The 72089-nt window shown below is 43.3% G+C and overlaps 2 protein-coding genes and 1 long non-coding RNA gene across 3 annotated transcripts; 1 reads left to right on the top strand and 2 right to left on the bottom strand.

Moving 5' to 3' along the window:
• Positions 1-33214: 33214 nt before the first annotated feature.
• On the top strand, positions 33215-48098 carry PTER (phosphotriesterase related; the record flags this gene model as incomplete). Its single annotated transcript, XM_079948366.1, has 4 exons — positions 33215-33646; positions 34199-34464; positions 41615-41755; positions 46023-48098. The coding sequence occupies 4 exons, from the start codon at positions 33215-33217 to the stop codon at positions 46231-46233; spliced, it is 1050 nt and encodes a 349-aa protein (XP_079804492.1). The 3' UTR covers positions 46234-48098.
• Positions 48099-50016: 1918 nt separating this feature from the next.
• Positions 50017-60406, bottom strand: C1QL3 (complement C1q like 3). Its single transcript, XM_079948379.1, has 2 exons — positions 59337-60406; positions 50017-51990 (listed from the first exon to the last, which is right to left on the bottom strand). The coding sequence occupies exons 1-2, from the start codon at positions 59922-59924 to the stop codon at positions 51811-51813; spliced, it is 768 nt and encodes a 255-aa protein (XP_079804505.1). The 5' UTR covers positions 59925-60406; the 3' UTR covers positions 50017-51810.
• A 1881-nt stretch (positions 60407-62287) lies between these two features.
• Positions 62288-69144, bottom strand: LOC307200054. The gene is made up of 2 exons (XR_013832303.1): positions 68904-69144; positions 62288-62468 (listed from the first exon to the last, which is right to left on the bottom strand). It is a non-coding gene; the product is annotated as an uncharacterized lncRNA (long non-coding RNA).
• Between the last annotated feature and the right edge of the window lie 2945 nt (positions 69145-72089).

Below are 72089 nucleotides of genomic sequence, written 5' to 3'. Positions count from 1 at the left end.
AGCCACTTCAGGGCTCCATTAGGTGGGCGTCCATTAGGAGGACTAACAAACCTCGCATCCCCTTGCCCTTTTGGCTGGCGTTATTTCATTATGGCAAACCAATCAAGCGGCTGTTTCCATCCTGAAAGATTAGCATCACTTTGCTTACATCCATCAGATGTAAGCAGGTGATTCTGCAGCAAGTGACTTAATTATGTAATGGTTTCACCTGTCTATCTGTTCGGCCGCCTGCTTCTGGCATCTTCAGCTGGGGAGATGCTTCTATGTTCCGCATCTGAACTCTTAACACTATCAACCCTATGAAAGAAGCACAGGAGGCTAAATAATTTATATTGAGCCAAACGACTCAGACTTATGACAACTTTAGCATGACTTGGGCTGTGTACACACTATACCTTTAAAGGTAAAAAGGTAAAAGCACATTTGATGCACGTTTTCCCCCCTTGATTAATTCTGGGCACCATACTTGGTTAAGTTGGTTGCAAAGAATTATAAGTCTGTGAGGCGAAACAGAGTCCAGAATCCACAATTTCTAGGCTAGCAGTTTGCCTCTGTTATAGATCCATACACAATGCTTTCACAGTTTCCCAAAATACTCAAATCATCTGTGGGGAACTGTGGGAAGATTAATGTTGTGTGATCACAGAGCTTACCACCACAGAAGGTGGCTGGGGGGCTGCCTCTGAAAGTTCAGTATTGCTGCCACATATGCTCACATTTAACCAGATACTTAGCTACTTGCTTGATACAAATGCCTTGAAAACTACTGTGTGCTCTTGCTTGAATGTATGCATCACTTTTCAGAAAATGAATTGCTGAAAAGGCAGAGAGGGAGTGGGGAGGAACTGTGCTCATTCAGCTGACTGATATAATTTGTACAAAACTGTATAAAAACAGAGCCTGTCTTGTCTACAGGGGACAAGACTGCTGAAATGTATCTGTTAAAAATTCATGTCTACTCATGTCAGGATTCCTCTCAAGAAAGGAAAGTTAATAATAAGGAATGAACAGAAAGCACAGGCTTGTGTTGCAGTGTCATAGTAACAAACCTTTGAGCAATGCCTGCATCTCTGAAGGTTGTGCGGAAGGTAAATAAATATACAAAGCTTATTTCCCTCTTGTGCAGGCACTGTGGAAACCTTCCTATTAAATGGGACCCAGTTGGTTTGAACAGTTTGTTTTCTAAGGAGGAAGGCTCACCCTTCTGTCCAAGCCTCTCATTCAGTACTACTGAGAATCAAATTATCTAGCAAGATCAACATATCAAAGACAGATAGCATGTTCAGACATGGAGATTATTGCATTAGTTTTCCTGGTTATAAAGCTAGCACTACTGTCCCGGTGCTTTAATGTTCCTTTCACACTGCGTTACTGTTGCATTGTGGGACTCTGTTGTTGTTGTTTTGGTCAATATACTGCCAGCTGCACTAAATTTAATTCATACCAGTGGGCATGGTGTGACACAACAGCAAATATCATTGGTCATCTTCACCCCCTTTAGGTGCATGCATTCTCCTGTTCCTCCACTGTATGGATAGCTCAGTTCGTTAGAACATGGTGCTGATAATGCCAAGGTTGCAGGTTTGATTCCCGTATGGGACAGCTGCATATTCTTGCAAGGGATTGAACTAGATGATCCTCAGCGTCCCAACTCTACAATTCTATGATTCTATGATGATTCACCCATAAAAATGGCCAGGAAAAACGCTATGCTAGAATACCACCCAAATGTCATCATATGGCATGATCCATGAAAGCCTTAGGGAAATTATAGTACAAAACTCCCACGAAACTCTAGGTTAACAGGCTTGCATTTTTCTTTTCGGGAAGTGATTAACATGGATATGGGCACTAAGCTTCTACTAGATTCCACTAGATTTCCAGAAGCGGCTTTTACATTGGGTGAAATATAATATAAAACACAGAAATTATCTGGTAAGGTGCTGTCTGAATGAAGCCAGAAGCCATCCATGTATGTGATATTATTATTATTATTATTATTATTATTATTATTATTAATTGCTGCACTTAGGAGACTACCATATAGCAGGTTGGACTATTTTTCCATCCAGCCCAGTGTTATCTACTCTGTCTGGAAGCAGCTTCTGATTCTTCTCAATGGAGATGCCAGGGGTCTTCTGGCAGAGGTGTGGAGCAGGCTGTGAGTGTCCCACCACTGATCTACAGTCCCTTTGCTAGGAATTAAAGCTTTGCAGCATCACATCAGGGATGCGTTGTACCCTGATAGATATAGGTATGCTCTAAGTCAGTGTTTCTCAACCTTGGGTCCCCAGATGTTGTTGGACTACAACTCCCATCATCCCTGAACTCTGGCCTTGCTAGCTAGGGGTGATGGGAGTTGTAGGCCAAAAATATCTACGGACCCAAGGCTGAGAAAGACTGCTCTAAGTATACTTCTGATCTTTTCTAAATATAATCCTCCAGGGCGGCTATTCTCTATCCACTTTGGAGCAAACGCCATTGGAAACAAATACATTTGGAACTGAGCAGCAAGAATGTGATGAAGTAAGACTTGCCTCCTGCCCCTCCCAAGAGCTGCAAGGGGTTTCCTAACAACTCTCAGCACCCTTAAGAAACTACAGTTCCCAGAATTGGGGGAAGTCACAACTGTTAAAGTGCTATAAAGGTAAAGAGACCCCTGACCATTAGGTCCAGACTCTGGGGTTGCAGCGCTCATCTCGCTTTATTGGCCAAGGGAGCCAGCGTACAGCTTCTGGGTCATGTGGCCAGCATGACTAAGCTGTTTCTGGCGACCCAGAGCAGCGCATGAAAATGCCGTTTACCATCCCACCAGAGCGGTACCTATTTATCTACTTGCACTTTGACGTGCTTTCGAACTGCAAAGTTGGCAGGAGCAGGGACCGAGCAACGGGAGCTCACCCTGTCCCGGGGATTCGAACCGCCGACCTTCTGATCGGCAAGCCCTAGGCCCTGTGGTTTAACCCACAGTGCCACCCGCGTCCGTTAAAGTGCTATAAGAACGCTTTAAATGGTATGTTGCAGTGGCCTCTGTGATCCTTGCCAAGTATTATTGGGTATAAACTCATGTGAGGTGGGGGGCAACACCACTGTATATCTTCAAGATTGACCCAAGGCATTCTGGGTAGAGCCGCCATTACTTGCCTGCGCACATTCTCCTTGCACTACTGACCTTATGGCTCTGAGGTACATATGTTATATATACGCATAGTTAGATTGATACTAGTTTTCTGATCCTGAGAACGTTTGTCTTCTGGTCCCAGCCTTTCAGCAAGAGCCATTCAAGGAAAACATCATCTGTCTCCAGCATGACCCATAAATCCAACTGTAAACATTAGAGCTGCCTTTTCCGTTCCTGGCCTTTTGACACACCCAACTTCCGAAATCTGTTCAGTATTCATTCGATACCTTTTCCCCAAAGGCACGGCCATCGTCTTCAAGCAAAGTTGCCATCCGAAATCCTTTTCGGAAATCAAATATAGATGGTGACATTTAACTTAAGCAATTAATCATTATTAATTGCTTTGGTATTCACAGGAACAATAATAATTAGCTCATCTGAATGTAAGGCATCCCTTCACTGAAGATAGGACAGACTTGATGATGAAGCAAGTTGAACCTGCTAGATCAAGAACTACATTTGCATTGGGTTTTGTTTTTTTTAAGTCATGGCCAACTCCATGTTCAAGCTGAAATGAAATTCAAATATAAAAAATTTCAATCGAAGAGTTCCATTTTTGAAAAATACATTTTAGAATTTTGTCATGTTATTTGGGCAAAAACAGCTATTTCTTGTTTGTTTTTAAATCTGTTTAAATCTGAAAAAGTAACACATTTTGAATATAAAGGTAAAGGTAAAGGTACCCCTGCCCGTACGGGCCAGTCTTGACAGACTCTGGGGTTGTGCGCCCATCTCACTTAAGAGGCCAGGGGCCAGCGCTGTCCGGAGACACTTCCGGGTCACGTGGCCAGCGTGACATCGCTGCTCTGGCCAGAGCCAGAGCCAGAGCCAGAGCCGCACACGGAAACGCCGTTTACCTTCCCGCTGGTAAGCGGTCCCTATTTATCTACTTGCACCCGGAGGTGCTTTCGAACTGCTAGGTTGACAGGCGCTGGGACCGAGCAGCGGGAGCGCACCCCGCCGCAGGGATTCGAACCGCCGACCTTTCGATCGGCAAGCCCTAGGCGCTGAGGCTTTAACCCACAGCACCACCTGCGTCCCATTTTGCGTCCTATTTTGAATATAGACAATGTTTAATTCTATTTGGTCACTGCTACAGTTTGTGGACCTTCTTGGCTCAGCTTAAGTGAATAACCCACTCTAACCAGAAATCCTATTTTTGTGTGGTTCTGCCTCTATTGACTGCCATAGTGAGCACAGGGTTGTAGCCACCAAAGTCCTACTCATGGTAGACCAATTGAAATTAATGGGCCTAAACGCTGTCATGACCATTAATTTCAATTAAGCTGAGTAGTATCAATATGGGCTACAACTCATAAGGAGAAACAACTTTTAGCACTGCTTTATTCTCTAATCTCTCCTACATATGCTTTGCCCCTTGAAGTGATGATACCAATGACAAAAAACAGAGCATTATTATTAAAGGTAAAGGTACCCCTGCCCGTACGGGCCAGTCTTGACAGACTCTAGGGTTGTGCACTCATCTCACTCTAGAGGCCGGGAGCCAGCGCTGTCCGCAGACACTTCCGGGTCACGTGGCCAGCGTGACGACGCTGCTCCGGCGAACCGGCACCAGAGCAGCACACAAAACGCCGTTTACCTTCCCGCTATAAAGTGGTACCTATTTATCTACTTGCACTTAAGGGTGCTTTCGAACTGCTCGGTGGGCAGGAGCTGGGACCGAACGATGGGAGCTCACCCCGCCACGGGAATTCGAACTGCCGACCATGCGATCGGCAAGTCCTAGGCGCTGAGGTTTTACCCACAGCGCCACCCGCGTCCCCTAGCATTATTATTACAATATTATTATTATTACTACTACTACTACTACTACTACTATTATTATTATTATTATTATTATTATTACTATTATTACTATTATTATATATTTTTATGTTTATTATTTATACCCCACCCATCTGGCTGGGTGGCTTCCAACACACATAAAAACACAATAACATCAAACATTTAAAACTTCCCAATACATGGCTGTCATGTTATAGTTATGTTGTATAGTTATTTATCTTCTTGACATCTGATGGGAGGGTATTCCACAAGGAGCAATACGCAGTAGATCCACTGAAATCCATGCAGTTCGTCATGACTAATTTAAGACCATTGAAGCCAATGATTACTTTGAGCGTGACTAGGTAATAACCTGGGAAGACGATGTTAATCACTAATAGTAGTAGTGCAAGATGTTGCTTGCGTATTGTCAGGAGTATTCTTGTTCAGGGTTCCAGTCAGCTGTGCCCTCTGCCATGTTACCATAAGTTACAAGGGCTGAAAACAGGCTCTCTACTCCCCTTGTGTTCCCACTCCATATTCTGTTTTTCCTTTCCAATTCACATTCAACCACCTGTGGCAACTGAGCATGGCCAGTCTTCCTTAGGCTCTCGTCGGGAGTTTGCTCTCTCGAACACACATGATACGTGAGAATCAGGCCATTGGCTCGCCTAGTCCAGCATAGTGTTCTCAAAGTGGCCACCCAGAGGCCTTTTAATAGCCTGCAAACAGGACCTGAGTGCAAGAGCATGCTCTCCTGCTGCAGTTTCCTGCAAGCTGGTATTCAGAAGCATACTGCCTCCAACAGAGACATCACGGTTAGCAGCCACCTCTTCTTTCTCTGTAGTGTATCTTTCCGTTCCAGTCCTGCTGGTTTGCCAACTGAGTTAACTGTTTGGCAGTGACTATGATGAATTTATTGGGGGGGGGTGTCAATAAAAAGTTGCAAGGTTGCCTGTTGGATACCTTTCCTGCACCAATTCCCCTCCTCCTCCTCCGCCACCGCCCATGCTGTTTCTTGTTTCTTCCCTCCCAGTTATACATAAATCAGAATAGAGAGATATGGGGATCTTCTTTTGAGTCCATGGAGATGAACAGCTGTGAATAAGACACACAGATAAGAGAAACCCCCAGTAAGAAGGGAGAATAAAAATTGGAAGGAAGAAGATACGGAAAATATTGGTTTTTAAAATATAAACACATATTATTCAGGGGAGAAAAGTATAACTGGTTTTCTTCCTTTTACCGTAATTCTTGGACTCCTGTGTTGGTTCATTCCCATGAATTTGAATTAGGCATTTACCTTTTGCAGCACATTTTATTCCTTCTGGACTTCTGGGTTGCGATCATAACCTAATGAAACTCGGGTAACAAATACTAATGAACTATGAGTTAAAAGTGAATGTTTTCTGGGAGATAATAAAGCTATTTGGGGTATCAATTTATATTCCCATTTCTGATTTATTTATAAGTAAGAGTGGAAATGCTTCTACTTCACCTGGCCTGTGGGAAAAAAATCTATGATTTTGTACTGCATATCTAGTCACAGCTCAGACAGAGGGTTTGGGGTGATGATACTGTGCAAATGCATTTTCTCTGTCATATTTCAAAGCATAGGTTTGCAAACACTCTCTTTCCAGTCTGGGAAGTTTAAATTGAAATAGCCTTCAGCTGCCCTCACCTGGGATAAAAATAGTTCTCTCTCTCTCTCTCTCTCTCTCTCTCACTCACTCACTCACACACACACACACACACACACAGAGAGAGAGATGGGAGCAGGTTTTTTTAAAAAAATCCAGGCATCCAGCTGACAAAATGGTCCTGGTTGCCAAAGAGGTCATAAAGCATGTTACTTCTCCTCCTGTATGAGCCGCTGTGTGTGGGAGCTGGCCACTTCTTCATCTTACACCTTGCTGCTTAGGGAGAGAGGAGAGGGTGACAAATCAGAAACCCCAGCAAGGACAGACACTCTCCCGCTGTTGCACATGCAACTTAGCATGTGCAAGAAACATGGGGAAAGCTATGCATGTCCATAGTGATGTATGGAAGTGAGAGCTGGACCATAATGAAGGCTGATCGCCGAAGAATTGATGCTTTTGAATTATGGTGCTGGAGTCCCATGGACTGCAAGAAGATCAAACGTATCCATTCTTAAGGAAATCAGCCCTGAGTGCTCACTGGAAGGACAGATCCTGAAGCTGAGGCTCCAATACTTTGGCCACCTCATGAGAAGAGAAGACTCCCTGGAAAAGACCCTGATGTTGGGAAAGATGGAGGGCACAAGGAGAAGGGGACGACAGAGGACGAGATGGTTGGACAGCGTTCTTGAAGTTACCAGCATGAGTTTGACCAAACTGCAGGAGGCAGTGGAAGACAGGAGTGCCTGGCATGCTCCGGTCCATGGGGTCATGAAGAGTCAGACACGACTAAACGACTAAACAACAACAATGCATGTCAGAACTGAGCCCACTTGGACCCACCCTGTCTAGGGATAGGAAAATATGTAAATTTTGCTTTCTCTCCAGCTCTTGTTTTTTTCCAATCCTAAATTCAGTCCTATACATTTTCACATCAGTCTGCGAAGGAAAACTTCATCAAAATCCATCAACACTTTACTGTGAATTTCTCATTGGACATACGTTTTTCTACGCAATTTTGCTCATATACACATTTTGGCAAATTTATGTATGTTATTTTCACTAATACATGGATATATGCACACATTCCACTAGTATATGCCCTTTTGTACACATTATTTGACTGGATAATTGCATTCAAAATTTGGGGAACTGCAAATTTCAAAGAATGGCTGTTTATACACACACACACACTATTGTTTGGAAAGTGCAAATTAGGAAGGGTTGTCTTTAAATATAAACTGAATTGAATTGCTTGCCCCACGTCCCTAACTATGTGTTTTCAATAGAGGTTGTAAAAAGGACTCTACGTACATACAAACTATATAGGCTTTGTATGTGGAGTCTAGAACCTCGTAAAAAACAAAATCCCTAAATATGCAGGCAAGCCTACTGTCACAGAGTTGTACTTCAACAGAGTGTGTTGTCAAGCTCTTTTAAACATATGTAAGTTGGGGGCAAGGCCAATCCTGTAGCATGAACAGCTGTTGGTGCTATCAGGTCTCTGCTATTTCCTCTTTCCAGTCTAGCTCCTGGAAACTCTATCTGGTTCCTAATTTCTAAACAAATAATCAGACCATTGATACATTTATTCAGGTCCAAAATAAATTACCCATGTCATTTTGCTATTCTGAAAGCACAGTTGGAATTCCACAACCGGCACCCTAGAGCAGAAGAATCTCATGTCATTCTGTAACAAGCAGAAACAGCTTCAAGAACATCCTAGCAACATTGTAAAATGTACTGCTAGGGAAATAATAAAAGTCTAAATTTAACCTTAAAAAAGGACATTCAAAGCCTTTAAAAATTGATTATGGAGTGACACTGAAAAATGATTCCAAGCTTGCAACTTAGGGGGGGAAGGAAGTGAAGAAATTTAGAACTGGAATATTAGAGGGCAAAAAGAGGGGAAGGAAAATTAGGCTGCAACCACGCCTACTCAAGATGCAGAAGCCACATTGAATTCAATGGGGCTTACTCTAGTGTAAGCGGGGTTGGGATTGCTATGCAGCTCTTTTTCCTGAAATATTTTTCCTTGTTTGTTCTCCCTATTCTTTGAGAATGCCAGTGAGTATATGGATACAGGTCATTTGAGCTATATATTGTACTTGGGTTATCAGAAACCCTTTCATAATGGAGGAGATAGCTTTAATAATGAATGCACCAGCAACTGATTTAAAGGGGGAGAGTTGCTAGGAAGAAAAAGCGCACAATTCAGTGGTAACTTTACTTCTCCCTCTGCGTTCTTGTGCACCTCCCATTCCTTAATATGGCCCAGTTGACTGTACTTGGATTTTTAGTAGTCAATAAATGTGATATGCCGCAAAATGGACAGAAAACAATGCAAACAGTACAATAAAACACTGTCAGTTCTGTGCATTATGTGCAATTCTGATCAGTGCTTTAAAAGTTTTTTAAAACAAAGCAAGGCCCATGCTGATGAAATGCGTACTACTGACCAGCACAGGCCAGCATGCATAACGATCAAATGAAATGCTTTCATAAAGTAAATGTAAAAGACTGGGACATTTCCTCTTAAAATGGCATTCTTGGATGGGATTAGGATAGATCTAGAGATGACAGTATTCAGTCCCAGAAATTTATAAGCATAACAACAACAACAACAACAACAACAACAACAACAACAACAACAACAACAATTTATTATTTCTACCCTGCTCATATGACTGGGTTTCCCCAGCCACTCTGGGCGGCTTCCAACAAAAGATTAAAAATACATTAAAACATCAGTCATTAAAAATTTCTGTAAACAGGGCTGCTTTCAGATGTCTTCTAAATGTAATATAGTTGTTTATTTCTTTGACATCTGGTGGGAGGGCGTTCCACAGGGCAGGCGCCACTGGTTCCCTGTAACTTCGCTTCTCACAGTGAAGGAAGCGCCAGAAGGCCCTCTGTGCTGGACCTCAGCGGGGAAAGAGGAAAGAATGTTAGTGTTTGCTTGGCACAATGATCTAACATGGATGCCATTGCAATTAAGGTTTTTGTGTAGCATACACTACCAACATCCACAACCATTGCTTGGCAACTCACACACAATGTTTCTGTGGAATACTGATGGGTCCCAAATTAATCATTTGTAAATAGTAATCAATCCTATCTTCAAAGACAAGAGCTAGGGGACATCTGCTGGCAATACTGGATCCAGGGGCAGAGGAAGGGTGGATGCAGGTTGCCCCAGGTGTCACCACTGGGGGGGGGTGACAAAATGCCAGGCGGCACTCACTGTAGGGCCTGCAGTGTGCCAGAGCCACACGTCTCTCCTGGGAGATACACAGTGGCTTAGGCATGTGCAGGCTCCGCTCTGCCCAAATGGTCCGTCTGCTGCCTCCCCCCTCAGCTGTAGGGCAGCTGAGCGGGAGGAGGCAGGTAGACTCCGGAGGCCCTGCACTGTGCCCTGCTCCTCTGGGTGGCTCGCCCCGTCCCTATGGGCAGCTTGCCCTCCCCTGGGCGCACCTTCCCAGGCACAGGAGTGGCTTCTTCCGCTGCTGGCTGGATCTTCAGATACCAGCAATAATTTTTTGTATGTGAGGAGGAAACAAGCTACTTGGAGGCGACCCATGTAAATTCAGAGAGTCTTTGGGAGGCTGGATGCGTAATATAGGCAAACCTATATACACATTGTAACATTCCTCATTGCATACCTTTTGGAATGTGGACCAAAAACAAATTCCTTTTTTTCTGCAATACCTAGGATGCTCCGCCAAAGAAGTTTGCAACGGTTGGTTGTGGCTTGGGAAACTTATGGCCCTTCAGATATTGTTGGACTCCCATCAGTCCCTGCCACCATGATCAATGATTGTGGGTGATGGGACTTGTAGTCCAACAATATTTGGTGGTCCACCGATTAGTCGTCCTGGTTTAAATGACTGATCTGACATTGTAGAAGAGGTCATAAAAATGTTACAATATTATGTGATATTAATTAAAAGACTAACATTATTGGGGATTTTTTTAAAAAAGAATACAAGTAAGTGAGTTTGAAGAAGACAGGTCCTTCAGTAGTCAATGACCTAATAAGTAGCTTGTAGTCAAATTGTCACAGCATTTCCATTTGCCGAAAGAGAGGACGGAACACCTGGCGATGCTATTATTGCACTATGGAGGTTCGTACATTTCTTCTGAAGCATCCATTACTGGCCATTATTGGATATATAAGACTGGGCTAGGTGGGCCTTTGATGTGACACACTATGGCAGTTCATTTGTTCACATCAATGTTACGTGCAATTGCTGCAGCAAAGTGCTAAACACTGACCTGCCACTGGTCATACTGTAGCTGCTCTCTAGATAAATAGAGTTAAGTCTCTAGGGCTGTTAATCTGACACTTTTCATGAAAACTAAATTCGCACCATAAAGAAGCAAAAAGGGAAAATGCACAGCCTGGTTTAATAAAATGATGTTGAGTTGTAGAGACCTGTAATAAACCAATAAAACTGGGGAAGTGGCTCTATTTTCAGAGCTGTTGAAAAGATGTTTTCGGAGCAGCGCACTAAACAAAACTAATTTATTCTGGTAGTGTTTCCAGATGGACGAAGGCATTCTGAAAGGAACCCCATTTAAATTTAGTGGTAAGCTTACAGAGGCTTTGTGTAATTGGAAAACAATGGTAGTACCATGGCTTTTGCAAAGAATAGCACTGGTACAGAAATATATATAAAAATGTATTTCTATGGCACCGGTATCAAAATAAAGTTGTTGTTTTTCCTCTTTCTCTATGCAATAATTGCATTTTTGTATCATTTACATCCCTAATAAGACACTACAATCACTATTACATGCGGGTTTCTCTTGCTAGATCAGTAAAATTAGAAGAGACAGGCACCACTTTAAGGCACTTGGGACAATTTACTTTGACATAATAGGGCTTTTCTGGGGGACTAAGGAGAGAAGTAGAAGTCTTACAATGCATTCCCATTTTAGTATGGTTAGATGGACCTGCTGCTTTTCATATTACTGATTACAGAGGGTTTTTTAACTTGCTATAAACAGATCGCCACATTATTCTGGTTCTCGTTTTATCCTCCAAATTGTTCTCTTCCCTCTGTTATTCACCCAAGGTCATACATTTAAAGCACATGGCTTCCCCCCAAAGAGTCCTGGAATCTGTAGGTTGTCAACAGTGCTCGTAATATTACCTCTGCGAGGGTTTCAACTACAGTTCCCAGAATTCTTCGAAGGGAGCAACAGCTGTTAAAATGTGGCATGGATGTGCTATAAATGTATGATGTGGGTGTGACCAAAGTATAACCCAGTTCATTACAAGGTTCCTCCTATATCTGTTGTGAATTCTGCCTTTCAAGAGCTGATATACACCTCTGGCGCCTGCATTAATTCATAGGGATCATGGTGTGTTATAGTCACTGATTAATAGTGAAACATTGTAAATGGGCATACTATCACCGAGCCATGATTTTGTCTCACTGGAGTAGTTCAAAAGCAGCTGCCAGATGGAACATAATATTACATACTGTGCAATATACAGAATGTCTAGGTTTGGACATTATATGTGATTTAAATCATCAGAGGCACAATCTAGAAGCGTTTCCTGTTGTGCTACAATCCCTGTTCCCACTCATCTTTCCCGTGTCAGCATACACAACCAAGCTCTGGGTTACAAACATATCCGAAACTCTATTAAGGCAGACTATGTGCCCATATGGCCCAGTCTGGCCATACTGATGTCACACCCACACCAGACCATAGCTGTCAACCATCTCTTATATGGCGGGAAAGTCCCTTATCCCAGCGCCGTGTCCCGCAGCTGTCCCTTATTGATGATGTCCCTTAAATTTCCTGGGTTTCAAAGGAAGCAACTCCTCTCCCTCCCTCCCTGCTGGCCAGGGAGGAGGGAGGCTCCAACTGTGTTGCTTGGCTGCGTTGCTCATCCAATAAGGAGTCTAAGTATGACTGGGGGGTGGAGCTTGCATGCTTTGTGCCGATCAAATCGGCCGCATTGTCTGGGGACTCGCCTTTGCTCAGCGCTTCCCAGCAGAGAGGTGACGGTGGTTTTCCTTGCTGCATCCCCTTTGCCGGGTTGCTGCACTATGGGAACCACCGCTTGAGGCTTTGTTTGGGTGCTGGTTGACTAAAATCCCTTATTTTGGCTGCTGATCCCTTATTTTCGAGGCTGCTGGCCCCTTATTTTCAAATCTGTAAGTTGACGACTATGCGCCAGACATTTATTGCATTTCAACCATCATGGTTTCCCACCTGCAAACAATCCTGGGAACTGTAGTTTGTTAAGGGTGCTGAGAGTTGTTTCGGTACCCCCCGCCCCCAGAAAAGGTCATTTATGTATGCAACAACTGTGGCCCATGTTTTTGTTAGCCCCCAAATGGAAAACAAGCGAGGTCCCAACCAAAGAAGATTGGCAGACTTAACGTATAGAATAAGAGAACAAGAAGAACATACGTTTAAAGAAGATTGGAAAACATTGATTGAATATATAGAAAATAATTGTGTACAGCTGAAAACACCGGCAGCATTAACAGTGTAAATAAGTTCTGATAGATGCAATACAGTAATGGAAAATGGATTGTTATACAGTGGTGCCTCGCAAGACGAAATTAATTTGTTCCGCGAGTTGTTTCGTCTTGCGATATTTTTCATCTTGCGAAGCACGGATCCTGTGCTGAATTTCTTCCTCAGTCACTCAGGCTCCCCCCTCGCTTTCAACCGGCCACCATGACTGTCAAGTTGCGCTCGGGCTTCTACGTGGGCAAAAAGTCCGCCACGCTGCTGCCGCTGCTCTTGGCCGCGCTGCTCTTGGCGCTGCTGGTGCTGGCTATCCTGTACGGGCGCTGCGCGCAGGATTTGGAAGGGAGAGGCGACAAGGTGGCGGCGGCGCCCACAAACGAGGCTCCCGCCAGCGCCGACCCATCCGCGCGGCCACCCGGTGCCTGGGACGTAAGAAAAAGGAAACAAACTCGCAAGATGTTTTCGTCTTGCGAAGCAAGCCCATAGGGAAAATCGTCTTGCGAAGCAACTAAAAAATCGAAAAACCCTTTCGTCTTGCCCGTTTTTCGTCTTACGAGGCATTCGTCTTGCGAGGTACCACTGTAGTTTTTGTGAAATATGAAGGGATATAAGATATGTAAAATGAATCATGGAAAGAGAAGAAGGGAAGTCACTGATATCTTAAGTATGTAAAATGTTTGTTTGAAATTGTAAAACAGAAAATTTAGTAAAAGTTAGAGAGGGAGAGAGAGAGAGAGAGAGAGAGAGAGAGAGAGAGAGAGTGTTGTTTGGGTACCCTACACAGAGCTCCAGCTCCAAGGGAGAAACATGACCGTTAAGGTGTTTTAAATGTATTGTGTGGGTGTGACTACCAAAATCAGTATGTGACCACCAGAGGATGTATGGTTCTGAATACCAGCTGCTGGAAACCACAGGGTGGGAGAGTGCTGTTGAGCTCAGGTCCTACTTTGGGGCCTGTCACGATACCTGGCTGGCCACTAGGAAAACAGGATGCTGGACTATAGATGGGCCACTGACATTGTCCTGTTCCAGCAGGGTCTTATGTTATTATGGCTGCCTTTCTGATTGCTTGTACCTGGCTCACTCCTTAGTGTCTGCTAACAGCTATAAAATGAGTCTAAAAGCAACAGCACTAGATGGGGTTGGTTTTTTTCATCGTCTGATAACTACCTTTCATAGTACATTACGCACAAACTTTGTTCCAAATGCTTAGCTCTGGGCCCTTGGGGCTATCTGCATACTTCTCTATTCTTCTCTATGCTGCCAGCTTCCTTGTGCAGACCTAACCACCTTCTTTGTAACTCAGGTTCGACTGACTTGAGCTAATCTAAACATAAGAGCAGCAAGGTGCAGATTTCATCCATAAAATGTAATAGATTTTATTTATCCAAGATCAACAAATAGCATCACAATGCAAAGTCTAAATTTCTTTGTTGCCCAGGGGAGCCCAAGAGGCAATAAATCAAAGCAACACAGCAGCCAAATGGGTGATTGTTTTCAATTAAAAGAAAATACACCTTGCCTTTCCTTGTCAGGATACCCACTTAAGAACATACTAAATAATCAAGCTAGAACGTCTGCTCTCGAGAACAGTTGTTTTGTTTTAATGGAAAACCCTCGATGAATAAAAAAGTAGAAGGATGAAACTTCCTGCACATAGCAACTTCTGTTTCTGTTCTGAAATTTATTAGCACTAAAGGTGGCAGTGTCAACAATTTTGAGTTTACAATATGCATTACCAAAATGGAAGGCACATAATGCTGCTTAATCCTAGGCAAGTTTACTCAGAAGTAAGGCACAGTTATTAAACTGGATTTCTTTTTTCTTTAATAAAAATGACTTTTTAAAAAAGAGTAAAAAAGGTAAAGGTACCCCTGCCCGTACGGGCCAGTCTTGACAGACTCTGGGGTTGTGCGCCCATCTCACTTAAGAGGCCAGGGGCCAGCGCTGTCCGGAGACACTTCTGGGTCACGTGGCCAGCATGACATCGCTGCTCTGGCGAGCCAGAGCCGCACACGGAAACGCTGTTTACCTTCCCGCCGGTAAGCGGTCCCTATTTATCTACTTGCACCCGGAGGTGCTTTCGAACTGCTAGGTTGGCAGGCGCTGGGACCGAGCAGCGGGAGCGCACCCCGCCGCAGGGATTCAAACCGCCGACCTCAATTAATTTAAGAGGACTTACTCGCAAGTAAATGTGCACGGAACTACAGCCTATATACACACTTGAGAAGCAAATAAATGAAAAAAATGGCCCCCTATTCTGCAGATGCTCTTGAGGGCCTTGCCAATTTGGGGGGTAGTTTTTCAGTATAAATTTTGCCCAAGATGACTATTTTAATTTTCTTTGGATAAGCTTCATGTAAATATTGGAGGAAACGTATTAAAATCCCACCTCCATTTCTGTGATACTCATTTGGTTTCATGAGCTGCCAGAGTACAATAATATCTACTAGCAACAATAAAGTCCTTTATATTATATTTAAGCAAATGTTTAATGGTTGGGAATAATATGGGCTGTTTAAGTTATGTGATTTTAAAATAATTTAAACTATATTCAATATACACAGAGGCAAGCAGCATTAGATCCCTTTGTAGCACAAGTCCAGGAGTTCCTTATATCTATGCTGCCACAAGCATATGTGATATTAAGCACATGATAAACAGCAGCCAAGAGGGTCTGGATCAGGGGTCAGCAACCTTTTTCAGCAGGGGGCCGGTCCACTGTCCCTCAGACCTTGTGGGGGGCTGGACTATATTTTGAGGGAGGGAATGAACGAATTCCTATTTCCCACAAATAACCCAGAAATGCATTTTAAATAAAAGGACACATTCTACTCATGTAAAAACACACTGAATCCTGGACCATCCGTGGGCCGGATTGAGAAGGTGATTGGGCCGCATCTGGCCCACAGGCCTTAGGTTGCCTACCCCTGGTCTGGATCAAGACCACAACATGCAAGGAAGAGGGTTTGATTCCTTCTTCCTGCACCATAGTCACAACAACAACCACCACCACCACAACAAAAAAACCCTTTCTTCCAAACTGCGATATTCTCCCCAGGAAAGAAGCTTCTATTGTTGTAAATTATACACCTACAGGCAGAAAAACATTTGCTACATTTTCTCAAAAGGTGATCAAATATAGGCAACCAATGCTGAGTATTCATTTACCACAGTGTTCACATAACCATTTGACAAGCTGGTTGTCTGCGTTGTTCAGCCAAGTAGTGAGCAGTATTTTCCTTTTTTAAACAATCCCATTGCTTCTCTTGATTTCTTACTAGGTGCAAAAGTGTAGTAAGAAATTCCTCATGGTCGGACAATACTTCCCCCATTTGACCATGTAAACTGGTAACATTCCCTCTAGGCAATGATCATTTGTTTAATATAGTCATGGGCACCCTAGAATTCTTCCTTGAAAGTCATCGCTGACCTACATTATCCACACAGAATTGTTTCATCAGAATAATTCGTCCAGGCAATATGAGTAGATACCGATGGGGCTTCTCTGTTGATCTTATTAATAACTCTCCTGGAGTGGGTTGCTTTTGGTTGAGGGCATGCCACTTTATTATTATTATTAACAGAATTTATATACTGATCTATACCCACAGGTTTCAGGGCAGTTCACAGAATAAAATCAAAATAGAAAACCACAAAATACAACAACAACCCAATAACCACCCCCTACTAGAAATAGCTGGGCTGTGGGTGGCGCTGTGGGTTAAACCACAGAGCCTAGGACTTGCTGATCAGAAGGTCGGTGGTTCGAATCCCCGCAACGGGGTGAGCTCCCATTGCTTGGTCCCTGCTCCTGCCAACCTAGCAGTTCGAAAGCACATCAAAGTGCAAGTAGATAAATAGGTACTGCTCCGGCAGGAAGGAAAACGGCGTTTCCATGAACTGCTCTGGTTCGCCAGAAGCGGCTTAGTCATGCTGGCCACATGACCCAGAAGCTGTACGCCGGCTCCCTCAGCCAATAAAGCGAGATGAGCGCCACAACCCCAGAGTCAGCCACGACTGGACCAAATGGCCAGGGGTCCCTTTACCTTACTAGAAATAGAAATATAATACTGTACATATCAAAGCTAACAAACTTCAGCCTGAAAAGTGAAGGCTCAAAGTTCTCTCTCCCCACCCGCGGCTCTTCCCATCTTGCTCCTGCCCCCCCCCCAGCAACCTTGCTGTGCTAATGAAGTATTAACAGGGTTGTCTCTCTGGATCAAGTCAGATAAGGAGAAAGTACGATATTATAAAAGGCCTCACACAAGTACCCTGTCACAGTTAAAATTCAATTTAGTATAGTCTTAGGACACCAGCTTGAGAAATTTCAGTTTCAACTGATCTAAATCATTTCAGATCCATCTGTCCGCCTTCTGACAATACATTATGTTAACATACATGCTATGAAAGTACCTGCAATAGCTTCATATGCTTAATTTATGTTCCACACCTGCCACATAACAGCATCTTGAGGACATTGCAGGTTTTTGGCCATGGAGCCTCACCAAACTGGATTAAGGTGAACATGATGCCACAGGAAATGTTCTTTATGTAAAGTGTGAAACCATTTTTATCATGGCTGTTTTCTTAATCTTTCGGTTTTCCTTTGCTTTGCTTCTAGATGCGCAATGCACTTAAAGCTCTAAAACTGTTGTTGGTGTTTGGTTATATAAAACGCCACCGAGTTTACAAGGCACTGATTAACGTGGCACTTATTGTTTTGTTCTCATTAAAGATTGCCCTTTGATCTGACACTTTGCAGATCAGGCCGCCTGTTAAGATGGCATACCTAAGGATCATGGCTGTAGGCAGGATTTTTATTAGGGGGTGCAACCTTTTGTTAGGGGGGGGCAGCATCTCATATTTGTATTGAATTGATTATGGGGGGGGCAGCTTCCCCCTTCCCCCCCAGCTATGCCCATGCCTAGGATGCCCTCTCCTGCAGAATGTCATGTTCAGTTGTGAAAATGAGACCATGTTGTACGTATCCGGATTCCAAGCTAATTGGCAGCAATAATGTGGGATGGAGCTTTGGAGGGGGGGGGGGCTTCAACGGGAGGGGAGAATTGTGCGAAATGGGCTTGGATCCTGTTATGTACTGAGTTGAATAGGATCTAAAATGCAGCAGTCTGATTGGTTCTAGAACAATAGGATCCAAAATGAAGCAGTCTGATTGGTCCTAGAACAATGCAGCAGTATGATTGGTGCACAGGAGCCACCCAATCCAGCTCCAGGTGGAAGTGAATCCACAACCTGATTGGCCTACAGGAGAATTCCGGAATTCGCCAATCACGTGCAGCCCATTGTGTAAATAATGTATATAAAGGAGATATTTTGGGGGAACATTCATTCCTCCTCACCACTATGAGCTGAATAAAGAGCATGAAATCCACTCTCGAATCGCGAGTATATTTCAGATCCTAAAACAGGTTAACAAGCAGCTTTGATTCGAATTGGGGAAAAGAACAAGCCGGCTGCCTTTTGCGCCGGTGACGTGTCCGCAGCCTAATTCCTTGCTGACCGTCGCAGCACCTGCCGCATATGGCGAGGGAGAAAGGAGTGTGGCTTCCTTCTTGTCCGCATGGCGAGAGGGTGCACGGAGCTCTTCCCCTGCTGCGGGCTCCCTCAGTACACGTGCATAAGATCGGGTGGTTTGCAAGGCAGCCAAGCCCCTTTCCTGCGGGTTTAACCGGGGTTTCCCCCAGGCCGCCTTGGCGTTTCCCTTCCTCAGGTCCTGAGGCGAGCAGAAGGGAACTTGAGCTTTAGGCAGGAACCGCCTCCCGGGGCAGGCTCCGGCCTGGGGCTTCAGCGGCCGCCCTGGTTGGCCCAGGAGAAGGGCGGAGTTCAGGAGGCGGAGAGGCGCGGCGAGGCGAGCGGGGCCCTCTTGCTCCGGAGTGAAGTCCACTTCCTAGCGGGGAGGGGAGCTGCGAGGGCGACGGCAGCAGCAGCAGCAGCAGCAGCAGCAGCGTGACCTGGGACGGTGGGTGAGCCTGGAGAAAAAGGAGTGAAGAATAAGTTTCTTTTAGGGGCCTTGCGAGATCCACCCGCGCTAGCAAGGCGGGAAGTTTAGGGCGCCGCTTTTGTCAGTCTCGCCTGCTTGGTTTGGTAGGAACTCGGCTCTCTCCCCGCCCAGGGTTTAATAAAAGGGCGCGAAACCCGGTTGAAGGGTCCCCGGCCCCGCTGCTCGATTCTCTTTGTCAGGCAACTAGTCCTTGAATCCCCTCGGATATATATGCGGGGTTGAGGCCTTTCATTGTCACTAGCTTAACGGCGGTGAGCGCAGGGGATCTCCGTGGCTTTCCTCATCGTGGTGGACTTTGGGCCGTACTTTCCCCCTCCTTTTTAAAACCTAATCTGGAATTGCAGACCCTAGTTCTGTAATCAGTCACACTGAGATTGTTGTTAGTTTGTTATGAACCTGTAGTCGTCATAAGCTGCTGTTAAGATATTGTAAGAATCTGGATTATGGTATCAAAGTGCTTTGTGTTTGTTCCTCAAAAAGCACTAATTAGAATTTATGCTGTAACCCACTGTAACAGGATTGGGGTGTGTGTGTGTGTATAAGTGTAAGCTCTTTTATCATTTTACCAGTCCTGCCCCCCAAAACTAATTAAAGCATGCAACTGATGAAAATGTAGTGATCGAAATGTGGGTGACTATAAGTGATTATTTGCCAAGCGGTCCCTGCTCCTGCCAACCTAGCAGTTTGAAAGCACATCAAAGTGCAAGTAGATAAATAGGTACCGCTCCAGCAGGTAGATAAATAGGTACCGCTCCAGCAGGTAGATAAATAGGTACCGCTCTGTGCGCTGCTCTGGTTTGCCAGAAGCGGCTTAGTCATGCTGGCCACATGACCCGGAAGCTGTACACCAGCTCCCTCGGCTAATAAAGTGAGATGAGCGCTGCAACCCCAGAGTCGGTCACGACTGGACCTAATGGTCAGGGGTCCCTTTACCTTTACGTAATTCACAGTGGAGTAAGAAAGTAAGTGGTGTTGTCGTGCCCAAGTGGTGGAGGCAGACCCAGCTCCAGGTTTTTGTCCCTACCTACTTATTTCCAATGTCCTTCCCTTTCTCCCTGTGGCTGTCCTCGTTCTTTCTTCATGGTCCATCTTGCATGCTTTCTCTTGCATGTCACCCATTCATTGTGGTTCTCTTCCTCCAACTTTCCCTCAGTCCTTTTATGCTTGTCTGCCTCAGCTATTCCCCCCAGTTGTGTTGCCTGCCAGCGGCATTTTGAAGCCACTGGTGCTGCAGCCACCCCACTTTCTTGCCAGCTGAGGCTCTTGGGTTCCCTGCCAGGGCAGATCTGCTGCTTCACAGCCCCTGCAGGTGATGTCAGGAGCCAGTGCTGAGACCCACAGCAGCCTTTTATTGTCCCCATTATCTGTTCAGGCTTTGGGATTGTCCAGAGCAGCAGACTACTTACTGGACATGATGAGTTAGGGTAATTCTTGCAGTTGAACATAGCTGGGATTTGACAAACTAGCTGTCACTGACTATAGCCCCATGGTTTGCCTGGAATAGATGGCTGCCTTTCTGTCCTGGAAAGCGATGACGTTGGTAGGATAGGCAGGGTTTTCGCAGAATGCAAGATCGGTAGCTGAATTATGGACACAGTCTGAGTCACATGAAGATGAATGGTAGTGTAATGAACAAAGCTGCTTGCTATTATTAATGATTTTGTAAGTACTCGTATGTCAACAACAGGTTTTGCGTCAGGACCAAATGCTTCTGTTCTAGCTAGCACTTCTTCAGTTTCAGCCACCATGAGAGTCGGAGGTGCAGATAAATGGAAAAGCTACAACCTTGACTCTTTGATTGAATGCTGCCCTTGTGGATAACATTGGGAAACAGGTGCCCTGACTAGACTAGATATCTACCATTGTCATCTTTTTGTATATAGATAACGTGGCCCATAAAATCGATATCCTATGACATAAGATTAAGAGCTGTTCTGATGTCATGCTGTCTTTCCTGGGAGTGCTTTGGGAAGAATTTCTCTTAGAATAATGTTTTGGAAAGCATTATGTTGGAACTGGAAAACCAGTATTATTATCATCATTTTAATGTTTCCCATGAGTATTCCATGCAAGTTATTCTAAAAATGTTTGTCTATAAAGGCCCTGAGAGCTCCAGAATTTGAGGGAAGTTTGAACCAGTTGATTTGCTGTGCCTGTTGTCTAGAATAGGAGGGAAGCAACAATGAGAGCTGAAGGACAGAAGCAAAACATATTGGGTTTGTTGGACAGTCTGTAATTAAAATATACTGTGCACAAATGTGTGCGTGAAGAAAATTAATAATAATAATGCTAAAGTGTTTAATGTTGTCATAGATCCTAAAACTAATTCTGAAGGGCCTCTTAACAATATCTGCTGACCCCAGCCAGTAAGTTGGCAGGGTAGTGGTATGCAGCCCAACAGGAGCTGGCCCTGATGTTGTCTGTGCCTCCCTCTGTCCCTCCCTTCCTCCTCACAGTGCAGGGCAGATGGTGCCTTTGCAAAATTGATTCCATGCTCTCACCTGATTCTCAGCCCGAGGAGTAATAACAGAGGTGGCTGTGGAAGGTGCAGTGAGCAAAACAATTCGTGTCACTCCTCAGAGAAGGAAGAGACGTGGTTGTGGCAAGGGACTCCCATCAGAGGGGGACAGAGGCAACAGTGTTTGGAGGAATGTTTCATTATTTCAGTTGTCTCTACAGGAATGCACAGAGCATGGGAAGCGAGCAAGAAGAACTTGCATTCCTGAAACCTGGTGGGATGATAGTCATGAATGGGATGTAGAAACAGAGGGATACAACGTGTTCCAAAGGAACAGATCAAATAGGAACAGGCAGTTCCTTTTCTTTTACCTCAATTCCCCCTACAGCTTTTGTGATCCTTTTCGATTTTCTGTCCTAAGCTGTTTTCTGATCACTGCTTTCAAGAGATTAAGTCTGCAATCCTCAACAAGCCCCACTGAACACAGTGTGGGACTTACTTCTGAGTAAACACAAACAAGATTGCACTATGTGGCTATGCTTCAGGGATGGTGGAAACAAAACTTGTGATCTGGACTTTTGTGTTTTCCTGTCAAGTGGTGTTGTATTAAACAGGCTATATAAATGTCAATTGTTATTATTAATCTCTTTCCTACATTAGAAGATTTAATGGACATAATGTTTTCCGTAGTGACACCATTGTCACAATCACTTCTGCTGTTTTAATTAGAGGTGGCAACAGTGGCAGTCAGATGTTTAATTACATTTTGTAAAGGTGACCAGAATTAACTCATAAAATTAGCGGCTAATGCAGTGCACACAAAGTTGACTGCTTCTGACCATAGTTAGGAAGAAGAAAATAGTGGTCACAAAGTCCATTAGAGAAGAAAAATCCAGGATGAGTGCTGTGCCAGAGAGGAAAATGGAATAAGAAGCCATTTGAAGGAACTGAATCAATTTGTTTCAGTGCAGATCTTCTGGCTGGCTCTTAATTTTTTCAAATGACTCCATGTTATTCTTTGGAAACCTAACATGCTGTCCCAAATAGCCAGCTGTTAGCATTACCTACAGGAATTAAATATTAAACCACAAGCAAATAATTCATTGTTTGTTTGAATTGTACTATCTCAGACCGGCTAAGAATTCAGAGAAAAGTTTCTAACTTAGGAGGAAATAAATTTGTGCCATCTTGATTTCTATAGCCAAATATATTTTCACTCTGAGTGTTACCATTTCCTTGCTACTTCTGGTTCATTTGGTTGTTAAATTGATGCAGTCCTGCTAAAGAGAACCTTCAACTATTCTGGCTAAACCAGATCTGGGACTCATTGTCTCTCTTCCCGGTCAAAAGGAACTCCGCAGGTGTTTGAGAGAGTGAAATGTTTCAGTTTATGACAAAGTGTGAAATGTGATATATCTCTTCGCAGCTGGTGTGCTTTCTGCCATTCCGCTGCAATCCTACAAAAGCTTGGGAGGATTGTAGGATTGAGTTCCCTTGAACTCAGTGGGACTTACATTTGAGTAGATATGTTTAGCCTACTTTCTGCTGAACATTACTCCAGAATTGCACAGCTTAAATCAACTTAAATCAAGCCAAACATAATCTAACAAATAGGATGCAGAAGAAGGAATTTCAGTTGTAGCTTAGTCTATCTGCTGAAAATACCCTCTTGTCTACAACTATTAGAGTTGCAGGAGTCCTGTCTTTGGCATCTGGACATCCTACCAATAGCCCCCTTGTTTTTGCAGTCCCAGCAAAAAAATGGAGTTATTTAATTTACTATAAGGGTGATAAGAACATAAAGGTAAGGTAAAGGTACCCCTGCCCGTACGGGCCAGTCTTGACAGACTCTGGGGTTGTGCGCCCATCTCACTTAAGAGACCAGGGGCCAGCGCTGTCCGGAGACACTTCCGGGTCACGTGGCCAGCGTGACATCGCTGCTCTGGCGAGCCAGAGCCGCACACGGAAACGCCGTTTACCTTCCCGCCGGTAAGCGGTCCCTATTTATCTACTTGCACCCGGAGGTGCTTTCGAACTGCTAGGTTGGCAGGCGCTGGGACCGAGCAGCGGGAGCGCACCCCGCCGCAGGGATTCGAACCGCCGACCTTTCGATCGGCAAGTCCTAGGCGCTGAGGCTTTAACCTTTAGCGCCACCTGCGATCCTGATAAGAACATAGGAAGCTGCATATAATGAGGAAGACCAATTTTCCAACTAGCTCAATGTCGTTAACCCTGATTTCCAATGGCTCTCTAGGTTTTCAGATCAGAATCTTTCCCAGCCCTACTTGGAGATGCAAAAAAATTGAACGAGGCACTTTCTGCAGGTGCTGTACCATTCGGTTCCAGCCTTTCCTCTGCTTTGGATTTAGGAAAACTCTCTGATAAGGTTATGTCCCTGTGGCTCAGAATAAATAGAAACAGTAAGCCATGTTGTTGTTTTGCAACCTTTATAGAAATCTCTGGAAAGAATTGCTTGATCCAGTAATCATTTTGTATCCTAGAAGGATATGTGTACTTTATGTTTACCCCAACCTTTCTTTCTGATACAAATAAGTTTATTACAGAAACTGTAGCAAAATTCCTGTTGAGAGCAAGAAAGATGCAAGCTACAGCTGCATCCAAATAAATGTAACAACTTTGTCTTACCCATCAATAGATTTTTTGATCCTGTATCTCATTTGTGCATGTTAACAGTTACAGAAGTTTTATTTGGAGGTCTGTTGGCTGGTTCAATAAATGTGTTGACAGGTTGACTTTACCCCATTTCGGGGGCTCCATTTGGGTTTGTTTGATGTGATGAGCAGCTTGCTCATTCACAAGCGCTCAAAAGTTCCTACTTTACGCCTTCCCTTCTCCTGGCTGTGCTGTGGCAAGAGCAACAAGCCACAAACTGTGACTTGTTGATGTCATCCAATTGCAGCTTGTGGTTTGTTTGGGGGGAGCCTGGGTTTGGGCATCATGACAAGGCTTGTAGTTTGGTCATGGTGCGGTTCTGGCAGGAGTAGGAAGCAGGGAGTTCTGAGAAGGCCTGCAAATTTGGATTGGCTTTAAGGAGAGACAGAGAGAAACTAGAACTATGGGAGTACAGGCATCCCCCTACTTATGCGGAGGTTACTTTCTGAACCTCTGTGAGCATAAGTGAAATCTCGTAGAGTAGAGAGCACTCTGCTTTAATAGGGATGGTGTGCTAGGAGAAGAGAGAAAGAAATTCACTTGCTGCTGGGGCTGCTGTCTGGAAGTTGCTCAGGACCACTGCTCAGCCTGTCCCAAGTCTTCCCTCGCTCAGGCCACTGCCTGGCATGCCTTCCCTCACCGCAGAGCAGCCCAGTATGCCTTCCCTTGCTCACTTCCAAGCAGCAGCCCCAGGCGAAATAACACCTGTCTGTCTGTCTGTCTGTCTGTCTGTCTGTCTATCTAATGACGACCTGCTTAACATGGTTGCACATAAGTGGAATGTGTATAAGTGCGGGGGTGCTGCTGCTGAAAAACATAATGGCATTAAGTAAAGAGCTCTAATTGACAGCACCATCTTATATATGCCTGCACAGAAGAGAATCTCACTGAATTCAGTGGGGCTTACTCCCAGGCAAGTAGCTATACGGTTGCAGTCCTAATCTTACAAGGGACACAGTTTCTGTTCCCCACCCTTGCCCCCTACCTGAGCAAGTTGGCCTTTAAAAAAGAAGTATATTTTGGGTTTTATTAAAACAGGTTTCTGGATGAATACTTACCTCTTCTACTGCATGCTTTCTTTCTTTCTTTTTTAAAAATGGTGTGGGTGTGTAGACTTAAGCAATAAGTCTATCCCTTACATTGTTTTAAAAAGATTTTATTTGACAGTGAATGTCCCACTTCACCTCAGCAGTGGGGAGCATGTGTTTTGTTGGCTTGCCTCTAAAACAGCAAATAGTCTTACTGATGGGAGGAAAAAATGTATTATCCCTCAGCAACACTCTCCCACCATTAGGATGAAACAATAATCATGCAATTGCTCCAGAATTTGACTAGTGGGGTTGTACTTCTGCTAGATAAGCTGCTGCCCATGGTACTTTTAAAAAATGTAATGTCTCCATGAGCTCTCAGGTCCTTGTTTTGTTTGAACTTAAAGCATTTTGAAATTATGCAATTTTAAAATTAAGCAATTTCTCACAATATGACTTTTCCATTCTACAGTTTGCATTTCACTGCTTTTCACACCTTTCCTAACATACTGATATGTACAGTAAAGTTCCACTGTGAAATTTCTTCAAGCCATTTCAGTTTTTTGCAGGTCTTATTAAATGTCAGTGACAGAGCGCTACACCTGCCATTAAAGTATTTACTGCTGTCTCTAAGAAATAACAGTTCTAAACCAAGATACAATACTTTGCATAGACATGCTTTTTGCACGACTATGTAAATAACTCTGTGAAAGTGCCAGGGAGGGGGGCGGATTGAGGACAACTCATCTTTCCAAAAGAGCAAGCTGCAATTATCTCTCCACCCCATAGAAGGCAACAAATAGCTACTGGGACATGCCTGTACTGAGCATTTTGGGTCATAGCAATCTGGATTTAGCATTGTTGTTCCGCATCGCATTTACAACAAAATGCATTTTTAATATGCCACTATAGAGAGCCTGGACTAACAGCATTAAAATGCGCTTGCCAAGCTGAAATGACTGCAGAGACTGTGTGTGCAATTATTATAGTACAGCAATAAGAGATTACTATAGGAAAATAACCTAGGGAGTGTATTCCTTACAAAAGCATTATAATGACTCGGTGCTGATATTCACACTAGTCCACTGGCACAAACCTTATTTGGTAGAGAGATGTTTGCGCTGCTATAATAATTTGAGGAACCATTCTAATCTCATTGGAAAATAATACCCCTGTTTGAAAATAAAAAGTACTGTCACCTAAGTGTTTTGCCTGTGGGCATGGTTCTGGATTATATTTATAATTGATTGTTAAACTATGGTGACTGATCAATTGTTTGTGGTATGCTTTCAGGTCGATTCTGTCTGTGGGGTTTTCTAGATCAGAGTGTTAACTTGCCAGATTAGTCTCGTGTGATGAATCTAGCAAAGAATACCAGCTTCTCTTGTTCTTTGCTGCTAACTATGTAGGGTCTACATATTTAGAGCAGCTTCGTGGGAATAGAAAGGAATATAGCTTTAATTTCAAAATATTTTAGTAGCCTCCTATGTGGTGGCTGGAACATAAGAAAATGTGATCTGCAAAGAACTGTCTAGCCAGAAGAGAAGTGTTAGAAACTGAGATATAGAAGCAAATGGCTCCTTTAAACAAGGTTGCAGTCTTCAAAACAGAATATGCAATTGTCATTTTGAGGCAAGACAGCTCTAAACTTTTATTTTTCAAATGATGGACTGGCTGCGGTTGATTATCAGTTAAAACGTCTGGCTAGTTCAGATGACAACCTTGAGCTAGGTTAAGAAGTTTGAGAACTGAAAGAAGAAAGGTTGCTTTATCCAGGGACTGTCCACAAATATATTAGCCTATTCCAACCTCCTTTTCTTAATGGTGACATGAATATTCTTCACAACCATGAGCAGGGCGGTGGGGTGGGGTAAACGAATACAAGCTACAACCATTCACTGTTATGTTGTTCACTGCTCCTGCTGAGACTGCACAGAGAAAGCATTTTGGTTCCTGAAATCCCTTCTGATTGTGCAGATAAAATATAGCTGATAGAAATCTACAGGTTGTGGCATTAGTGTGAGGGAACAGTCAAGATCCAGTGTTCCCCAGGCATGCACCTCCAGGAGGTGGTGACGTCAGGTGCCATCTTAGTGCCCAGGCATCTTCACGTGGTTGCAAGTGGCTGATAGCCAGGTGCAAAATGTGCCTGATGCCCGGCTAATTTCAAACACTGTAGAAGAGTGGTCTTCAGTGCAACCAAGTTGTAAAAAACACTGGAATGGACTGATCTATGACAGGTTGGTCAGAACAAATGGATCAGTCTTTGGGGGCAGTAGTTTGGATTATATGTCCTTTTGTTCCCTTCCAAATCTATGGTTCTACATTTTTCTCCAGTAATGTACACAATCAAGCTTTGTGCCAAGAAGAAGTTGGATGTGCTTGCCCTCAGTATTCTTAAGTTACCTTACATACAATTTCTCATGTTCAAGTATGACTCTCTTGACAAAAAAGGAACGTGAGTATTGGCTTAGGGTCAGGTTTTTCTGATCCCTTATCTGCTGTGTACATGTTTAATTATAGGAAAAATCCATAGGAAGCTCAATGGAATTTTGGGTCAAGTCAGAACTACAGAATGTAGGGATGTGTGTGGAGGTTTCACACTTGGGCTGATTCATATGTTATGTTCAGCTACTGATATTTGCATTTGACAGTATGTGCAAGTAAACAACCCACAAAGATGGTGTAACATTTGAGAAACGGTGCATATGTAATGATGCCAACTTGACTTCTGAAGCAGGATGAGATCCAGTGGCAGAAATCAGTGCTCAAGGCAGATTGTGCAAGTTCTTGCACATGGGTTATGCTGTTTACTCAAGACATACAAGCGCCCACCAGTTGCTAGAAGTACCATGAATCTCCCAAACCGAAATAGTGGGGCAGCTGTTGACTTCATTGTTACAGAAAACTAGATGAAAAACACACACACCTCGGTGGTTAAAATGTTTTTGTGCAGTGTAGTTTTATCAGAGATGAAAAGGAGCCATGCAGAATAAGTTATGTTGAGCTCAGCATATTGTTTAAATCTAATTAACTCCCCAGTTGGTGTTTGTTTAAAAATGAGAACATCTCTTTTAAGTGACGAAAGCCACTCCATATTATGCAATCACATTAACCTTTCTTTCCTTCTTTGCCTTGACTGTAAGCATGGGTAGGATCACTGAATTTTCACCAGAACTATAGTCTGCTCTAACAGAATGTTAGCTCCCATCAAAAGTAGTCAATTAACAGCCAGGGCAGACAGCTCAAATTTAATCAGAATGTACAGGAGATGTATTTTGCTTTTAATGCTTTGCACTAGAGAAATCCCCTTGGAAATCTTGTTGATTGTAAGCACTGTTTGTGACCTAACTTCTGTCTGCTCCTGGAACCAGGAATCTGCGCTAGCAAAGCAATATTTCTTTACCTTCAATAAACAAATCAGTACTTTAACCCACATACTGCAAGGGAGACAGAAACTTAAATCCCTTGAGAAAGGGTTGAATGAGTGTGCATGTTTAGCAACAGAAGGGCTGATTAATAGTAGCCATCTTCAAATATTTGTTTCTGTTGCTCCAGAGGATAGGGCCTAAACAAGTGTGTTCAAATTACAAGAAAGGAAATTTCCACCGGGCATTAGGAAGAACTTTCTGGTGGCGTTTGCTGTTCAGCAATGAACAGATTGCCTCCGAAGAAGGTGATAGACTCTACTTTGTTAGACATTTTAAAGCAGAGGTTGGAAGGCTACCCATATGAGGAATGGTGTAGCAACAGATTCCCTTCCTTGGCAGTGATTTGGACTAGAGCACCTTTTGAGACGGGACGCGGGTGGCGCTGTGGGTTAAACCACAGAGCCTAGGGCTTGCTGATCAGAAGGTTGGCAGTTCGAATCCCCGTTGCCCAGTCTCTGCTCCTGCCAACCTAGCAGTTCAAAAGCACGTCAGAGTGCAAGTAGATAAATAGGTACTGCTCCAGCAGGAAGGTAAACGGCGTTTCTGTGCGCTGCTCTGGTTCGCCAGAAGCGGCTTAGTTATGCTGGCCACATGACCCAGAAGCTGTACGCTGGCTCCCTCGACCAATAAAGCGAGATGAGCACCGCAACCCCAGAGTTGGCCACGACTGGACCTAATGATCAGGGGTCCCTTTACCTTTACCTCTTGAGAGCCCTTCCAATTAAGACTCCAATCCCTTTTTCATTCTATCCTCCAGTGATATTTTTCTTTAGAAGAGGACAGGCACATCTGCCTTTTCATTCCCAAGAAAAGCATTTTTTCCCCTTACATAAGCCATGCAGTATTGTAGGATTCTATGCAAGAGAAAAATGCAATGGCAAATCAGCAGGTGTTCTTTCTGCATGAGGTGAGGTTTCGCAGAATACAGCTGAACCATCCACTGACTGCTGGGTGACACGGACTCCGTTTGCTTATTTGCTGGTGCTTGATATTTATAGTGGTACACTACTGGGTAGGTCATCCTATGGCGCTATGGAAGGGTGCCAATTTGATGCTTTGCTTCTCCGCAGCCCTAAAAATGAGCCTGCTGGAGAAACGAGCCTCTTGGGCTCTTTGCCCTCTTGACTCCAGCTTATCTGTTGCATTCTCAGAGGGAAGGGGAACAACAGACTATCTGCTTGGAGGGCTTTTTACCAGTAACAAACCAATGTTTATGGTATTATGCGCTAAAAGGCAGACAGGAAAGGCTTCTGTTTAATCAATAATGTATGCTCCAGTTAGTCTTATCCTCTGGACATCATTAAACATGTATTTTGTTTCATAACTGATGATTTTGGCTGACTGGAGTTTATAACTAGATATCCTCAAGCCTTTGCATCTACCATCAGGCAGATCTGAATTGAGCTAGGCAGTCAGCTATGTTTAGTGTTAATGTGGAAAGTAAACTTAAAAATAAGTGAGAGTTGGGAGTTAATTATAAATAGTAGAAGTGGAGGGTATGCAAGAGCAGACCTCATGCCTCTGAACACAGTCAGACAGCAGTAGTAAGGCTTGATGTTTAAATGTTGTAGCCTACTATGGAGGAGCTTTACTAGTAAGCTTAAAAACTTTGCATATTAAAAATCAAATTAAACCACACTACATTTTGTTTAAATGGTAAGGAAATGTAGTTTCAAGGTTTACTTAATAATGTTAATTGGCAATAAAGGTAAAGGGTAAAGGGACCCCTGACCATTAGGTCCAGTCGTGGCCAACTCTGAGGTTGCGGCACTCATCTCGCTTTATTGGCCGAGGGAGCTGGCGTACAGTTTCTGGGTCATGTGGCCAGCATGACTAAGCCGCTTCTGGCGAACCAGAGCAGCGCACGGAAAGACCGTTTACCTTCCCGCTGGAGTGGTACCTATTTATCTACTTGCACTTTGATGTGCTTTCGAACTGCTAGGTTGGCAGGAGCTGGGACCGAGCAACAGGAGCTCACGCTGTCACAGGGATTTGAACCGCTGACCTTCTGATCGGCAAGTCCTAGGCTCTGCGGTTTAACCACAGCACCACCCGCGCCTCTAATTGGCAATAGAGCAGTATCAATTAACAAATGCTCTCCATTAAACAGATCTACCATAATGTCTCACCAGCTTGGAAAGATGCACACTGGTTTCCTTGGCATACAGCGTTGATACTTAGGCTTGCAGTCTGACTCTGATTATTTAGGAATAAGTTGCATGGCACTTGGTGGGCTCTACTTACAACTAAACATGTGGGATCAGGCTCTTAGTGATAAATGATATTTGGTAGTCAAAGTGAAAAAACCAGGCAATTACCAACTTTTTTTGGCTTGTGGCTGAGAAAGCCAATGACATTAACAGTTGATGAGGAGTACTGAATGAACGAACATTGCTGTTTATTTAATTATTTAAGCCCTTGACTTTTTAGAACTCTGGAATAAATTGCAATAATGTTTTCCTTTAAATCCATTATTAATTCTGCGATATGTTTCATTTCTAATGAAAAGGAAGATCCACCTTTGGTGCTAAGGAAGCCTTGATACTCATCTGTCAGAAAGGTTTGTGCAAGTTCAACAAATCTGCATACAGACATTTGTTTTGCATAATTTATGGTGCTTCCATGATACTAGTATCCATAACTCAGTTGTGTCCTAAAAGCAACAGCATCTGTCTTGGAAAAGTCTCCTGCACTGAAGGCTCTCTGTAAGTTCATACTCTCCTTGATTATTCCTATCTAATTTTTTTTTTCTGAGTTGCACAGATTTTCTTCCTCATCCTTGATGACAGCTTGCCTAACACAATGGCATATTGATGTATTTTTTCCCTTCACTTAGAAATGCAAGGTCTCTAATGCTCTGGCATCCTTTTCTGTATTCCCAATCTCTTTTCCTGCGGTTGCATTCCCTCTTGGGTAGTCTTGCTGTTGCAAGGCCAACTACTTAGGCTTTACTGAATCTTTAAGGACTTGTGGTTCACTTGATTGTACAATAGCAGTTCGGTGTGAACCTCCCATAGGGCTTTGAATCGAAGCAAGAAAAATGTAACTAAAATTCTGGAGAAAAGCCAGTATTTCATCCTCACAATTTCTGCCCCCTGCCCCCCCCCGGTTGTTTTCATGCTGTAGCAAGAGCGAAGATGTTAAGATTGCTTCATATTTTTCTCCTCTCCCTTGTACCACAGAAACAGCCAGCAAGTACTTTCAGTATCAGGACAGAGGTATAGGCAATAATTTAAAAGGAATTTTTGCCTTACCTAGATTCACTTATTTTATCAGCTATTCTTTGTACTGATGTCTTGCTTGTGCTTCACAACCCCCAAAGTACCCCAAAGCCTGACAAACTATTCTGAAACTGTGTTTGGGACTATAAAGCTACAGACTTGGAGGTGGGTGGGGAGAGGAAGTCCATATATACAGACTTAGTAATGTTTGAACTGACTGCAAAACAAAAAGGCTCGTCATCCAGTTTTGGTGACAAGTCCTTCCATAAAGCCTTGAGTTTTGCTTTGACTCATCAGTGTGCATTAGTTTGTACACTGATAAAAAGATTTGGCCAGCATTATAACTACATGACATAGATTTGATGACTCTTTTAAGAATATTTAGTAAGAATCTTCAGATGGAAGGACAAGCTATTCCAGCCAATCTTGATTTTCTTCTAAAGTATCCTTGTTCATTTTGTGTAGCCTGCTCTCTCTCTCTCTAAAAGATTTCTTTTATTGAAGGATTTTCATAGACAATGAGGGTACAGTGGTACCTCAGGTTAAGTACTTAATTCGTTCCGGAGATCCGTTCTTAACCTGAAACTGTTCTTAACCTGAAGCACCACTTTAGCTAATGGGGCCTCCTGCTGCTGCCACACCGCCAGAGCACAATTTCTGTTCTCATCCTGAAGCAAAGTTCCTAACCCGAGGTACTGTTTCTGGGTTAGTGGAGTCTGCAACCTGAAGCGTATGTAACCTGAAGCGTATGTAACCCGAGGTACCACAACATCTCTGTTCTCAGTTCATAGAGTCCTTTCTATAGGTCAGTTACATTTGGTGTGAGACACTGCTGTCATAGACATGCAGTGAAAATGGCAAACCCATACCAACACCAGAAATATAAAACAAACTAGGGGACACTCAAATACCTTGGCTGACCCATCACCAACAGCGCACCTTCTTAAATAACCCAACAGTAAAAGCAGCAGCAACTACTAGGCCTCTGGCCACCTTTGAAAAACTTCTCCTGACATCAGAGGGACACAGCAAGGGGATGGTATCCACAATATACAAAATATTACTCTAAGACCTTACAGAATCCCTCACTGCAATCAAAGATTACGAAATAAAGCCTACCCAATGGTCTAAACTGTGGTCTAAACCACCCTTCTCAGCCAAAAGAAGGGAACTCACATCAAAACTAGTTTAGTCTACTCTTTGATGCATGGAGCAAAATTGATGTAAGGGTCTTTAACATCTTTCTGTCTATTTTCCTAGAATACACCTTTTTAAAGATGCCTTCGCTGAAGGGCAAAGTCCAGACTGTTTTGGGCCTTGTTGAGCCTAGTCAGCTTGGCTACACGATGACCCACGAGCACTTGACAATGGATTACACTTGCTGTTACTACCCACCTCCTTCAGGCCAAGAAGCACTCTCTGAAACATCCATTGAGATGAAGAACTTGTTTTGGCTGAAACAGAATCCCTACAGCCACAAAGAGAACCTCCTGCTGCATCAAGAAACAAGTGCTGTGAAGGAAGAACTGCTGCAGTTCAAAGCTGCAGGTGGCGGGACCATAGTGGAAAATACAACCACAGGGATAAGGAGAGACATGAAGACCCTAAAGCAGCTTGCGGAAGAAACCGGTGTCCATATTATTGCTGGCGCTGGCTTTTATGTGGGTGCCACTCATTCTCCTGAAACACGAGCGATGTCTGTGGAGCAGGTGGGTCTCAAAACGTACTGAAAGTTGGGCGCTCTTATTGGCAACCTCTGAATACCTCAAGATATGTTGTTTGCCTTTAACATAATTAAAATAGGATCCCTTGAAACTGGGAATTAAGTGTGTGTGTGTGTGTGCGTGCATGCATAATACACTGGGTTGGATACAGAGGAATTCACCTCTATGGTAGAAGAGCTTTTCCTGACATGGCAAGATCCTTCCATGAGAAAATGAACTGAAAACCAGTAGGTTGGCTGCTGTTATCACAGTGTATCCTGCAATCTCATGCACAGTATCTTAGGATGCATGTGTGAGCTAAGTTTCTGTTGCCCACACCCTCTGGTGATGGTTTGCCATTTTTCAATGCCATCCTTGGTGAGGTGTGTCTATTGACTTTCAGGAGAAATATAAAAAGATTCCCGCTCACTCAGGCATTTGAAGGCTGAAAGATACTGACCATGGCAACCTTGAAATTAGGAACGACATTGTTTTACTTAAGTTTTGATACTATGCAGCACAGAGAGCCTTAACTAAAAGAATGTTTATTTTCTACAGCTGACAGAGGTTATAGTTAATGAAATTCTCAATGGAGCCGATGGAACCGACATAAAGTGTGGGGTCATAGGAGAAGTTGGCTGCTCGTGGCCTCTGACAGAAAGTGAAAACAAAGTACTACAAGCAACGGCACATGCTCAGTCACAGCTTGGCTGCCCTGTCATCATCCACCCTGGCAGGAATAGTGATTCACCTTTCCAGATCATTCGAATTTTGCAGGAAGCTGGAGCTGATACCTCAAAAACCGTCATGTCTCACATGGACAGGTAAATGGGCCACTCTGGTGTTGGGTTGTTTGTAAATATTTCTGCTTCTAGAGCAGGGGTTGTCAACCTGGTCCCTACCGCCTACTAGTGGGCCTTTCAGGATTCTAGGTGGGCGGTAGGGGGGTTCTATGGCACAAGCTGAATCCTCCTTCCATCGAGCACCGGTGGGCAGTAAGGAAATTTTACCATCCAGAAAGATGCATTCATGGGCGGTGGGTATAAAAAGGTTGACTACCCCTGTTCTGGACAGTGGAACTTTTAAGAAACCCACAGCAGGTTGAACCTAATCAGGTTTTATCAGTGTTCTGATACTTCATTACAGCAAGCATTGTAACAGTTCAAGCAATTGCAGTACCCAAAATATGGCAATTGCAGGGAATACTTTAATGCAGATACATACCATACTGCCAGACTGAAACTCTAGTGAAGTTGGTGACAATCCTCAAAGTGGCATGTATGTGCAAAAACTGCTTAGTCCTACTGACATCTACAAATCTTCAATTCCAAAATGCCGGCAGTCTAAATGGTTTGTAGATCTCAGTGCTCATTAGAATAAGAGTGTCTGTTCATGTTGGGGAGTCGCTCCTTGAGCACCTAAATAAATCATCACATTTTCAAAGTCTACTTTGCATTTATCAAGACCCATTTATGTCAGAGAAACATTCAGCACCATAACTAAGATATTGTGCTGACATACAACACTTATAACAGTGTTTGAACTATATGAAGTTGCACAACCCCCTTCAAAACTTATTTGAACATCAATGTCACATCAGTGTCACTTTCCCAACGTCATTGGGTAATCCCTGTCTGGCTCTTAAACCTCTTTAGTTGCTCTCCCCCCCACCCAGATTTGCACACCCCCAACACTTACTGCTAACTCCCCACATTCACAGGTGTACATTCAGTGACGCTCCTCCCTTTGGACTCCTGTGTTGTCCTTTCTCTCTGCCACTTCATGTCTTTAGAGCATTGTGACCCTGTTTCCCCCTCCATTCAGTATTCCAGTGAGGCCACATCAAACACACTGGAGCTCACAACTGGGCATAGATGCAATGAAGCATCCTTGCTAGTGTCCCACATTCCCCTAAGGGTGCCTAATCTGTAGTTTGAGAAATATAGCAACGAGTTGCATACAACTTTGAACAGACACAAATATCTCCTGTCTTTTCATCTTTGACTAATTTGGCTTCTTAAATTAGCATACTTTTCTGTGGCAAAAACTCTAGGTGGGATACTAGTTGAGGGGGCATCTTCAAGTACATTAGTTAAGATCAGCTAAAAGCCCAGTCTTGCAGATGTTCATTTGGAAGCAAGTTCTGCTGAGTTCTGTGGAGCTTTCCCTCAAGTAAGTATGCCTGGGTTGCACCATAAGCCCATTGTGTGCATGCATCTAGTTGAAGCGGCAAGGGAAAGGACCATAACTTGCTGGTGGAGCACGTGCTTTGAATGTCCCAGGTTCAACCTCTGGCATCTCCCAGTGGGGCTGGGAAAGACTGCTGTCTGAATTCTTGAAGAGGTGCTGCCCTTTAGTGCAAATAGTGGTTCTTCAAATGGGGTATTCTGCTAAGTTTTTCTCAGAACCGACCTGTTTATTTAACATCACCTTGCCAACAAAGGTCCGTATAGTAAAAGCTATGGTTTTCCCAGTAGTAATGTATGGAAATGAGAGCTGGACCATAAAGAAGGCTGATTGCCGAAGAATTGATGCTTTTGAATTATGGTGCTGGAGGAGGCTCTTGAGAGTCCCATGGACTGCAAGAAGATCAAACCTATCCATTCTGAAGGAAATCAGCCCTGAGTGCTCACTGGAAGGACAGATCGTGAAGCTGAAGCTCCAATACTTTGGCCACCTCATGAGAAGAGAAGACTCCCTGGAAAAGACCCTGATGTTGGGAAAGATTGAGGGCACAAGGAGAAGGGGACGATAGAGGACGAGATGGTTGGACAGTGTTCTCGAAGCTACCAACATGAGTCTGACCAAATTGCGGGAGGCAGTGGAATACAGGAGTGCCTGGTGTGCTCTGGTCCATGGGGTCACGAAGAGTTGGACACGACTAAACAACAACAACAAACTTAATGTCCATTAATTTAACTGTAGTTTTAGGTAAATACCACCTATCGTTTGAATTGGTTGCATTTTGTCAGCTAGCTGGTATAAAGTGGTACACCAAGACCCTCTGCAGTTTTCAGATAGTTAGCAAATAGAAGCTTGAGAACTGCTAGTATGGACGGTGCTGAGCTTTTTGCACCAAAGGTTTGATTCTGTGTAAGAAGAGCTTCCCATGTTCTTAACTGGTAGCTGGTTCCACCTGCTGCATAAAGGCCATCTGCCTTCCCCTCCAGTATGTGGCAACATTTGGCATGGGCACACTGGAGAACTATGTATATGCAGATCAGATAGCTTTAAATAGCCTGGCTCTCTTCCCTGAGTTATCTGTTGCAGGATAAGAATGGATCTTCCTCTTTCTCCAGACTATGTTGCAAAAAAACCCCAAACTGCAACAATTCCACACGTCCTTAAATAGCTACATCACATCGGTTGAATCCTCTCCTGCTACAACTGCAAGATGTTGCTGCTACCTCTGTAAACAAAAGTCACAGAACGTCCATGGAGAGCCAAGTAGTGGATGCTTCACGCCTTCAGTTAAAAAAACATGATCTGTGCTGCTAAGCCACATTTATATGACCTTGTGTGGTTGATGATTAGTTGGCAGATGACCATGTATTGATTAGCATTGCTGAAGGCTGGAAGCTATTTGTAGTCATATGACTTATCATTGAATTGTTGTGAGTGCTCTATAGCACACTATGTAAAATGATTTTCACTGATCATACATGTATAATTTAAATGTGCTTTACATGAAACACAATGTATGTTACTACCTACATTTCCACTCATGCTTAGGCATTTATGAGAAAACGGAAGCTTAAATGATTTAAAAAATAAAATAAAACACAAACTCTCTTCCAGATTGCAACTACTTTCTTGTCTGATTGCCTAGAATTAATTCTTGATTGCTTCAGGTAACCATGCTGGTTGCTGTTGACAGGCCTAATTTAAATAAATCCCCAACTCTTTTAATATATATTCACACCTATACCTAGAAAAGCATATTCCTATGAACGTGATTTTAAAATTATAATAATACAAAATATTGCCATGGTACTACAGCGTATAAGTACATTTACATAGCAATTTTGGCTTCTAGTGTTGAGCTGTAAATGAAAGCCATACTACTTGCACAGTACTTTGAAAGTCCATTGGATAAGAATCTGTGGTCCTATGTAAACTGTGACTATTATTATTTTTAAACAAGATTTTTATTATTAATTACAGTTGGCAATAATGAGTGTCCTGCTGGTGCCAGTTGTGTTTGAACAAGAGCTTTCTCTCACTCGTTCCATCTGTTCCTTCTACTTAATCCTGCTGTTAAGTCACAATATTGAATTTGTGACATCAGTCATTTCCATAGCGACAGACTATGATGTAACTGAATTAACTGTTAATGGCTTTGTGGCATTAAGCAGAAGGAGCACCAAGGTAACGTAGGTGAGAATGATTCGTTTGAGTTTCACCCATACAGTATTTTTGGGTAGTCAGGCAAAAGGAGAAAGGGTAGAAGAATGCAAATAGTTTGACAACACCCCACATCCAGCACTTCATGGAGGGCAAAGGGCAAACCCTCCTTGTTTCTGCTCTGTCCGTTGCCAACATTTATGCCAAATGTACGCAGTAAGTAATTGGCAATATATATACAATGGTACCTCGGGTTACATACGCTCCAGGTTACATACGCTTCAGGTTACAGACTCCGCTAACTCAGAAATAGTACCTCGTGTTAAGAACTTTGCTTCAGGATGAGAACAGAAATTGTGCTCTGGCGGTGCAGTGGCAGCGGGAGGCCCGATTAGCTAAAGTGGTGCTTCAGGTTAAGAACAGTTTCAGGCTAAGAACAGACCTCTGGAACGAGTTAAAATCAGTTATGATTAAATGGGCACAAGATGTAGGTCACAACATTATGATGGAGGATTGGGTTAAATTATGGAAAACTGACTTAAAATTTACAGATTGTTCCCTATTGAAGGAGAATTATATGAAGATGATGTACAGATGGTACACAACACCAGTGCAGTTAGGGAAAATGTACAACACTAGTTCAAACATATGTTGGAAGTGTAAGGAAAAGGAGGGAACATTTTATCATATGTGGTGGGATTGTAAAGTAATTTAAAAAAATTGGGAAATCATATACAATGAATTGAAGAAAATGTTCCATTTAACATTTGTTTAAAAACCCGAGGCATTTTTGTTGGGGATTGTAGGGAAAGACCTGCCAAAAAAGTTGAAAAACATCTTCATGTATGCGACAACGGCCGCGAGAGTTCTGGTAGCACAAGGATGGAAGACTGAAGAAATCCCAACTAAAGAATCATGGCAAGAAAAATTGATGGATTATGCAGAACTGGCAAAATTGACTCATAAGCTACGGGACAAGGATAACTGTGACTTTAAGGATGAATGGGAACCTTTCACAAAGTATTTGAAGACGCAACAAAGCGAACTGGACTCCTCGGCAGGTTTTGAATAAACATCCTGTGATGGTTTCTAAGGGGTTGCTCGTGCGTAAGCAGATACCTATCTCCCTGGCTGGGTGCAAACACCTGGCTGGGCTGCCAAAGTGAACCTTATCTGTCCGGACCGCCACTCACCCGTGGCCGACTCAGTCGCTGGCAGAATCCGTGAGTGGGCGTTTCTTAAACTTCTTCCAGCAAAGAAGCTCTTTGACGCCTAGTCTCCGCCTACCCTCTCTGCACGAAAGCCTTCTGCGCAGGGAGGGTGTGGGCAACGGAGGACCCCTACTCTCCCCGCTGGTCCCAGGCAAGGAGTCATGGGACCGCCTCGCCACTTCCCCCACCTGCCCCCCTTCTCCACTGGTGCTACGCTGATTCTCTTCCCCAGAAGATGGGCTGCTTCTCCCGATCCCTGGACACTCTCTGGAATCCCCCTGGCTTTTGTGCTCTCCCTCTAGTACTGATGGCAGTTCCCTGACACATCCACAATTTTTTTTTACTGATAATAATTAGCTAAACAGTTGGAGGATCTATACAACTCTGTAACATGCAGAAAATAGCATTATTGGAGAAACCAAAGACTGGAACTGAGGGAAGTCGGGGGGTGGGGTGGGGGGATGGGTTTTGTGGGGGGAGGGGGGAGGAAAAATGGGGATAAGGATATGTTTTTGGAAAATATGTTTTGTTATAACTTTGAATAAATTAAAAAAAAAACAACTGGAAAAAAAGAACAGACCTCTGGAACGAATTAAGTACTTAACCCGAGGTACCACTGTATAAAATAACCAGAAGGTTTCATTAACCAGAAGGACAGGAGACAAAATATTACTACCATATGTTAGAAATGTACCCCCCATTTTTCCTTAGATGAAGAAACCTCCTTTTGACTTCTTGTTGTAGATGTATCAGAAGAATTTTAAGATATATTTCAGATGGGAAACTGTAGGAAAATGCAAATGAGGCAATATCTGCCCTCAGTGATCTGCGGTAGTCCACCTTTATTAATTGGTGGACAACTTTCTTCACAAATAATTAAAAAAAAGCATGAGTTGAAATACATAATTATTTCTTAAACATGTATAAATATAAAATATTAATTGTATGGCTTTTCCCCAATGAAATATAAATAGCTTTGTTTCTAGGTTTGTTAGGAGGTATCTGCTTATTTTATGGAGATATTGATTGCTTTTACCACCTTAGGCTAAAAATAAATTTATTAGCAACTTCCTCCCCAAGGTTGCCCAGGAATTCTAAGGGGGAGGGGAGAATCAGTGCAGTTTTGAAAGATTCAGTCCACCTTCTTGATTCAAAATGGCATCCAGCTGGATTCAAATATTTACTAAAATCTGGTCCTTGATCATGCAAAATTTGGGCTTGATGTCTTAAGAGCTGTCCAAATACACAGTGAACAAACAACTTTACACAATATATATAGTAGAGGATTTTGGGTATGTTCTTATTCCTGAACGAAAAATCATTAAAGGCAGTTATAGGTTGCTATTTTTAACCTAGAAATATTGTGCGGCATTCAGCTAAGTTTTACTCAGATCAGACACACTGTGATTGCATAAGAAGAGATTGCTGGATCAGGCCGGTGGCCCATTTAGTCCACTATCTTGTTCTGACAGTGACCAACCAAATTAATGGACCTAACTTAGTCCTGTAGATTAATTTTAACTTAGCTGAATACTACTGATAGACGCTGCTTCTTGTTTGAGAGACTGCACATTTTGTCTCTATCCATTTTTGTTTTTAAACATATTGACATAGAATTCCACAACAAAGTCTATCCCTTCCAATAGTTCACAAAATGGAAAGATAAAATGTAATTTAATACAGTCCACTGTTTTGATGCTTATAAGGATAAATATGTTGTAGCTTGAAATGTTTTCAAATTTCAAGGCTTGGTGACAAATTAAACAAGGTTGTAATTCTACCTGAGACCTATTAGTTATGTATATGAATCCTTAAAAAAAAGTTTTATCAGCAAAATGTTACGTTGGTGACGAGACCGGAAATACTCTGAACCAACCTAAAATAGAAATATGGGGAGAAAGTTCAAGAAATTAATTTTATTTTAAGAAGTATTTACAATTTCTTTGCTAATTGACTTTACACCATAAATGTTGCTGAAGAGTAAAAAATAAGTAAGAAATCAAACTATGATGACTAGCTAGTCTGTTGATACCCGTATGTGTAAAAAATATATATATATTTGTAAGCATATCTGGGGTCAGAAACTCTGCAGTTATGTAATGTAGGCTGCAATTCTTTTTACCTAGGAGTAAATCCCATTGGACTCAACGGGACTTACATCAGAGCAGACATACAGGGTGAGTCCTTTAAAAGAGGCCCAGTGGATATAGAGTACACATGTTCCACGGCGCCTCTTTTAAAAGACTCACCCTGTATATGCTGGATTGTGCTGTGGAGCTGACTTCTAATGAATGAATCCGTTATGAAGGAATATTTGCTGTGTTTGAAGGCTATTGTCAAATGAGGTTAAATGATTCAAGTCAGCTATGAGAGAGAATTGCATTGAGCAAGTTTATAGTGTATACTGTGATTTGTACAGGACTATATTTGATGAGAAGAAACTGTTGGAGTTTGCTGAGCTTGGATGCTACTTAGAGTACGACCTCTTTGGAACAGAATTCATTTTGTACCAAATGAATCCTGATATCGATATGCCAAGTGACAATGAAAGAATTTTAAGGTATGTATTGCAATGTACAGACATGGGAACTTCTGCTGGAGATAGCAATGTTGTTAGTGTCCAGGTTTTGAAAGTACCACAAACTGAGCCTGTGTGTAACTTGCACTAGCATGGCATTTCAATGTGCCTGCCTTCCATGGATAAGTATTCTACTTAGTTTAACGTCTTAAATCACAAAGGTCCAGGGCAGACATGACACACAGTCGCTAAGCATGGTTAAGAAAGAAGAAGTGGAGAGCCTGTCCACATTCCTTTGCATTAACATTTATCCTTCTCTTTCCCTGAGATCTTTCTCAAACCAGCTGTTACAGCAGCACAATATTTATGTTCTGTAATTTCAATATCCTGTAGCAACGACAGAACCATTTAAAGCACAGCTGTGGCATAAAGGGGGAATTCAAACTTCTGAGACCAAAAGTCCAGCCCCAACAGGAGACAATATATGGGGAGAAAGCATCTATAGGGGAAGGGTTCAGCCAGGAGATATACCCTGTGTGATAAGAAATTGGCACAACCAGCATTGTAACAGAGGTTGTGACTCTCTTAAGCTTGCATTTTGACTTCATGGTTAAGGGTTAATGCCAGGCATAGGCAAACTCGGTCCTCCAGATGTTTTTTGGACTACAACTCCCATCATCCCTGACCACTGGTCCTGTTAGCTAGGGAAGATGGGAGTTGTAGTCCCAAAACATCTGGAGGGCCGAGTTTGCCTATGCCTGGTTAACGCTAACCAAGATCTTCCTTAACTATAGTTCCAGTTACAGATAGGTAGCCGTGTTGGTCTGCCATAGTCAAAACAAAATAAAAAAATTCCTTCCAGTAGCACCTTAAAGACCAACTAAGTTAGTTCTTGGTATGAGCTTTTGTGTGCATGCACACTTCTTCAGATACACTGAAACAGAAGTCACCAGACCCTTCTATATAGTGAGAAGGTGGGGAGGGGTATTATTCAGAAGGGTGGTGGGATTGGGTGATTGGCAGATAGCCTGCACTTCCATGTACAGCTATCTGCCAATCACCCAATCCCACCACCCTTCTGAATAATACCCCTCCCCACCTTCTCACTATATAGAAGGGTCTGGTGACTTCTGTTTCAGTGTATCTGAAGAAGTGTGCATGCACACAAAAGCTCATACCAAGAACTAACTTAGTTGGTCTTTAAGGTGCTACTGGAAGGAATTTTTTTATTTTGTTTTTCCTTAACTATAGTTAGCAAATCAGCTTCAAAACTTGCTTATGATGAGTGAGCTTTAATCATGGTTAAGGTGACCACCCTCACAATCCTGAGTCCTGCTTAAGGCTGTACATGGAAGTGCAGGCAGAATGAGTGCAGAAGCAGAGGGAATGTGCAGTCCTGCAGCCCCCTCCTGGTCTGCTAACCAGGGTTAGAGAATGGGATTCGTACATCTGCAGTAGACCTTCTTAATGTAGGAAGCCTGTTCCTCTCCCCTATGCTTACCTATCAATACTAAATTCACAATGTTACAAAAAGCAAAGCGAATCAAGAACTGATGGGACAAGAACAAACGTTTCCACAGAAGTTTCAACGCAAAAGAAATACTGGCACTCTGGCTGTTGACACACATTACTTACTATTTGGTTGTCAATACAAACCAGCGTCTTCTTTTTAGCTCTTATGTGTATGGGGACGCTGCAAAAAAAGCATGATTGCTCATCAGAGAATAATAACACATTGCTTAAAATCCTGCCGTCCTCATTAGAAAATAAGTTAAGCTAGGTAAAACTGAGCTTTGTTTCAGCTACTCCGTCAACCTGCCCTATACCGAGTTAAATAAACACACTGTGAAGTTGCTCCTAAAACCTCTGCTTCTTGACTAATCTGGAGCCAATTTTGTGATGAATGAAAGCGCTCCTTGGACAGATACGACTGGAAGTTATGCAGGTAGAAAGGCTATTATTATCAGTAATGCTTTTGCTATTGATTGTGGCAACAGTTCACAATACACCTCACCATGACAATTCCCTCATAATTCCTTCCCGAAACTGGCATTGAACAAAAGTAGCAGTAGGTTTTTATAGGGAGACAAGATTGCCTTTCACCCAGAACGATTTGCGCATTTATGCTAGAGATGCCATTAAACTTCTTTTTGTTCATTCAGTTTATTGTTGGTGAGCATGCTAGGAAAACTGGCAGGCTACTATTAATTCATAGTCAGCTCATGTTTGACTTGTATTCATCATAGTCATACAAATCAAGCTGACCTCTGTGTCTGGTTGTATAAACACGGGAGAGGGAAAGGTATTTTTCAGATTTCACTCATGTTCAGTTCCACTAACGCTGAATAAAAGATTTGTAAATATCCAGATTTGCATGTGCATCTTTAAATATGTCCCTTGAGACAGCATAGGATTGTATAGAGATTTTTTTGGGGGGGAGGGGAGAGTGTCTTACGATAACTTCTCAACATTTTATTATTGGAAATTATTACTGAAATATTCAAAAGTATAGTTATGTTATGGTGAGTTTTGAGAGCAATTATGTGGAAAGAAAGTTGTTTTCTTTAAAAATCATTGCTGGCTTGCTTATTTATTAATCTGTCAATTCAAGGATGTTTGAGGTGGGTGAAGTGATTATGCTCTCTCATAATACTGCATTCATAATAATATATTGCTGCTTATTAGCTCAGATGTGGCTGCAGCGATCATGTAAAGCTCAGCCTCACAGCAACATAGGCAACTCTTAATGCTTGTGATCAGATAATCTTGATTCATTCCACTATGATTACAGTGTTCATAATAATGAATAACTGAGTATCCCAAAACCACCCATGTCCAACTACAGAATTCTGCTCTCTGGACTGTGCTGTCCCATCAGTATTTCTGAATTACACCTGTTTTGCTAGTAGAACATTCAAAGCACGGTGCTAATAAGAGATCCAGCTCTGTCATCTCATACACAGGATTTCAGGAAGCAAACTTTCTCATGTGAATAAGCCCTTGGCTGACTAGGTCTTGTTGCTTCATCACACCTGTATTTGGTCATAGGTTTATGTAGTCAGATCTAAGAAAGAATACTTTTGGATGCCTATTCTTTATAGATTTCATGCATTAAGAGTGTGCAGAGTTCTGTTTGCTGGTATCTTGTGCATGGAATCGCCAAACCTCAGCCTTCATTCACAGGCATTGTAGGATTTTCAGGAGGTGGGTGGTGGCTGTCTGTGTTGCGTTGCATTGCATTTCATCTTCAGTTTTCCTAGCTATTAGACAACTTCCCTCCCCATTCAGCTGCCAGGCCTCAAATGCATACTTCTCCTTTTGTCTAGGTGTTTCCCAGCCAAACTGATTTTTCACTTCCCTCACAGAAGCTGCATTATTTGAAAGCATTCTATAACTTGGATAAATATTCCATTATGTCTCAACAACTCTGCCAATAGCTGGTGCCGAGGCAGGCAATTACAGTGGTGCCTCGCAAGACGAAATTAATTCGTTCCACGAGTCTCTTCGTCTTGCGGTTTTTTCGTCTTGTGAAGCACCCCTATTAGCGGATTAGCGCTATTAGCGGCTATTAGCGGCTTAGCGGCTTAGAAAAAGGGGGGGAAGGGGGGAAATCACAAGAACTCGCAAGAAGCAAGCCCATAGGGAAATTCATCTTGCGAAGCACCTCAAAAGACGGAAAACCCTTTCGTCTAGCAAGTTTTTCGTCTTGCAAGGCATTCGTCTTGCGGGGCACCACTGTACCAAAGTGTTGGGGGAGTATCATTTTCAGCCAATTTATAGGCATAGCAGCTGTGTTTGCATATCATGCTAAACTATAGTTTAGCTCAACTAGCAGGGACAAGCCACAGCAAGCCTCGGGATTGTGCAGTCTCCCTGTTCCTCCTCCCATGGAACCAGGACGAGGAGTTCAGAAGCTACTACTTCCACTTTTGATTATCTACAGCTTGCCATGTCATCTGCCTTGTCCCTTGGACCCCAGACCTGTAGCCCATCTTAAACTGTGGTAAGTTTCAGACAAGCCACTTTCAGTAATGTTGGGTTGAAGACTGCTTATTTGAAACTGATTGCAGTTGTTGGTCCAAATGATATGACAAACAGCAGATAAGCAAAAACAGAAGCAAAAGTTTTCCAAACTGTTCCTCCTCAGGAAGGAGGGAAATGTTAGCTTGTTACATTTCTTTTAAAACACACAAGAGTAGGTCATTTAATTTAAAATAGTGTGAGTCTGTACCTGATAATTATTTCTGCATTACTATCAGATTAATATGAACTATACATTGACAGATGTGTATTGTCTGTATTTTTGCAGGGTTCGGATGTTGATTGATGAAGGCTGTGAAGACAGAGTTTTGCTTGCTCATGACGTGCACACAAAAAATAGGTTGAAGAAATATGGGGGTCATGGATATTCTCACATACTTGAAAACATAGTACCAAAAATGTTAATCAGAGGCATATCACAAGAAAAGATTGATAAGCTATTGGTAGGAAATCCCAGACGATGGTTGACTTTCGAGTAGGGAGTTCTAAGTATTGCTGTGGCTAGATTTCCTTCTGTGAAACTGGAAATTTGAAACCTAAATTCTTTGAAGAAAACTAAAGTCCTACAAATCTGGCGTCTTAAGAGTAGGATAAGCCATAGTATACCTACTGTTTGTGTCAAGGTCCCTTCAGATACAGGGAGTGGGGGCAGTTACACAGCTTCGCTAAAGGGCAATTTTTATCTGTAATAAGTATTTGCTTGGCAAGTATGGTAGAACTGTATAGCTCTGTTCCACATACTATTTCTAAAATCACCATAAAACTGCTTAAAGCTGCTGGGATGCCTTCATGCAGTGCTTTTAGCGGATACTCACAACAGCCTTGAGAACAGCATCATGCTGTGCAAAGGCCTAGACTGATGGAGTACCGTATTTTTTGCTCTGTAAGACGCACCTGACCACAAGACGCACCTAGTTTTTGGAGGAGGAAAACAAGAAAAAAAATATTCTGAATTTCAGAAGCCAGAACAGCAAGAGGGATCACTGCGCAGTAAAAGCTGTTCTGGCTTCTGGGATAGCTGCGCAGCCTGCATAAGACGCACACACATTTCCCCTTACTCTTTAGGAGGGAAAAAGTGAGTCTTATAGAGCAAAAAATACGGTAATTATGATGGCTTCTGCGGACTCATTCTGGAGTTGGGCCCAAGCACCATTGCTGGAACATTTACACATAATCCTAGCTGGGATCCTGTAAACCCCAGCTGCATGCCTAAGGCACTTCTGCACAGGAACAGGAAATTCCTCGTTTTTTATTTTCAACTTCACTCTGATGTGTCAGGTGACACTTGAAAATAGGAGTGGGGAATCTGTTACCCTCCAGATGCTGGACTGCAATGCCCATCATTCCTGACCACTGGCTAGATGCCAAGAAAATACAGAGGTTGCATTTTTTAAAAATGTGGGTCTTTTGAAGATGATGTAATGGCTGTATTACTTTAGGAATTTTCTATGCATGTGTATTCAGACATTCAGGATTTACTCCCAGGTAAAGCGCTTGTGGTTTCAGGATTTCCACTTAAAAGCACAATCTTTATCCACTTAGTTTAATGGCACATACTCCCAAGTAGGTGTGCCTAGGGTTATTTTTGGCTAAAATTACCTCCCTCCAAAATGATTTTTTTCCTAATACTGATGCTCCTACTAAGTATCCATATGCTCTTTATTTAATGATTAGTTTTTACAAAATAATGTTCAAAATTTAAAAATGTTCACAATGTATAATTACATATTGAGAATATCTTTAAATAGCATTTTAAGGGCTGGATTGCAAAACCATATCAGGGTGAATAAAAGCATTTAAAAGCCTCCAATACACACTAGCCTCAATTGAATGCACTTCAATCTCATTGAAAATCAGCAGCCACAGGCACACAGAATGAGGTGTCCTTGCTTTGATTTAAACAGGTTTAAATGTGCTCATTTCTGCATCAGCTATTGGTCCAGGGACTCAGGTGATCCAAACTTTTATTTTTCTTCTAACCCCCTCCCCCCCACATTTATGATGTATTTTATAAACAAAGTGGTTGAGCAAGATTTCACTTTTAGAAATGCTTGTGTCACAAATTATTGTGGAGACAATGCCCAAAATCAAAATATGTAATAACAATAACGAACTAATGTAACAAAGCTTATAATTTACAAATCAGTTTGTCAAGATATGATTTAAAAGAGAAGTTTGCCTTTTATTGTTTCTGTGGTTCTAACCAAAGAAAAATGCTGATTTTGCTAAAGAAAGTGTTATATCTGTTTAAAATGACAGTCTGGTGATCTAACATCGTTTATTATATTTCCAAGCGTGCACAGCATTTGATATCTTGTGGCAATAAATTTCTTGTATTATTTCATATTGGCTGTGCATGTCTAGTTATAGGCCACATTTGAGTGAACTGCATAGAAAAAGGGATTGCACATGTGTAGTGGAAACATTATTCTGCATTTCCAAAAAAAAAAAACAAAAAAAACAGCACTCTCTACTGTATCCAGAGTTGCAATGGAAGCTCCTCTCCAGGGGCTGGGGGGAATAGCCCCTCTGCATAGGTCAATCTGCTCCTTCATGACTTTTGTTTTGCTTGAAACACACTATTTGACAATGGGGAAAATCTCCAATGCTTTGCGGTCAATTGATGTATACCAAGTGTACTCTCCATCAAATCAATTGTGAAATCAGTAGATGGAAGCCAGATGTATTTTTCATCAAAGCAGAAACATTCAGTTCATAAATGCTTACATTAAAACGAAATAAAAATTACTGCATCAACTCACAAACAATCATTAGGATAATTTAATCAGAATCGGCTAATCTAGTGAAAAGTACTCTTATTTTGAGAGAAGAATATGTGCTGTTGGATACATATTTTGCTATATATAAATAGCATGGTGGAGCATCATGAATCTGAATGCCAGAGAGGGAGAAGAGAATGGAATAATGACATAATTCCAAAGTTCCTTTTGGAGAATAGATCTACCTTTTTAATATCTGATTTACAAACATTTAAAAAATAAGACTGCATTATGAAATAAGGGAATGATATTTTGGAAACTTGAACATACTTTCAAATGGAAGTTGAGCTTTCATGGTTTCTGTTAATGGGCTTGTGCTGTTATTTCTCTTTATAAGCAAAATATTAAAATAAGTTCATTTAAGCGAGCTCCATGTTTGCAGCATGTTGATCCTAAAACCATAATACCCAGAGTTTTCTACAACTGGGTTTTGGTGGAAATTACTTTCATGTAAATGCATTTAGGAGTGAATACAACAAGCAATTAGGAAAGCATTTCAAAGGTGGACTTGAGCAGTCCAGTTTAGAGTTCCCCCTATAATTTCTGCTTTCAATTGTTTAGTGGGTTTAAAAAAAAACTGTCAGAAGCATTAATTGTGTCAAATGGTTTTTCATGGAAATACAACTGAAAAGTCTCTTGAACCTTTTGACATAACAAAAATAGGTTTAAAGTAAACATGGTTTTTTTGTTTCACATTTGAGAACATCTCCTTTTGCATAATTTATTACCTTTTAATAATATACATATATTAAACAATCCTATTATTTATTCTGCAATCTGGCACTCTGAAGGCCTTTGTATTGGACTAATGGTAAGAAGTAGCCCATCCTTTTAGTTTGGCACTCTTACAGTGCAATCCTGCATGCCTACTCAGAAGCAAGTCCCATGCAGTAGTATCTTGGGTAGGTGGACATAAGGGTTGCATCTTAATATATCCTCATTACTCCCTTTGTAATCATTACAGTGATGCTTTGTCACACTGTATATAAAATCTTAAAACATTTATGTCAAAAGAAATAGAAACTAGAAGTTTTCATCCAATATTGTTTGTTTCTTGAACACACATTTCAGTCGGACTTCAAATAGTCCATTAAGAACAGCTGTCTTAAAATTGTCTATATACTAACAGGTGCAGGAGAGAGCAAGTGTCACTGGTAAAAAGGGTGTAATGAGTTGAATTGGCTCCTTTACTACATGTGTTTAGGAAGGCAAATCAGTTTAATCAGGCTGCTGCTTTCTATGTTTTATGTTTTATAGTGATTTACCACACATCATTGATCTTCTTGAGGGGAAAATGATATATAAACAATGATAAATACTGTTACTTTAACACTAGTGGACTTGTATATTCCAGCACTTAGCTATGGGTTCTGATGGTGGCTTTTGGCATATCATATACTCCACCTTCTAATTCCATAGCTATTAATTTATAGGCTTGTTACAGAAATAAGATGATTGAAAGGCATTCTGCCCATGAAAAACACCATCCTAAATGTAATTGATGGTCTATCGAACTGTAGGACTTTTCTGATGCTGCAGTGGAACAGTTTATTTGCATAAACCATCCTAAGCACATGCTGGGACAGCTTGCTCTACAACTAGGGTGTAAAAATAGTTTACTCATCTGATAAATAGCCAGGCACCAACAATCATCTCTCTCACATTCTAACATGATGAAGGCTGCAATCCCATGCATGCATACTTGAGCTTATTTCTGAGATGACATGCATAGAAGATTATGCTCAAGGCCCCCTTTCCGTATATGCACACATACACATGTACCTGCACGAAATGTTTTTTATGTGTGCAAATATACCAAACCCTACAGACAGGACTGCATTGGATCATTGGCAGTGTGACTGGCACCCTGCTGCCTGTGTGAGAAGCTATATAAACAGTTGTACCTGTTTGTATTTACCTTACATGCTGCGTGTGTTAGCACCATAAAGGAGACACTCCCATCCAGCAGTAGCTAAGCGTGGATGGAGCCCAAGAAATTAAACACAAGGTGAAAATTATGTAGGTAGGATCAGGCTCAAGCGTCATCAAGTTGTGAAGGGCAAAGCAAATGGTCTGCATTTGGCAAGATGTTGGGACAACACTTGCTCCCCCAGCATCGAGTATCCACTTTTACGGTTTTTCCTTATAGGCCAATGGTTATTCGTGCCTGTGAAAAAAATGTTGCACCTGGAGACACTGCTGATAGTGGGCATATGACACTGGAAATAGAGTATGGTCTCCCCAAAAAGATGACCCACATGGTGGGAAGAAATCTTTGTAACACTTGACTAGGTTTTTAAAGCAAAGGTAAAACACCAGATCATATACCTAATGGAAACTGCAATATATTGTCTTGACAGAACTGGACTCTTCTATGGTTTTCTCTCTTTTGCACATTGATTCAGAGCACTGCAAGTGCTTCCATGTGCATGTGGCCCCTTTGCTTGTGCAGAGACTGCCCATTCACTTCAGTGGAGGCAGCAGAATTATTTGCATAAAGGAGTTTATACACAGATTTGCTCCCTCTCTTGAGATGAATGGGTCAACCCTTGTGGGTGATGCAACTCCTTCTGCATATGCTGGAGCTACAAAATGTGTGCAAGAAATCAACGGACTGGAGCAACAGAGAAAAATGGAAAACGAGACACAACTGTGCTACAATCATTTTCAACCCCTGACTTGCACCTATATACAGTTAAATTAGAGCTAAGGCTTGAAGCAGGTTAATTTTCTATTTCTAGGTAGTTAAGGGCATATAAGGACAAGGCAAATAATTCCTTCAGAGGGAATAAGCAAAAATTCAATTACATCTTCTTTTTATTGTAAAATCATTCCTCACCACATACTATGAGTTGGATCCACACGCATCATAGTTAGCAGGTAAGTCACAAGTACCAAAGCTGATGGATGGATAAAAGCAGCAAGATCATAGCACACCAAAAGTATCATATATGCCGAAGAAATAATTCAGTGCTTTAAAGATTTTTTTTCCTCTATAAAAGTTGTGATCTATATAGGACTTCATTCACATGGACACTAACAACAAGTAGTATTTTGCTTTGGCGATAGTGGATCACACATCTGTTTAACTTGCTCTATATTTTTTTAAAACACGCTCTCTGGGTTGTACAGATGTGAGTCAGGTAGCATTTTGCCCCACATTAATGAGGTGTCCCTCGGCCAGTATCCTCTGGGATTCTTGATTCGTCGATTTTGTGTTTTTTGCCACGTGAATCCATCACTTAGAAGAATGTGATTTTGTGTTTCACTTAATTATCAGTCAGCATAAATTATAAATCCAGAAAATGTGCTGTATTTGTTGTTGTTTCCTCCATGTGCTTTCCCTCCATCTAATTTTATGTAGACTTCATCTCCTGGCTCCAAATGTAGAACGACGCTGTTACTGGCATAGTCGTAGTTTTGGTCTGCATCCTGAGCAATTGCACTAGCTCGCACCTAAATAAAACAAAACACAATGAGAATATGTGGTTTGCAATTATAATACTCGTCAGCTCTGTGGAACAGAAACGCACGGGTGGCTTGCTCCAATGCTCTTCTTGGTAGAAAAAGGTTCTGCCTTTACCACTGTGGCTACTGACATATCAGAGACTAGCAGAAGAGTCAGCCATAGCAAATGATTTTAACTTACGCCACCCAACATCAGCTTGTTTGAATAATACATGACTACTGTCTATCAACATACGCCTGTAACCTTTGGCAAAATCACTTCTAATAACTAGAAACACTATTTTATGTATTTGTTTCCCATATGCATAGCCAGGGCTGGATTTAGGTTTGATGAGACCCTAAGCTACTGAAGGTAATGGGGCCCTTTATATGTCCAGCTGTCCTTTGTCAACAACTAATTGTCACTGTTTTTTGTGTTGAATATATGCTATATGGTAATTTATGGACCTAATAGGTATCTAAAGCCATTTGGACATAACAAAAGGCTAGCAGGCGGGGCCCATTATTTTGATCATAGGAGCCTACACAACACAAAACACTGTTGCTGCATGTAGGTTTTATTTTATTTGCTTTTTATCTTATATTTTGGAAATGTACATCCAGGGTTTTTTTCTTTACATTTTTTTGGGGGGCCCCCAAGGGAGTGGGGTCCCAAGCTATAGTTTGTTTAGTTTATACGTAAATCCAGCACTGTGCATAGCCCGTGCTCTTGGGAGCTCAGGGTAGTGTAGGTGAGGATTATTCTTCTTATGTTAGGATGAGAAACAGACAGGCCCAAGGTCAACCCAAGAATTGTAATGCTAAGAGGTGTTCAGAACCAGTACACTAGTCACTTCACCAGATCAGTGCTCTAGACTTAAGCCAAAATATACAGAATTGTGAAACAAGCAGCGATAGTTCAGTTGGTTAGAGCATGATGCTGAGTTCTGTGGGCCTGGTGTTTTGCCGGTGTGCTTTGCACCTTATTTTCCTTGAACTGTGCCTCCCACTATGCATGACAAATTGCTTCTGACACAAAGGGGAATTTTTCAAAGCAGCTTGTGAACATATGAAATGAAAAAGGAATAAGCTAGCATTCCACTGGGCCAGCACAATCCCACCTAATGAGCCCAAGCAGAGGGAGGGGGTTGGGGGAGGCAAGAGAAGCCAGCCACAGTCTCGATCTCATGTCAGATTCAACAGGTATGCATCCGTCTAACATTGCACTTGACTCCTGTTGGCTTGGCTCGTGATCAGAATCAGGCCCATTGTAGGAGAAAAGGATATGAGATTATCATAGAGATGTCAAGAGGGGTAAGTATATAATAAAACCACCCCTTGATGCCTTTGAATCAATGAAATTTACATCATGTTGAAGGCAGAGTTTAAACTGATGTACGAAGAAGATGCAACACAGGAGCAGGAGAAAGCTACAAAATCAACTACCTCCACATTCATTGAATATATGCAGTTTGAAAGCCATTCAGCAAATTGAACTAATGCAGGGAACATGTACATCACACCAGCTTTTCTAATTTGAGATTATATTTTAAAATCCTGAATTCTTAATTATGCATGTCTACAAGCTTAGAGTTGTAAGTGTCTTAGAGTTTTAAAGAATGCCATATTTAATTTTATATAATTGACAAACCTGGCCACAATTCTAAGCCCACTGAAGTAGAACTGCACATGGACCAGTTTAACAGAATCGTTCAGAAAACTTAAGAGTTTGGTTTCAGTAGCAAAATATTTAACTATTTATTTGTATGCAATTTATGTTAGTATAACACATCATCTGCCTTTTTGCCTGTTCTTATTCCACCACAGATATACATGACTGCTGGTGATTTAGTGCTTTTTCAAACCTAAACTAAATAATGCATAACTTGGCATGCAATCTCCTGGATATATATTTTTTAAATCTTTTTGGAATTGAAAAATGTACAGTAAGTAAAAAAAATAATAAATACACAGGTGCCTTTCAAAAGTATAAATGACAGGTTTTCAAATTAAATTTTCATGTGATATGATACCACATTAATTCAGAAATGTTAACAATGGATAAGACTTTTCACCATGCTAGATCTCGTAGGTATTAGGAAGCTTAGAAATCACAGAAGCAGGAAAAACCTCCTCTTGTGCATCATATAGCAAGGTTTGGAAAGGCTTAAAAGATTTGTAATTGCTTAACAAATGTTCTAATTTAAGCTGATATACTGTATAATATCCTAGGCAATTCTACTTTGGATTCGTACCTTCAGAAATATGACACATATTGAAGTGATCTGCCTTGGCTACTCATAAAGCAAAAACGATCAAATTGTGTATTTCCTAAGGGTTAACGGGTGCTTGGGAGGAGTAGGTGACTTCAGACCATTAATCCCAGAAATATTCATCCCTAGGAATTACCCTGTTTTGAGATCATTACTGATATTACAAATAGTAAAGAGGAAGAATGGATGATTGGTTTTGTTTGAATTATTATCACAGCGTTTTAAGTTCAACCAATGTCTGCATTTTATTCAATCAGACTGCTTAAATTATCGTGCAAATTCCATTCATGCACTATTTAAATGCTGCACGTTGAATTTATGTAGCATTTTATGTTACAGTCTGATGAATCCTCCCCACTCCCCCACAAAAAAGCACGAGGTCTATTTTGCTATTGGCTCTAGCATTAAATGTGCTTCATATATCATTATGAACACTATGTAAAGGCAGTGGGCACTCTCCACAGCAATGGACATTGTCTGCACTAAAAGAATTGAAAGATTTATTGATTGAACTCCTAAAAATACTTTGCAGATTGCAGTCATTTTGTGTGTAGCTACAATGCCTTGTGACTTAACCTTGATCCCATACAATGTGTGTGCTACCTTTGCAAGACTCTGCCTCTTTTGTTGTTGTTTGGCAACCAATGTAATTTCTTTTTAAAGCCTATAAGGAGAATCTTAGAGAAAACCTTATGTGTATTGCAGCACACGTTAAAGGTGCCTCAAAATTAAAAACAATTAATGTGTGTGTTGCATAAGTTTCACAATGGCTCGCCTCACTGAGTTATACAAGTATACAGGGACATTAAAACTGCAAACAAACCAATTATGTTATAGCTTCAGCAGTTCTATATTTAAGCTAACTGTTAAGGAAGGCAATGTGTTACATGGGAGTCCTTGAGATATTCAATAAATGTTGCTCTTGAATGATTCCACCCCCAACCCTGCAAGTCATATTCACTCTCGGTACTCATGCTTTCCTACATTACCATGCTGAATCTATTAACACCCTGCTCTCTTTTTGGCCAGTCCCACCAATATTTTGGATTGAAAGCTCTATTGTCCAAGTTCATTAGCTGCCAGCTTCATCAGATCAAACAGTCCCCCAAACTAAAGCTACTCACTAATTTGAAAAAAAATGTCTTAAGAATTTCTTATGGCTGAATAAATATAAACTGAGTTCAGAGCTGTATGATCAATATTTGTCTATTCTGTTTGTAGTGACTAAATTAAGCAATTTATAAATGTCTGGAATTATGTACTTAGTCTATCTTCAGGCTTATTTTAATATTTATGATCATAAAAATATGCCATGCACTCTACTGTGTTCTGTTTTTATTTCTAGCATGTGTTATTAATGCTTTTTAATAACCAAAATTAAAGTTTTTTTCTCTGAACCAGATGGTTGTACGTGTGAGACATGGCAATTTGCTGTGCTGTATTTAATGTTTAACAATGTGGTCTCATCTCTAAAAGCAATATTTATGGCAGGTGTTTGCTAATTTGATTAATTTCTACTGATGTCCCCATAATTTCATTTTTACAGTGCTTTTGAGAAACCATAAACAAAAGGTTAAGTGGCGTATCAGATTAATATACCAGCCTTTGATGCTTCCATCTTGTGATCTGCCGTTTAACACAAAGCTGAAGTGACTGAAAGAGCTCTCATCTGGTTACGGTACACTGGTATTCCCCAGTACCAGTGTTCAGCAATTTCAGCTTCATTATTCTGCCTTTCAGGGAAAAAAAATCTCTTCAGTCTCAGGCACTTTCTACAAACACGCAGTATCATATTTCAGCTTTTTTGGAACCTTGGTTAGAATACTGTGAAATCATGTTCACTGTGCTACCTACAATTAAGGCTATATAAAGTAATGAATGAAAATAAAATATTAAAAGTGAATCCCTTATAGTCTGGTGAGTCGCTGTAAATAGGAAAACAATGACCAGCAAGCCCTTTGGGGAGAAACGGTGTAATCTATGCTTACTGGACAGCAGTTAGCACCCTACTGATATAAAATAACTATTTAGAAGTAAATGTAAAATTCATACTTTCTGATAAAGGTTTGAAAAGCTACCTTACTTCTAAACTTACAACATGTTTTTTAGGATTAAATGTTTATATTTGATTGTGCATACATCTGTAATGTTTATTATACTTTATTTTCACCCATAAACAATCTGTTGGACTTCTGCATCAACAAAGCCCTTCTAGGCTCATGTGCCGACTCATTTTATCTTACCCTGTGCCATTATCAATCTTGCTTACAAAGACAATAACTAATGCAAGCGTGTTTGTGTGTGGTATGTATGTCAGATCTCTGGGGGCCACTTTAAAGCCAAAAGCAGCAGGCAGTTGTGCCACCATTTTGACTACTTAAAATGGATTATATATGCCTTTCACTTTATAGAAATGTGTGATCTTTTAATGTTTGGCCTAGTGAAGCCTTGAAGTGCGGCAGGGAAGGGGTGCCAAATTTGGAAGCTAAGATGATGTTGTTTTTAAAGCTTCACAGACCTCTTCACCGACCTTCCTCTTCACAGAGGTTGGAAAGTTCCTTCCCCTATGCGACCCTGTGCATGTGTAAGCCACACTGAGCACCGTAGGACTTGTTGCTGAGTAAATAAAAACATGTATTGATAGGGTTGTAATGCCGGGAGTTATGTTTAGTGCAGTGCCAGCGGCGTCATGAATCTTGAACTTATGCTTGTCATTCTAGCATTTACCCTCCCCTCTCTCAACCTGTGAATGCTGAGTTTGTATATATAAAAAAAGTTTTTTTAAAAAAACAACAACCCTGGCCAGGTTATTATCCCTAAAGCAACGAATCTGGGGCGGAAAGTTCCCATTCCCTTGAGGCCAGTCCCTTCCCAGCGCCGGCCATTTTCTTCCTTTCTGGAGGAGGCGTGGGTGGGTCCCCCAGAGAGATCCTTTCCAAGCTGCTCCGTCGTCGGAGCAGACGGAGAGCCTCCCCTGTCTTGAAACGGCTCCTTCTTCCACTGCTCAGGAGCTTCTCCTCACCCCCGGGAAGCCGCCCCTCCACAATCCCCACCCTCTCCCTCCGGCGCCACCAGGAAGGCGCGCAGCAAAAGGCCCGCGCTTTTCCCTCGCCCTCCGGCGACGCGCGAAAGGAAGGAAGGGCGGGCGAGGGGGAGAGGGGAAGCATTTCTCGACGGGACTGCTTTTCATACCAGGTTTTTTTTTTTTATTTCCATTTAAAGCACACACACGCAAAAAACCCACAAACGCAAACACTACGCCTGCGCGCTCTTTACTTTCTTTCTCCTCGCTTTTTGCAACCTGGCCAACAAAATCCCCGAGGTGAGTTGTTCTGCCCTTAATGACTGAGCGCGGCTGGATTCGCGCCGCGTCCTCTGGGTCCTTGTAAACCCATTTTGTTGTTGTGGCCTCGCTCATTTGTGACTCCGAGAAGGCGGCTGGGGGGGGGGGGCAGGGAGGGAGAGAGGAGGAGCGTTTATTAAGAGACCCAGTTAAACGAGGAGGGGGGGAGGGGGTCTCTCTCTTGCCTCAGAAACGACCACCATGGGGGGTGGGACGGCACACAAGCGGGCTGGGTTTCCACTAGACGCCGCCTTCACACCTCGGGAAGGGAAGGGAGGCGGGTGCCCCAGTGGGGACGCGCCCGCCCCAGATTCCTATTCTCGGATCCCCCCCCCCCACAGGAAGGTCGGGGCTCCTCTTTTGCACGACTCCGTTTCCCTCTCTCTCTCAGGACTCCTTTTCCCCTCCCCGGCATGAATTGATTGACCCGGCGCCCGCCTGCTTTTTGCGACTCACGGTCCACTGAGCCCCATCAATTAGGCACTTTCACTCTCTGTACTTAATGGGAGGCGGGGCGGAGGGCAAGGCGCGCTTTCGCTGCCAAAGGCGGCCGGCCAGCCCGCCCTTCTTCGCCGGGGGTCCCTCGGGCTCATTCTGCCAACATTTCTGCCCCAGAGGCACCAGCGACTGACTGAACCGCCCCTTCCAACGCGCCCACTTAGGCTCGGGTGCCAGACTGCAGCTCCCATCATCCCTGGCCTGCCAGCTGAGGCTGATGGGAGTTGGAGTTTCACGTCGATGGGGGTCGCAAGCCCCCTATCCTGGGGTTGCCACCACCAGCCGCAGCTCTTTTTTAGGGACGTCCCGTGGAGCCTCCGCTGTTTTCCCTCGCGGAGGAGGGGAGAAAGGAAAGGCGTCCACGTGGATTTGTCTTATGGATGGGTGCAGGCTCGTGGTGCACCGCTTCCTCCCTGATTTAGCCTTTCCTCCTAAGGGGAGGGAAAAGCCCTTCCTTGCCATTTATCCAGCCTGGAGAAGGGAGCAGCTCGCGCAACTTAAGTCGCCTCGGGAAGCAGCGACGCTTACTCAGTACTTTGCACATACGGAGCTGGCGGGCTGCCTCGGGTGTAACGGCAGCAGGACGCTGCAGCCGATCCCTGTGGCTTTTGCTTGCCATTTCCAGACTTTGCTGCCTCCTGGGAGCCTCTCGCAGCTCCTCCTTCCTCTGAGCGGGCAGGCTGAGCCCCGGGACCTCTTTAACGATCCCGGGGTTGTCTGTCCGTCGCCCCCCGCCCCCTCTTCCTCACCACTTTCAGGTCCAACAAGGAAGAGTGTCTTAAAGTATATATAAACGCAGAGTCCCATCTCTTCACCACTCACAGCTCCTAAAAGTCTCCAAGCTAGTTTGACAAAAGAGATCTCTTAACATTAGGAATTAAGCGCTGGGCACCTTCCCAAATCTCACCATCTCCCCGGCTTTGAGGCTGCCTCTCTTCTACTCACTACCACTTCCAGGCGGCGCTCCTCTGAATTCCTTTGGGTTTGGGGCTGGCAAACTCCCCCCGGCAGAAATTCAACAGGTGCAGCTTTGGCACAAACGCGCTCTTCTCGCCTTTGCCTCACCTGTTGAATTTCCATCTGGCTGGCCAACCAGGAGAATCGTGCCAGGCAATACCAACGCGGGCAAACAAAAACAGATGGCAAGCCTGACCTCTTTGGCCTCGATCCGAGCTGCTGCTGCTGCTGCTGCACCCCTAAAGCGGACTCCCCCCCCTTTCTTTCTCCCCGCCAGGCCCCACCTGGTTGTTCTTGCACAGATCTGCCCACATGCTGGTGCCGTCGCCGCCGCGCATGAGCACGTGGTAGGTGAAGAAGTAGATGCCGGGGATGGAGCAGGTGAACTTGCCCGTGGTGGGGTCGTAGTGGTTGCCCAGGTTGGTGACGACGTCGTCGAACTTGAGCACCTCGTAGCCCTCGTGCTGCCGCTTGAGGCCCGCGTAGAAGGCGATCTTGGGCACGGTGCTGTAGGTGGCGGCGCTGATGGCCCCGGCCGCGTTCAGGCCCGGCGCGCCGGGCGGGCCCGGCAGGCCCTGGCGCCCGGGCTCTCCCTTTTCGCCCGGCGGGCCCACGGGCCCCGGCGGGCCGGGTTCCCCCGGCGGCCCTCTGGGCCCGGCCTTGCCCGGCCGGCCGGCCTCTCCCTTGGGGCCCTGGATGAAGGTGGGCAGCGACTGCATGAGGCCTCGGTCCGGGGTGGCGGCCGTGCTGGGCGCCTTGGTGCCGCCGTAGGGGTCGCACACCATGCGGCAGGTGCCCAGCATCTCGTAGTGCGCCGACGTGCCCGCCGAGCTGACCAGCACCGGGATGAGGATGACCAGCAGCAGCACCATGACCACCCCCAGCGCTCCGGCCGCGATCAGCCGCCGCCGGCTGCCCACCAGGCGGCTCAGCGCAGGGCGATCCTCTTGCCTGCTTTTGGACAAAATCTTGATGGCGGGACGGGAACCTCCTCGAGCCGAAATCCTCGCGGGGCACCTTCCCCGCGTCCCAGGGGGCTGCTCGCCCTCGTGCTCCTCCTCGCGGCCGGGAGGAGGGCGCTGGAAGGGCTCCTTCGCCCGATCCCCGAGGCCGAGTCCCGAGAGCCTCGCTCCCCGTCGGGGGCACCTGTGGCTGCCGCCGCCGCTGCTGCCCTCGAGAGGAGCCGCGCACACTTTTATGCTGCTGCTGGCGATCGACTTTTCCCCCCCGCCTGTGCCAGCTCGAATCAAGTTCCCTTCTTCTGCTCCTCCCGATCGCCTCTCTCGCTGCCTTCCCGCGGGGTTTTTTTTTTCTTCACCTCTCCCCCTCTCCTTTTTCCAACCCCTTCTTTCCGTCACTCATTCATTCTGTCTCTTCAGCAGTCAGCTACACCAGCTCGGCAAGGGGAGCGGGATCGGAGATTCCCGGGGAAATCCTGTTCGCGCCACAGCCGGATGGAGGAGAGAGGGGCGCTCCCCGTCGTCCGCCTTGGCCGCCTTCCTGGCTGAAGCTGCCGGGGTCCGCGAGCCGCTCGGTGCCGCTGCCGGGAGCTGCCCACCGGCTCGTCGGAGCGCGCGCAGCCACGACGAGAGGAGGCTGGCAGAGGCGCCGCCGGGGTAATTTATAAGCGCCCGAAAGCGCAGGGGAAAGGGGAGCTGCCTTGGCATCTCATCCCAGCATCTGCTCGGCTCATCCCACTCGCCCAGAGTTTGGCATCTCTCTGACAAGTGTGGGGAAATGTTTTCCTCCCCTCTCTCCCTCCACAACCCCCCTCCCCCTCTTACTTTTTTTTTTTTTAATTCTCGCTGAGCGGAGAAATTGTGAGCATTTCCCTTGCTGAGCCCTGAGTGATGACAGTTCCCCCACCCCGTTTTCTTTCTTTCTTTCTTTTCTTTTCTTTTCTTTTTCTTTTTTTTGCTGGAGCAGATCAAGGAGGGGGAGAGAGAGAGATCTACTTAGCACCTTTTGGATAACCTTCAGATCACTGATCCAGAATGTAAAGGTCACCCACACTTCTTGTTGGATAGTTCCCCCAGCGGTCTCTGTCTGTCATGTGAAATATCACTTTTAATACAAGGGCAGTGTATTACAGTTCACCCAGCAAAAAGCCATTTGGAAACAACATCCGCTCCAACCACTGTCATGCACAGAGTTGGACATGTTTCCTGGTTTAAATCTGCATCTATCTAAAACACATGGAAAAAATACCCTCTGTCTGTTTCTCAGGAAATTAAATGCGGAACTATGGTAGTATGTAGGATACAAAGGACTTTCCACTGCTCTTTGGCCAGACACTGCATTATTATTATTATTATTATTATTATTATTATTATTATTAGTCGCCTGTTAACAATATTTCCTTAGGCAACACTGTAAATATCTTTATAATAGTGCTTCTTTAAATATATCAGGCTATGAGACCCTCCAGCAAAGGCGATATACATCAAAGACAAGGAAGAAGTTTCTGTGCCAACTCTGAGCACGTTTTCCCAAAGAGAGGTAGTGTTTGCTCAACTGACTTCTCCTTTCTTATACTGCCTTCCATCCCTCCTTCCTGTCTTCCCCACTGGAGATGGGGTGAATGTCATTCTCCGGCAAGGTGACTAAGCCACCAGCTTTCCATAATTTGAACTGGTAGTTCTCTGCAACAGATATCAAGCTAGTACCATTTCCCTTCCAAGCACAAGGCAGAACAGGGCTGCCTTAAACAAATAGGCCAAATTGATTCCTAAATCATACTTCTGCATTCAGGAGCAATTGGACGTCAATCAAATGCAGGTGACATTTGCCTGTCAATACGGGGATGATGGCTGAACGAGTGTGACTTATTACGGCGGGGCAAGAATCTGAAATGAGCGAAAGCAGCAAATAAGCAAATAACACCGTCCCCGGTGAGTGTTGATCAGAAATCTGTGATCTTGTCTGGGGCTTGCGTAGCACGAATCTCTTCTTTATAATACCGCCCCCCCCCCCCGTGGACTCCCGTTCTTTTTCTTCTGTTCCATAACACAATAAGGTCAAAGAAGCAGCAAGCGGGGAAACAAAGATCCATCGATTCTTCCTTTTAAGTAGAAATGTCAGCGGCTCCTTGCACTCTTCCCTAAGAGAATCAAAAAGCAAAGAGTGTGTGGCCACACCATGCCACAGATGGACCAGCCCAGCTCCTTATCTCCACAGCGTGCTGCTGATAAAAGCCTCAGCTTTTGGCATTTGTAAATATTCCCAACGCCGCCCCTTTTTCTGATTTTTGTCAGAGCTCAACCTTTAATAAAGTTGTTATCTCGCAAAGACACAATCCAGTTGCCAGATCCCTTTGCTTCAAGCTCCCAGGCCATCCTGTGAAAGGCTTTCTTCTTCTTTTTAATGGGCGTCTGTCTTGTTTATGCTACATCAACTTCTCCCCAAAGGAAGGTTTTCTTTGTAAAGAGAGAGAAAGATGGAAAAGTCAGAAGTGCAACCAGTTTTTTGTATTCCTTGCATCAACATTAAGTTTTCAGAGCGTCATATTTAGCTATAAAAAGTATGCACAATCTATCATTAAATATTATTATTGCAGTCATATCCTACCTTTCCTTCAAGGAGCTCAAGGGGGTGAATATGCCCCCCCCCCACTACAGCTTATCTTCACAACAACCCTGCGTAGGTAGGGCTGAGAAGCAGTGGCTGAATGGGGATTGCACTAGTCCAGCACTCTGACCGCTATGCCACACTGCTACTGACAAAATCATTCCTCATATGTGGATCATTATGTAGCCAAAACATAAGGGGGAAGTGTCAGCAGGCTGAGAGAACCTCCAAGTTGCAGAAGTACCAAAAAAAGAAAAGGGGGAAAAAAGAATAGGGAATAAAATCTAAGGGGCAAGTTGGGGGGAAACAGCATGTTCAATGATGATTGGATATTTCCTGATTTAGATTCCACCTAAACATTAGGAAGAACTTCCTGACAGTAAGAGCTGTTTGACAGTGGAATTTGCTGCCAAGGAGTGTGGTGGAGTCTCCTTCTTTGGAGGTCTTTAAGCAGAGGCTTGACAACCATATGTCAGGAGTGCTCTGATGGTGTTTCCTGCTTGGCGGGGGGTTGGACTCGATGGCCCTTGTGGTCTCTTCCAACTCTATGATTCTGTGATAAAGATGAAAAAAATGCAGAAGAGAAAGGCAAATAAGGTGTGGCTTCCTGACTGGTGGAACATCAGAGAGCACTCTGCACTGCAATGTTTTGTTGGATGGCTGGGTACCCCAAATGGGGCTATTTTGAGAAACAGGAATGATGATTAGAATATAGCTCAGTTGGTAGAGCATGAGACTCGTCATCTCAGGGTCATGGGTTCAAGCCCCACGTTGGACAAAAGATTCCAGTATTGCAGGGAGTTCTAGATTCTATGATTCTATGCTATTTGTACAGTGTGATTAGAATATCCACATGCTGGGTGAATCTCAAGGTTTGCAGAAGTAGAAACAATTTTTTTAAGGGCATCCCCCACCCCCCTATCAAAATGTGGACTAAGCATGATCAGTAGATACATGAGATGCCGGGGGAGGAGAAAAGGCAAATGATGGGGGAGGGAAATGGAATGGAGTATTCCAGGAAAGGGCGCAGTTGACTAGCTGTAATTTTGAATAGGAGCACTAGTCTGCACTGAAACTTTTCATTGTAAATCTCATTTGCCTTTTTTTAGTTTCAAGATCTGTGTTTACGTTGAAATGGCTCCAAATATATGTCCACGTTATTCGTGCCAGGGTCAGGGATGGCTCTACAATTAGACAGAGTCAGGCAACAGATGTTGTGGAGTCAGGAGCAGCAGCTCTTTGCCGGGAGATAGAGCTGTATGTTCCACAGCAGGCACCCCCAAACTCAGCCCTCCAGATGTTTTAGGACTATAGCTCCCATCATCCCTAGCTAACAGGTCAGGGATGATGGGAATTGTAGTCCCAAAACATCTGGAGGGCCGAGTTTGGGGGTGCCTGTTCCACAGGGACTGCCTCAGCTAGCCTGGTGCAGAGGAAGGTGCTGTCCCACTGCCAGTGCTGAACTAAAATCCAGCAGTCAGCCCAGTTGGTTTTTATTTGTGGGGTGGAGAGAATCTTGTCCATTTCAGGAAACAAAGTCTCTTTGGCCATCTCTGCTCAAGGAACCTGAGCAGTTCAAGGTTCGCAGACATGCACACACACACACTCTGATCCATTGCACTAATCTAAGTTCAGAGTGCAGCAGCTGTAGGCAAACAAGCCATCCCGCTGTGCTACCCTCAAGTTAATCCTGTTTTATGTATTTAGTTGATTAAGACATATGGAAAAATTCTAGGCTCTAATTCAACATGCTTGTAAAGAATGTGGCCCTCAAGGATAGGGAAATGTTTCTGATACTTCCATTGCTAAGATATACAGTGGTACCTCGGGTTAAGTACTTAATTCATTCCCGAGGTCTGTTCTTAACCTGAAACTGTTCTTAACCTGAAGCACCACTTTACCTAATGGGGCCTCCTGCTGCTGCCGTGCCGCCGGAGCACAATTTGTGTTCTCATCCTGAAGCAAAGTTCTTAACCCGAGGTACTCTTTCTGGGTTAGCGGAGTCTGTAACCTGAAGCGTATGTAACCTGAGGTACCACTGTACAATGTTAGAGAAGTGTGGTTGCAGGATGTATTGGACTATGCCTGAGTATCTAAGAGCAGCTTTTTCTCCTGCAAGTGAGCACAGCCTCTTCCCACTTTCAAGGGTTTTTCGATGGACAGGGAGATATTTCACCATTTCAAATGCTGATTCTGCAGTTCTCAGTCCGTCCTCTCCCCCATGTCTTCACACACACACTTCAGATATTATGCTCACTTCAGATAGTGCTGCTCATACCTTTGTGCAACCAAATATTCATTTGGTGTCATGAGAAAAAGCACAATTTATTGTTGAAAGGTTGCAGGAACAGCCTCTAAACCACCAACAGGAAGCAAGTTGACCTGAAGAAACAAGTACTCACCTTTGGAAGATCTATCATGGGATGCATACTGCAGCCTAGGTGTAATGGTTCTAGGGGTTGCTCGTGCGTAAGTCGTCGCCACACCTGGCTGAGTCACCTGGGTGAACCCTTTCTGTCTGGACAGCCTCTCATCCGTGGCTGTCTCAATCGCTGGCAGAATCCATCAGTGGGCGTTTCTTGAACTTCTTCCAGCAAAGAAGTTCTTTGACGCCAAGTCTCCTCCTACTCTCCCTGCGCGGAAGTCTTCTGCACAGGGAGGGTGTGGGCAGTGGAGGACCCGTGCTCTCCCCGCTGGTCTCCGGTGAGGAGTCATGGAGCCCCCTCGCCGATTCCCCCATTTGCTCCCCTTCTCCACTGGTGCTACGCTGATTTCCTTCCCCCGCAGATGGGCTGCCTCTCTCCCTCCTGGGACGCCCTCCGGCATCCCTCTGGAGCCCTCCCTCCTCCTCTGGCTCCGATGGCAGTTCCCTGGCACTAGGATATACAATTTGGGGTTTACTGGGCTTAATAAAAATGTCTGAGAGCCACTTTTCACACAATAAACAACTCAGCACATGAAGATGAATCAGTCATGTGCAAAGTTAGCATTCTTCTCTTACTGCAGCTAGTATTCTCTTACTGCTTCATTCAAAATAATAATATCTGAATAGGTGTTGCAAAAAATGGATGCCATCAGAACAACAAACTTGATGTCATTGCTTTGCCATGGAGTATATTTGATGGCTACAGGCATTCATAAAATTGTACTGCAACAGGTACTAAATACACACTTCCATTCTAAATTCAGAGTCCTCTTTGAAGCGCACATGTGGCACTCTTTGCAACTCCCTCTTGCTTTTTCCTCTGATTTCATCTCTACAGTCACCTTTGATATCCATAATATTTGATAAAAGGCTTCATTTATTAAGAAGTATTTGACACAGTGGGGGGTTTTTTTGCATCCTTTTCAAAGGCCTTTTGCCTTTTTAACTTTGGATATGCTAAAAGAGCTCAGCATGTGTAATCCAAGTTTCTTTGCAGAGCTTGCTGTAAAATGGTTGGGTGGAAATGATCACAAACCATTGTTTTAGGAATACTTTTGCTCTTATAAATAGCATTATTTCCCTCCTCTGTCTTCCCCTTACACTACTGTCCTCTTGACTCTGTTCTCTCTCTCTCTCTCTCCACTGCCACATTGATCTTCCAACCAGTTGTACATATTTACAATTCTAGTCTTTTTTCAGTTCTTTCCCTTTAAAGTTTGCCCTTGTTACAACTATCACTAAAATAAAAATAATGTATGATCCCTGTGCTTATCCGACCAGCTCTCTCTTTTTTGGCCAAAGGTTTTTTGTTTGTTTGTTTGTTTGTTTGTTTGTTTGTTTGTTTTAAGAATGCATCTCCCATTTATTCAGAGTGAGGACAGTTTCACATTTGTACTTTTGAGACCCTTGTGTGATTTGTATCCAGTTTTAAATGTTGTTAATATAGAGTAGATAGAGAGAGGGATTCAAATGTATTTTTAATCTTTTGTTGGAAACCGCCCAGAGTGGCTGGGGAGACGCAGCCAGATGGGTGGGTAGAAATTAATCATCATCATCATCATCAAACACAATATATATTCTAGCTGATGGGTTATATCTCTGCAGTCTTCTTCTTGCGGTGTTGCCTCCCTCCAAGGGAAAAAAGCCCACTGGACACAACTCAGTGGATTGGATCCAGAATTGGCCATACTTTGAAGAGACCCAATGGGGCTTGTGATGTTCCATATAGCATCCACAGGGGGTGTGTATAGGAAAGCAGCAGACATGCACAATCCTGTGCATGATTTTTGAGGTATTTCCCATTGAGCTGAATGGGTCTTACTCCCAGATAAGCGGCCAGAGGAATAGCACCCATTTACATGCCACCCATTTTAAAAAAAGTTTAATTACTAAACACGAGTACCATAGAAACATTTATCCTTGGGACCTGCACATATTGCTACACACATACAAAACTAGGCTTAAGCAGTCAGGAGGTAAAGAGCACATACTTAATGAGCCAAGTTAAGGGAATGGAAAATTATTCTATAAACAAGAAATAAATAATCTAGATAGCCTACAAAGAGATTAGAACAATGTGGGGTGCTACAGCATGTTAAATAACTGCAGAAAGCCTACCCTTTACAGAATCAAAAAATTACAATAATAAATCCAAGATAAATGTGATAATAACAAAGAATAAAAAATACAGCAAAATAAAAGACAAATAGAGAGCCGACACAAATAATAGGGTGTGCCATAAATTATTTTTTGTTTCATTTGTTTTCATTATTAAAACATTGTTAGTTTCATTATTCATTTGTTTACATTACTTTTGCTTCAACCGGTGGTGGCTAACCCTGTTCAGCCTCTGAGGGTTCCATTGAGGGTTGGCCCTGGTCCCAAGGGTCACAGGCCAACCTGCGAGCATCTCACACATGCACAGCACATTCATGCACTCGGCTCGGGAGGACAGGACAGGAGGCTGAACAGTCACACATACACATATGCCACAGACAGACAAGCACTCACTCACTCATCGTTTGTGCTCCCCACAGCAGGACTGGTGTTGCAGGATCTCCTCATGCCCCACTCTGCCCGGAGGAGCAAAAGCACAGCACCTAAGCTTTCACTTGAATTTGCCTTCATCGTTCGTTTTTTCATCACTGCCTGTTTCTTTTGCAAATTTTTGTGCCTTCACCTATGGGAGCTATAGCAGCAGAGCTGCTTTCAGCAGTCAGCACCTGGCGGCTGCCATTTTGTTTTCCTAGAATGCCTTGGCTATTGCATTGTTCTGAGGAATTCTGGGGTGGTGGTGGTGGTGGGGAAATGGCAGTCACAGTCCCTTCCCTTAGAAAGCCATGGAAGAGGGTGGGGAAATTTTATACCCCCAATGACCACATTCTCTCCTGTGCAAATGTCAAAGGGCACATACCATTGGTGGGCAGACCCAAGGGCAAAATTGGATGGAGCAATGCATATCAATGTTGTCTTCGTACAGCAGTTTTGTTTCGACATGGGCATCCTCTTCTCTGTCCTTCATTAAGGGAAGCAAAAGACGTTATCTGAGTTTAAGGACACGTTCCAGACTGGCAAAAACACTTGAAGAGGGTGTGAGGCCAAGTGAGTGAGTGGTGTTGCTGATGGGAAGGTGTGGCCTGTGGAGAATCCTGAGGATCAGATAGACCCTAGATGTGGCCCCCAGGCCTGAATTTGTCCTGCACGGCCCTGGAAGGGCACAGCATCTAGAGCATTCTGGGAAAGTAAAATGGCAACTGCAAAGGGATAGCTGCTGAAATTGACAGCTGTTTCCAAAAAGGAAAAAAAGAGAGAAGAAAAAGTCCCCTCCCCAATATACAATATTCTAAACAGGATAATGGAAAAACACGAATTAATACACATTTGTTACTCATGACATTCGTTTTCTGTCAAATCCACACCCATAATACATAAGAAGCACAGCCAGTGAAGCAACAAGAGACTGGGACAATAAAATAGTCAAACAGCTGCAGTCTTCATTATTGTTCTCCCCAACACTCTAAATATGTATATCCCACAATGCTGTTGTTTATAAGTGACCTCTTCTGAAAAACATCACACACATTGAAAAATATTTTAAATTTCTCTTTCAATTTACCGTAATCAAAAACTGCAGGTGTAATTTTTCAAATTGTTTTGTTTGTTGTAAAGATAGATAGATTTTTTAAAAAAGAAATAACTTTCCCTAACCTCCAAGCCTACATTCAATCATCTTTCTTTGGACTGGGATTGATCTTGTTTGGATTCTTCACTGTTTGGAGCAGCACAATAGGACAGATACGTTCTTTACCTGAGGCCTAAGGATGTTAACCTGACGAATGGGAACATATTGCTTGCTTACCTTTCCTTTTCCTTTCTCCCTTAGGAGGTAAACAGTAAATATTAAGGGGGCTGAAGACAAATGCTTCTTACGAGGTACTGAAATTAAACAGAACCCCTAAAATCTATGAATAAACTGTGGCATAAATCACACGGGCCTTTTATTAAAAGCTATGGCACTTTAACAAGTGAGTCCTGGGGAGCGGTTGGCCATGAAGTAAGAATGCGGGGGCCTTTGAAATGGAGATTTGGATACTGGTGCCTTTAAGCAGAGATGATGGGGACTCAGAAGTAGCAGGAGGGACAAGCCCCTCTATTGTGTCATCTGCAGTTCTAGACTCCCACGCTATTGCGCCTCCCTACCTGCAACCTTAAGGGACGCAGGTGGCGCTGTGGGTTAAAGCCTCAGCGCCTAGGGCTTGCCGATCGAAAGGTCGGCGGTTCGAATCCCTGCAGCGGGGTGCGCTCCCGCTGCTCGGTCCCAGCGCCTGCCAACCTAGCAGTTCGAAAGCACCTCTGGGTGCAAGTAGATAAATAGGGACCGCTTACCAGCGGGAAGGTAAACGGCGTTTCCGTGTGCGGCTCTGGCTCTGGCTCTGGCCAGAGCAGCGATGTCACGCTGGCCACGTGACCCGGAAGTGTCTCCGGACAGCGCTGGCCCCTGGCCTCTTAAGTGAGATGGGCGCACAACCCCAGAGTCTGTCAAGACTGGCCCGTACGGGCAGGGGTACCTTTACCTTTACCTTTACCTGCAACCTTACACATGAAATATGGTGATCCTTGATATTCATCAGGAATTTGATGGATGTGCAATAAGAATGGATAACTGGGAGTGGAGAACTCAAAATTAAAATCCTAAGAGTGGTGAATTGCCAGGAGATTTATTGTTATTTTTCCCCTTGTCAGCCTCTCAATATATTATTCTCTTTGTTCCCTGCTTATTAATTCCTGAGTTGCTAATGGTGTAATTTACTTTGCAAATTGCAATCATTTTAATTATTCATTTGTAGGGCTAAAAAAGAGAGGGTGGGGTGATAATAAAGCAGGGAGTGTTTCAAGCCAGGGAATCCTCTTTCAAGATACAGAACAGGCCACTAAGCTGCTGAGGATTGGATCCCTATAAGTGCCAAGGGTATTTTGAACTTTTGCAAAGTTCCTGTTAGGCTGTGGGTGAAAATATCAGACGACACAGCGATTCTTCAAACAGCTCTTGTTTATTCACAGGCCAGAACAGAACTGAACTGAAGGGTTCAGCCAGCCTGCTTATATAGAGCTCCACTACAACACAACAGTAACCACTTTCTGTACCTATCCAATCACTGAACGTCACTTTCAATCCCTTATTTGCATATGTGGACCTGAGTGAAAACTATCTACAGTATCCCCCCCTGCTAGCCCAGGGTGAGAACTTCAGTACATAACACTTCCAAAGAACCCTTTTCCTGGACTCACACTCTTGATGCTAAACATCAGTACTAGTGTAGTTTTCTTTGCTCATGCAGGGGTGATACGCCCAGCCTCTCTGGAGAATTTATTCTGGTGCAGCATGCAGGACTGGACTGGGTTAAGGATAGTCTTCCATCACTATCGTTACTGTTGTTGCTGCTTTTCTATAAATGTGTGTACTGATGGAGCCATAAAATAAAATAAAAAATTTAACATTAAGAGTGTAAAACTCAACAAATCCAGTTAATAACGCTACATTTAAAACTACTAAACAATTAAAACTATAAAATGGCAGCATTAGACTGAAGCAGGCAGAAAAGCAGCAAACCACTAAATGCAAAAAAAAACCAAAACATTTTGAATGGATGGGTTTTCAAAAATTATTCTGGGTGGGTTTGCATTCCTCCTAAGGCAGAGGTAGAAAGCTTTTCCAACCTGGGGCCTCTCTATCTTTCCAGCAATCTCCTGGGGGTGGGTGGGGCCAGCGGCAAAAGTGGGCCGAGCGATAACTATATATTTTGTTTTTGTACAGTGGACTAGTTTCCCCCCCACACTCAGACACCCCTTTATAGCCTCCTTTCAGGGGAACAAGAGGCTTTAGCGGAGTTCAAGGGCGCATTCCAGCAAGGCAAAAAACCCTGAGGATGCCTAGCAAGGCTGGTGAAGGCAGTGGCGTAGCGTGGGTTATCAGCACCCGGGGCAAGGCAAGTAATTTGCGCCCCCTAACCCATGGATTTGCGCCCCCTAACCCGTGGATTTGTGCCCCCTAACCCGTGGATTTCCCTAAGCCCCAGATATTGCGCCCGGTGCGGCCGGCCCCCCCTGCACCCCCTACGCTACGCTACTGGGTGAAGGGTTCAGCCTAGAGAAAGAGGGTGTGGCTGCAGAGGGGGTGTGGCCTGGAGAGAATTCCAAAGCCCAGATAGAGAGGGCTGGAGGGCCACATTTGGGCCTCAGGCCTGAAGTTCCCCACCCCTGCCCTAAAAAAATCACTCTGGCCTGTAGCTAAGAGTGGATGCCAGGCCAAGACCAGCTCCTGCAGAAGGAAGAAGCCTCCGTCAAAGAAGATAAAGAAGATCGGCAAAATTAACTATTGAACTATGCAGGACAAATTAGCAATTTGAAGCCCAAGAAAGAGACTTTGAGTTTATTTAAAAAAGGGCAATGTTTAATGCATACTTTTAAAGCTTTGTGTATAGGTATCTACATTAGTATAACTTTTAAAGTCACTTGTAATAGGATGAAGAAGGTTTTAAAATTGGATTGTTAAAAATATAAGGCGTTATAGACGTGCTTGAACAAATCTAAAATAATGAAACCAAGAAGGTGGGTGGAGGGAAGTCAAGAAAAAAGTAATGGTTTAAAAATGTGTTTTTGATTTTTTCTTTTTTTCTTTTGTTATTATAAAATCAATAAATTGCTTATTTTAAAAAAAACACTGTTGCAATGCTGGTTGGTCCAGTTTTGTCAGTGGAGGCCAAGTGGCAATAAGCACCTTCCGCTGGTAAGGTGTCAAGTGCAACCCCTCCATACCCTAGAACACTTCTCCGAAGAAAATAGAGTCACAGTTATCCATATGCAGGTAATGTCCAGATGAGATTACTGGGATGTGCTACATGCAAAGCGTGTGCCTTTAAAGACCAGCTGGAAACACCACTTTAATTCAAAAGTTGCAGTTACTGAGGGTATGTGAATGGTGTAGCCAAAAGTTGCTTTCACTAGATTCATTAAGTGCACAAAGTGGTTCCTTTGAACACCCAAG

The sequence above is a fragment of the Podarcis cretensis genome (genome assembly GCF_951804945.1).
Source record: "Podarcis cretensis genome assembly, chromosome: 12".
NCBI lineage: Eukaryota > Metazoa > Chordata > Lepidosauria > Squamata > Lacertidae > Podarcis > Podarcis cretensis.
This window is presented reverse-complemented; position numbering and strand designations above follow the sequence as displayed.

Excerpts from the sequence above, each read along its gene's own strand:
- C1QL3 (XM_079948379.1), bottom strand. The coding sequence starts at position 59,924 with ATGGTGCTGCTGCTGGTCATCCTCATCCCGGTGCTGGTCAGCTCGGCG. Across the intron at positions 51,991-59,336 it reads ATCTGTGCAAGAACAACCAG|GTGCGAGCTAGTGCAATTGC; the intron begins GTGGGGCCTGGC and ends TGTTTTATTTAG.